General features: G+C 42.4%; 2 protein-coding genes across 3 annotated transcripts; both read left to right on the plus strand.

Moving 5' to 3' along the window:
* The first annotated feature begins 8696 nt into the window (after positions 1-8696).
* Positions 8697-17990, plus strand: LOC110509026 (regulator of G protein signaling 5). The gene is made up of 5 exons (XM_021589967.3): positions 8697-9114; positions 9611-9796; positions 16041-16102; positions 16246-16412; positions 17302-17990. Exons 1-5 carry the CDS (start codon positions 9071-9073, stop codon positions 17461-17463), a joined length of 621 nt encoding a protein of 206 aa, XP_021445642.2. The 5' UTR covers positions 8697-9070; the 3' UTR covers positions 17464-17990.
* An 8408-nt stretch (positions 17991-26398) lies between these two features.
* Positions 26399-53076, plus strand: LOC110508226 (carboxyl-terminal PDZ ligand of neuronal nitric oxide synthase protein). 2 transcript variants are annotated; one of them, XM_036966835.2, is made up of 10 exons: positions 26399-26877; positions 27316-27387; positions 36690-36782; positions 37784-37842; positions 39103-39211; positions 44331-44475; positions 45444-45568; positions 47614-47766; positions 50056-50224; positions 51622-53076. In XM_036966835.2, exons 1-10 carry the CDS (start codon positions 26773-26775, stop codon positions 52146-52148), a joined length of 1557 nt encoding a protein of 518 aa, XP_036822730.2. In that variant the 5' UTR covers positions 26399-26772; the 3' UTR covers positions 52149-53076. The 2 variants fall into 2 exon arrangements, with proteins under 2 accessions (XP_036822730.2, XP_090081282.1); XM_090225156.1 differs by lacking the exon at positions 51622-53076 and having other exon boundaries at positions 26420-26877; positions 50056-51038.
* Positions 53077-72089: the final 19013 nt, after the last annotated feature.

Consider the following 72089-nt stretch of genomic DNA (forward strand, 5'->3'; position numbering starts at 1 on the left):
CTGAGCAGTATACCTGTATTTTATGTTTGGTATTGTATTATGTAGGGCTGAGCAGTATACCTGTATTTTATGTTTGGTATTGTATTGTGTAGGGCTGAGCAGTATACCTGTATTTTATGTTTGGTATTGTATTATGTAGGGCTGAGCAGTATACCTGTATTTTATGTTTGGTATTGTATTGTGTAGGGCTGAGCAGTATACCTGTATTTTATGTTTGGTATTGTATTATGTAGGGCTGAGCAGTATACCTGTATTTTATGTTTGGTATTGTATTATGTAGGGCTGAGCAGTATACCTGTATTTTATGTTTGGTATTGTATTATGTAGGGCTGAGCAGTATACCTGTATTTTATGTTTGGTATTGTATTATGTAGGGCTGAGCAGTATACCTGTATTTTATGTTTGGTATTGTATTATGTAGGGCTGAGCAGTATACCTGTATTTTATGTTTGGTATTGTATTATGTAGGGCTGAGCAGTATACCTGTATTTTATGTTTGGTATTGTATTATGTAGGGCTGAGCAGTATACCTGTATTTTATGTTTGGTATTGTATTGTGTAGGGCTGAGCAGTATACCTGTATTTTATGTTTGGTATTGTATTATGTAGGGCTGAGCAGTATACCTGTATTTTATGTTTGGTATTGTATTGTGTAGGGCTGAGCAGTATACCTGTATTTTATGTTTGGTATTGTATTATGTAGGGCTGAGCAGTATACCTGTATTTTATGTTTGGTATTGTATTATGTAGGGCTGAGCAGTATACCTGTATTTTATGTTTGGTATTGTATTGTGTAGGGCTGAGCAGTATACCTGTATTTTATGTTTGGTATTGTATTATGTAGGGCTGAGCAGTATACCTGTATTTTATGTTTGGTATTGTATTGTGTAGGGCTGAGCAGTATACCTGTATTTTATGTTTGGTATTGTATTATGTAGGGCTGAGCAGTATACCTGTATTTTATGTTTGGTATTGTATTATGTAGGGCTGAGCAGTATACCTGTATTTTTTGTTTGGTATTGTATTATGTAGGGCTGAGCAGTATACCTGTATTTTATGTTTGGTATTATGTAGGGCTGAGCAGTATACCTGTATTTTATGTTTGGTATTGTATTATGTAGGGCTGAGCAGTATACCTGTATTTTATGTTTGGTATTGTATTATGTAGGGCTGAGCAGTATACCTGTATTTTATGTTTGGTATTGTATTATGTAGGGCTGAGCAGTATACCTGTATTTTATGTTTGGTATTATGTAGGGCTGAGCAGTATACCTGTATTTTATGTTTGGTATTGTATTATGTAGGGCTGAGCAGTATACCTGTATTTTATGTTTGGTATTGTATTGTGTAGGGCTGAGCAGTATACCTGTATTTTATGTTTGGTATTGTATTATGTAGGGCTGAGCAGTATACCTGTATTTTATGTTTGGTATTGTATTATGTAGGGCTGAGCAGTATACCTGTATTTTATGTTTGGTATTGTATTATGTAGGGCTGAGCAGTATACCTGTATTTTATGTTTGGTATTGTATTATGTAGGGCTGAGCAGTATACCTGTATTTTATGTTTGGTATTGTATTGTGTAGGGCTGAGCAGTATACCTGTATTTTATGTTTGGTATTGTATTATGTAGGGCTGAGCAGTATACCTGTATTTTATGTTTGGTATTGTATTGTGTAGGGCTGAGCAGTATACCTGTATTTTATGTTTGGTATTATGTAGGGCTGAGCAGTATACCTGTATTTTATGTTTGGTATTGTATTGTGTAGGGCTGAGCAGTATACCTGTATTTTATGTTTGGTATTATGTAGGGCTGAGCAGTATACCTGTATTTTATGTTTGGTATTATGTAGGGCTGAGCAGTATACCTGTATTTTATGTTTGGTATTATGTAGGGCTGAGCAGTATACCTGTATTTTATGTTTGGTATTATGTAGGGCTGAGCAGTATACCTGTATTTTATGTTTGGTCTTATGTAGGGCTGAGCAGTATACCTGTATTTTATGTTTGGTATTATGTAGGGCTGAGCAGTATACCTGTATTTTATGCTTGGTATTGTATTATGTAGGGCTGAGCAGTATACCTGTATTTTATGCTTGGTATTGTATTATGTAGGGCTGAGCAGTATACCTGTATTTTATGTTCGGTATTGTATTGTGTAGGGCTGAGCAGTATACCTGTATTTTATGTTTGGTATTGTATTGTGTAGGGCTGAGCAGTATACCTGTATTTTATGTTTGGTATTGTATTATGTAGGGCTGAGCAGTATACCTGTATTTTATGTTTGGTATTGTATTATGTAGGGCTGAGCAGTATACCTGTATTTTATGTTTGGTATTGTATTGTGTAGGGCTGAGCAGTATACCTGTATTTTATGTTTGGTATTGTATTATGTGGGGCTGAGCAGTATACCTGTATTTTATGTTTGGTATTGTATTATGTAGGGCTGAGCAGTATACCTGTATTTTTTGTTTGGTATTGTATTATGTAGGGCTGAGCAGTATACCTGTATTTTATGTTTGGTATTGTATTGTGTAGGGCTGAGCAGTATACCTGTATTTTATGTTTGGTATTATGTAGGGCTGAGCAGTATACCTGTATTTTATGTTTGGTATTGTATTGTGTAGGGCTGAGCAGTATACCTGTATTTTATGTTTGGTATTGTATTGTGTAGGGCTGAGCAGTATACCTGTATTTTATGTTTGGTATTATGTAGGGCTGAGCAGTATACCTGTATTTTATGTTTGGTATTGTATTGTGTAGGGCTGAGCAGTATACCTGTATTTTATGTTTGGTATTGTATTATGTAGGGCTGAGCAGTATACCTGTATTTTATGTTTGGTATTGTATTGTGTAGGGCTGAGCAGTATACCTGTATTTTATGTTTGGTATTGTATTATGTAGGGCTGAGCAGTATACCTGTATTTTATGTTTGGTATTGTATTGTGTAGGGCTGAGCAGTATACCTGTATTTTATGTTTGGTATTGTATTATGTAGGGCTGAGCAGTATACCTGTATTTTATGTTTGGTATTGTATTGTGTAGGGCTGAGCAGTATACCTGTATTTTATGTTTGGTATTGTATTATGTAGGGCTGAGCAGTATACCTGTATTTTACAATATACCGGTATTGATGCACGGACTGGTTTGAGTTTTTCTATAACGGTGTTTGAATGTTTGGTTTGTTGAATGTGATACATCGTGTGCAACGTCCATTTTTATAGTTTACTTTGCTACTTGTGTCCTCTCTTTCCGCTCTCTCTTATCTCTGTCTCCATGCGACTTTCTACACAAACCTTGCAGCGCCCGCTGTTACTCAAGGAGTGCACTTGTTGTTCCTCGACCCCGAGACTCTTGCGTTCATTCTGCATGGTCGTGCAGCACATGGAACACAGTTGATGACAACAATGCTCTTTTTGCTTGTTAATATAGATCCACAAGCGTTCTAGAATTTCACTATTAGTAGTTTGTGTTTCTTACATCTGCAAACACCTAGATTGTCTTTGCTTAGCAAGTTGGGCCTAAATCGTGTTACCGCTAATGCTAGTTGGGCCTAAATCGTGTTACCGCTAATGCTAATTGCTAGTTAGTTTGCTCTGTAACTGAGTCAGAGCAAACGTAATTAGCTTATACAGCCTGATATTACCAGTGATGGTGTAGACCTAAATCAGCATGTTGTTTGTGCAACAGTATCGTCTAAATCAAAGAGGCATACACGACGCATGAATATGTTATCTACATGAAGTAGCTAAAACATTGAATGTACGCAAAGATTATAGGGTCCCCTAGGAAACACTTGTCAACACTTTAGTTCCTACCCTGTCACAATAACTCCTCCCTGGCATTATCATTCGTTGTCATGTCAAACAACACTGTATTCAAAGTGCCCACTATTATATTCTAACAATAGAATTAGAATAGTCATTCTATTTCCATGATTCGGACAGTTCACCCAAGTGTTTTGCTCTAAATTGCAAGTCAAATCACAATTGCAACATTTAGTTAAAAAAATAAGGCCTAGATTGTTTGGCTTATATGGTGCATCCATGGAAGTGTGGAAATTATCTCAAACAAGTGCAGGAAGTGCAGAAATTGGAGGGTTGCCCCATTGAAATCACTTAGAATGTATGTGTTGCCACCGTAGGGTCACGCACTACTCATAAAGCACATGTAGCACTTTTATTATTAAAAAACATTCAATACTGTCATACCATCCAATTTGTTTTAAATCCCGTGATATGACATTTTGCCATATCGACCAGCCCTACTATTATGTATGGGATACATGGTTAGGATACAACTTTAATATGTGGTTGTCTAGCATGGCTATCTCCAGATGAATGCTCTCGTTGTGGGTAGCTCTGGATGGGAGCGCTTGCTGATGAATGCTCTCGTTGTGGGTAGCTCTGGATGGGAGCGCTTGCTGATGAATGCTCTCGTTGTGGGTAGCTCTGGATGGGAGCGCTTGCTGATGAATGCTCTCGTTGTGGGTAGCTCTGGATGGGAGCGCTTGCTGATGAATGCTCTCGTTGTGGGTAGCTCTGGATGGGAGCGCTTGCTGATGAATGCTCTCGTTGTGGGTAGCTCTGGATGGGAGCGCTTGCTGATGAATGCTCTCGTTGTGGGTAGCTCTGGATGGGAGCGCTTGCTGATGAATGCTCTCGTTGTGGGTAGCTCTGGATGGGAGCGCTTGCTGATGAATGCTCTCGTTGTGGGTAGCTCTGGATGGGAGCGCTTGCTGATGAATGCTCTCGTTGTGGGTAGCTCTGGATGGGAGCGCTTGCTGATGAATGCTCTCGTTGTGAGTAGCTCTGGATGGGAGCGCTTGCTGATGAATGCTCTCGTTGTGGGTAGCTCTGGATGGGAGCGCTTGCTGATGAATGCTCTCGTTGTGGGTAGCTCTGGATGGGAGCGCTTGCTGATGAATGCTCTCGTTGTGGGTAGCTCTGGATGGGAGCGCTTGCTGATGAATGCTCTCGTTGTGGGTAGCTCTGGATAGGAGCGCTTGCTGATGAATGCTCTCGTTGTGGGTAGCTCTGGATGGGAGCGCTTGCTGATGAATGCTCTCGTTGTGGGTAGCTCTGGATGGGAGCGCTTGCTGATGAATGCTCTCGTTGTGGGTAGCTCTGGATGGGAGCGCTTGCTGATGAATGCTTTCGTTGTGGGTAGCTCTGGATGGGAGCGCTTGCTGAGTGGCTAAATTGTAATGTCCATTTATTTTTGATGTATTTTATTTCTGTTGTTTCCTGTTTGGACACCAGGAAGAGTTGCCGCTGCCCGGCAGCAGCTAATTGAGGATCCTAATAAATACAAAAAAATCCCCTACTAGAAAGTTCCCCCAATGTATTTCCACGAAGATCCACCTAGACTGAGGGCCATTCTAATGACCTTCGACCCATTCAGCAGATAATCTAAACCACATGTCTAACCTAATTGTCCTTAGTCAGACACAGACCAGAAGAAGGAAGTAGCCGTGACTCACTTGTGGGTCTCAGACCACCATTTATCAAACACTGCCCTTAGTTTCCCTCTTATTGTGACCAAGAGGATGTATCACTCACTACGCCATCCCCAAGGGAATATTAACTGATATCAGCTACTGGAAGAACCTCCCTCTTACAGTGTTAAACTCATTACCGCTACTCTGGAGAGATGTCAGCTATGTCTTTCCAGGGTAACAGTAATACAGTAATAATAGTCATTCCTTTTGAGTAGCCTACTCTAACTCTCTGCCTCATTGTGGTGAGATGGATGGAAAGAAAATTCACTTTTCAATACTAGTTTACTGCAACTACGCAAACCGTTAATGCTCCGTTTCTAAATGAGTGACTAATCACATTTTTCATCCCAGTTTTATTCTGGGATTGGTTTTCCACATTAGCACCATTCTCGGCACTAAGATGTGAATAGCCTCATAATGTGAAGGATTCATGGTCGAATTTGGAATTGTTTACTAAACCGTTTCTTGGAGCTTCATGGGTAGGGCCAGGAGTGATTCCCTGACCACGTGACCGGACCAAGTAAAACTCTGGGCCCATATTGGAGGTTTATAGAGAGTCCTCAGGCTACGGGGATAGGAGTTTTTCCTGGTCAAGAAAACACGAGTTCCCTGTACAGAATCGTATAGATCTGATTCCCTGATAAACATTACTTAGCATTAAAATGGACCATCTCCATTCTATCTCACATTCTTCTTCTTATCATGTTGTTTTCTTGTCCTTTATACTAAAGAGTTACCGCATTGTGGACTTTGAGGAGTTGCCAGTAAATCTGGCGTCGTGGGAGAAAACATCCGTTTGGGGACCTGTGAGAAATAAATAAACCACAGAGAGATCAGCTGCCAAGACTGTGATTTCTGAGATTTCAAAATAAAGGCTTACTCGTGAAAACCATGCAACGTTAGACCAATTCACTGAGACACAGCGGACCAATTGGATTGGATTTGATTTGGATTTATTTGAAGAAAAACCCAAATCTGTGTTGGAACATTGACTTAGATTTTATTTGGTGAAATGGTTTCAAATCCACAGACAGACAGACAGACAGATCCTTAAACATCCCGTGTTATGTGCGTATTCTTTTACCAAGTACAGATGGAATGTCTACCAATGGCATGCCCATCTTTTTGTGAGAAATTACACTGGTCACTCATAACATTTATAAAGTGTATATAGATAGCGATCACTTGAGATTAGGGACTTCAAAAATACTTTTTTCTAATGATTAGTAAACGGTTTATAAATGTGGGAGTAATGATTAATAAATGGTGAACACACAATCTATAAAAGCCTTATAAAGGTTTTATAACGGTCCTTTATACTAAAGTGTTACAGCATTGTGGACTTTGAGGAGTTGCCAGTAAATCTGAAGCAGGTACATGGAACAAAACAGTAACAAGCCCATTACAGTAAGGGCTTTGATCAGTACAAATCATACACACTGGACATGTTTAAGACATAGCTGGCTTACAAGTGGTGCTTCATGATTTCACCCTTCCCTTTCAGAAAAAAAATGATGTATTTGATGTGGGAAGAGCTGTTCAAAACACAGACCCATCATGGTAACCAGGTTACTAGGGGAACCAAGCCGATTGTAAGAAAAGTCTGTGTTTTGCTATAAACAATCCTTATCAAAAGGGAAAATCTATGTTTAATGTTTGCCTCATTACTGAATATGTAGCGCTGGTTGCCTCTGCTCTGGCGTCTGATTGTAATTATGTTTCACATTACTCACAGTATGACATTTACATTTGGAGGGTGATTGCTCTCTCCCCCCCCCCCCCCCCCCTTAAATTGACTTCCTGGTTCCTGGAATGAACATAGGTTCCAGAAGGTAGTCAGGTCCTGGTAATGTGTTGGAATATCCTTGAAAAACTTGTACAAAATAATACTCATAATATACTTCAAATAATCATATGAAAGATAATTTACTAAAATTGTTAAATTACAGCCCCAGAGGTTTGCAATGAGTTCTTATCACATTATAAATGTGTATTCAAACTCTAGAAATAGTATATTTGTCATTGAGTGTTCATGGTTTATTTTATTTGATGGATTACATTTATGCACACTCACACACACTGTCACTCCAACACACACACACATGTATACTTACTCTACACACCCACATACAATCATCCTATGCTACTCTGTTTATCATTATATCCTGATGCCTAGTCAACTTACCCTTGTTACATATCTACCTCATTGTACATATGGTATTGGAACTGACTTTGTATATAACTTCTTACTTTCTTGTGTTCTTTTATTTCCTATTCTTATTTTTGTTCTACCTTGTTTTTAGTGCTACATTGATATTGATTACTGCGTTGTTGGGGTTAGAGCTTGCAATAAAGGCATTTCACGGTTCTTTCACTGTGCTCACGTGACATTAAGGGTTGGCTGTAGCATTGAGGGAAGGGTTGGCTGTAGCAGTGAAGGAAAGGTTCCTTTAGCATTGAGGGAAGGGTTGGCTGTAGCAGTGAAGGAAGGGTTGGCTGTAGCATTGAGGGAAGGGTTGGCTGTAGCAGTGAGGGAAGGGTTGGCTGTAGCATTGAAGGAAAGGTTCCTTTAGCATTGAGGGAAGGGTTGGCTGTAGCATTGAGGGAAGGGTTGGCTGTAGCAGTGAGGGAAGGGTTGGCTGTAGCAGTGAGGGAAGGGTTGGCTGTAGCAGTGAAGGAAGGGTTGGCTGTAGCATTGAGGGAAGGGCTGGCTGTAGCAGTGAAGGAAGGGTTGGCTGTAGCATTGAGGGAAGGGTTGGCTGTAGCAGTGAGGGAAGGGTTGGCTGTAGCATTGAAGGAAAGGTTCCTTTAGCATTGAGGGAAGGGTTGGCTGTAGCATTGAGGGAAGGGTTGGCTGTAGCATTGAAGGAAAGGTTCCTTTAGCATTGAGGGAAGGGTTGGCTGTAGCATTGAGGGAAGGGTTGGCTGTAGCATTGAAGGAAAGGTTCCTTTAGCATTGAGGGAAGGGTTGGCTGTAGCAGTGAAGGAAGGGTTGGCTGTAGCATTGAGGGAAGGGTTGGCTGTAGCAGTGAGGGAAGGGTTGGCTGTAGCAGTGAGGGAAGGGTTGGCTGTAACATTGATGGAAGGGTTGGCTGTAGCATTGAAGGAGGGGTTAAATTCAGTTAAAATATATCAGGCAGTTTTTGGTTTTATGATAAGGGTGGACATGAAAATGAAATATCTTTGTGAACATGTCATAGTTAACGTGTTTTAATATAACGTACAACACTAAATCAGAGCAAGTTATGTTTTTAAAGGATTTTGTGACATATTGCGTGGCCAGATCCCAGAGGGTGAATGACCCCCTTCATGGGTTAATGTCCTTTGGGATATAACTAATGTGATGTCAACATGAGCCACACAGATGTCTTTTCTCTCTAACTCTGTGAACCTTCAGATGGACTTCCAACACACTGTGTGATTGGCTGGCCCGTCTCCTCTTCTTTAGGCCCTTGGCCAGTAAGCTGTCTCTATATAGCATTACATTCTTGTAGGCGACAGCAGAACTTGAGGACAGACCTTTTCACAGAGTGATTCTACATACAAACTAATAGTGTTTAGGCTTAGAGAATGTGTAAAGGGTTTGCAGTCTTACAGCAAACATGTCTTGAGAGGTGAGTACAGTTCTATATGAGCATTCTGTCCAAATAGTATATATTCTGAATGAATGTTCACCTTGTAGGCTATGTAAATACATACTCCATCTCTTTCCGATACAACAGTTTAATCTTAGGGCTCTGTTTGATTGATGATTTGTTACTTCTATGTAGGTTTTTACCTCTCTGCAGTGCGTGTGCTTTACATGGTGCTCTATCAGGGTCTTTAATAATCATGCCAACAGTTTAACACTTAAACCCTGTTTAGTTGTTTAGCTGTTCTTTTACACTTGTGGTTTAACACTTGTTCTCCTGACTCCTAATGTTTTTTCTGTAAAGGTACAGTATGTGTGTTATTTTCAAATGTTCCCTATTCACTTTTTAGAATTAAAAGAAATGTTGAGAATCTACTTACTGAGACAGATCTGAGTGATTCTGATTCAAAACGTCAGACGATAAATTAATCTTTGAGTGGATGGTATGCCAGATTGTCACATTCTCCGTCTTCTTCTAGGGCTAAACATATCAAGGTGAAGTTTGGTACCCTGCTCCAGAGGCCAGACCATGAACACACTGAGAACGTCATCCCCTTTCAGAAGAAACCTGAGAACGTAATCCCCTTTCAGAAGAAACCTGAGAATGCCATCCCTCTTCCACAGAAACCTGAGAGATGTCTGGAGACGCCTCCGAAGTATGACAGGTAATGGAAAAGCGTTCAGAATAAGTCATTGGCCGTGTCCCAAATCTGTCTTGCCTATATTTCTTACATACAGTGGACTAATTGTACTGCATACATATAAACATTAGGTTGTTATTTTACCTGATCGCTGTGGTCAGCATTTAACTGCACACTTTTGTCCACTCTAAAATAATTCCAAACAGTGCACTGTGCACCCGCCATTTCAGCCAGTCATCTCTGCCTTATGCAAAATGTCACTGTTCAAAATTGAACCACACCGCATTTTGGAGCAACATTTCTAAGTCTATTTGCTATTTTTTCATGCCTCTGGAAAACAGAAATGATAAATGGTGTGATTAATTTTTTTGCCATCTTTTTTTGCAATAATTGTATTTATTCTGATAGGCTCATGTTTTACCGGTGTGACGTACCCCCACTATTTATTTTTCTGGGACTCCGTACCAGCTAACTTTGACCCCTGGTCACAATGATAAAATGTAAACACAACTGGAGACACCTCCTCATATTTGGAGACAGGACGACAGCTTTACGATAGCTAGCGAAAGAGTGTAGAAAACGTTGGTAATTAATTGTAAATAACTTTAGGTGGCTAGCTAAGCATCTTTTGCCTGTCTACCCATCCACATCCCTCTGGCCAAACGTCATGCCCACTAACTTCTCTTCTCCACAATGATGTATGGAGCGATTGATAGAGCAGCGAAATTCAATTCAGGATGAGACGTCTGGGAAAAGTATTTTGGCTGTGGAGCAAAGCAATTCACTGACTTACAATTAGTTAGCAACCGCACCACTCTTTGATAGCAAATGCGACCCAAAACAGCAAGGTGTTTCCAGAAATGTTTACTTTTTGATGTTCTTTGACATCTTCACTTTCCAGATTGTTATTCTGATATTGAAGCTTAAAATGTTTTTGCCAACATGATGTGTATACAGTATATATATACACAAAAGTATGTGGACACCCCTTCAAATGATTGAATTCGGCTATTTCAGCCACACTCGTTGCTGACAGGTGTATAAAATTGAGAACACAGCCATGCAATCTCCATAGACAGACATTGGCAGTAGACTTTTCAACGTGGCACTTTTATAGGGTGCCAACTTTCCAACAAGTCAATTTGTCAAATTTCGGCCCTGCTACAGCTGCCCCCGTCAACTGTAAGTGCTGTTATTGTGAAGTGGAAAAGTCTAGATGCAACAATGGCTCAGTTGCAGAGTGGTAAGCCACACAAGCACACAAAAAGGCACCACAGAGTGCTAAAGAGCACAGCGCGTAACAATCGTCTGTCCTCAGTTGCAGCACTCACTATCGGGTTCCAAACTGCCTTTGGAACCAACGTCAGCACAAGAACTGTTCGTCGGGAGCAAATAGTTCTTCTTCGCTCCCAATGAACAGCTTGCCGCCCATGGACTCTGGAGCGTAGTGCCAACTGTAACATTTGGTGGAGGAGGAATAATGGTCTGGGGCTGTTTTTCATGTTTCCGGCTTGTTGGAAAGGTGGCATCCTATGACGGTGCCACGTTGAAAGTCACTCAACTCTTCAGTATGGCCATTCTACGGCCAATGTTTGTCTATGGAGATTGCATGGCGGTCTCCTCGATTTTATACACCTGTCAGCAATGGGTGTGGCTGAAATAGCCAAATCCACTAATTTGAAGGGGTGTCCACATACTGCTGTAAATATTTTGGTGGGCAAGGGTGTTGAACACCCTAGAAACAAATATGTTTTGCCTAGAGAGTTCACTTGTTATTCTAAAAGTTCAAATGTTGATTGATATTGATAGTCATTCAGAAAAAGCACACTTTATTTTGATATACATTACTTTGTAAATTGTACACAGTCTCTTTGGGAACATCAGTCATGTAGAGTTACAACTTGAGAAGAGAGCAATTAATAATGCTATGATCAAAAAGTACTAAACATTATATTTTGTATTGAACCAAGCCTTATTAAAGTTTTCCTGAGTCATTTCAAAGGTGCAACACAAAATGTATTTTTCCGCCCGGTTTGAAACAAGTCAGAACGGGAACAGAGAATCTAGGAGAGAATTTTGCAGCTGGAAGAAAAGATGACAATCCTGGGAGAAAGAGATGCTAACAAGCTAGCTAGCTAGCATCTTCTCTGGTCTGTGGAAATTTGCATGAAGGAGAGAGAAAGTCAATCAACTACCTTCATATGGAAAGAATCCACAATGGTGTTGAATAGCACTTCACAGGCTTACGCTACACAAAACAAGTCCGAACAAGACTGCAGCACGCAAGGTCTTCGATGACTTCCTTCTACACTTTGGCCACCCATCCGATATCATCATGAGGGAGTTTGAGAAATGAACTATTCAGAAGAATGCAACAGTGGGATACCTTCACTGAAGAACAACCTCATATCATTAACAGTCAAATCTCAGTGGATAGCTTCAATAGAACACTCTTAAAGGACACTGGAAGAAATGCAGAAACTGAACTGGAAGGATTACCTCAACATTGTTCTACATTTCAACAAGTCTTTCTCACTTGTTCCTTCTCTTAGGATGTGAACTGGACAATCAATCTGGTCTACCTAAGAGACGAAGAAGGAAATACACAGTCTTGCGTGATATGCAGAGAAATAGAAGACACATCAATGCTAGAAGTGTATGACATCATGACAATCTCATGGAGAAAATACACAAAACACAACAAATCTTAAAGAGGGAGGAAGACGAAAACATCCGTGGGACATAAACAGCCGAAGACTCATCCCATGGATACTCAGAATGTTTAAGTGAGGCGCAGTACCGCCTGTTGATTCCAAGATGAGCGTGAGGCAAATGTCTTCCAACCTGCAGTAAGAGAGCATCTTGAAGAAGCAGAAGCTGGAGGCAAAGCCGAGGCACCAGAGTAAACTCAAGATGGAAGTCATGGAACTGAAGAGGAACCTGAACAAGACCCAGAAAGGGTCCATAATTAGGATGAAGGTCAAGCTGAAAATATAGAATGAGAGGATGATCAAGATCACCAGGAAACCAGAACAGGTGTAGCTTGTGGAACAAGCATTGTCTGTTAAAATGCAGGGGGAAAACTTGATTATCAGAAAAATACAAGACAAGTCAAGAAGAACAAGTTCACCGTGAAGTTCAAGAAGAAAAATGGTTATTACTTCAAATCAAATTTGATTAGTCACATGTGCCGAATACAACAGGTACAACCTTACAGTGAAATGCTTACTTATGAGCCCCTAACCAACAATGCAGTTTAAAACATATATGAGTAAGAATAAGGAGTAAAAGTAACAAGTAATTTAAGAGCAGCTGCTATTGTTATTTTACAAGACTATACACAGGGGGGGTACCGGTACAGAGTCAATGTGCGGGGGAGCCGGTTAGTTGAGGTAATATGTACATATAGGTAGAGTTATTAGAGTGACTATGCACAGATGATAACAACAGAGAGTAGCAGCGGTGTAAAAGGGGGGCGGGGGAGAAGGAAAATAGTCTGGGTAGCCATTTGATTAGATGTTCAGGAGTCTTATGGCTGGATCCTGGATGTCGGGAAGCTTGGCTGGGCCGTACGCACTACCCTCTGCAGTGTCTTGCGATCGGAGGCCGAGCAGTTGCCATACCAGGTAGAGATGCAACAAGCTCTCAATGGTGCAGCTGTAGAACCTTTTGAGGATCTGAGGACCCATGCCAAATCTTTTCAGTCTCCTGAAGAGGAATAGTTTTTGTTGTGCCCTTTTCACAACTGTCTTGGTGTGCTTGGACCATGTTAGTTTGTTGGTGATGTGGACACCAAGGAACTTGAAGCTCTCAACCTGCTCCACTACAGCCCCGTCGATGAGAATGGGGACCTCTTTTTCCTGTATTCCACAATCATCTCCTTTGTCTTGATCATATTGAGGGAGAGGTTGTTGTCCTGGCACCACACGGCCAGGTCTCTGACCTCCTCCCTATAGGCTGTCTCGTCGTTGATCAGGCCTACCACTGTTGTGTCATCGGCAAACTTAATGATGGTGTCGGGGTCGTGCCTGACTGTGCAGTCATGAGTGAACAGGGAGTACAGGAAGGGACTGAGCATGCACCCCTGAGGGGCCCCTGTGTTGAGGATCAGTGTGGCCTGATCACCTGGGGGTGGCCCGTCAGGAAGTCCAGGATCCATTTTCAAAGGGAGCTGTTTAGTCCCAGGGTCCTTAGCTTTTGGTGAGCTTTGAGGGCACTATGGTGTTGAACGCTGAGCTGTAGTCAATGAATAGCATTCTCACATAGGTGGTCCTTTTGTCCAAGTGGGAAAGGGCATTGTGGAGTGCAATATAGATTGCATAATCTGTGGATCTGTTGGGGCGGTTTGCAAATTGGAGTGGTTCTAGGGTTTCTAGGATAAGGTGTTGATGTGAGCCAATGACCAGCCTTTCAAAGCACTTCATGGCTACAGACGTGAGTGCTACGGTCGGTAGTCATTTAGGCAGGTTACCTTAGTGTTCTTGGGCACAGGGACTATGGTGGTCTGCTTAAAACAGGTTGGTATTACAGACAGAGAGGATGAAAATGTCAGTGAGGACACTTGCCAGTTGGTCAGCGCATGCGCACAGTACATGTCCTGGTAATCTGTCTGGCCCTGCGGCCTTGTGAATGTTAACCTGTTTAAAGGTCTTACATCGGCTGCGGATAGCGTGATCACACAGTCTTCCGGAACAGTTGGTGTTCTCATGCATGTATCAGTGTTATTTGCCTCGAAGCGAGCTTAGAAGTAGTTTAGCTCGTTTGGTAGGCTCGTGTCACTGGGCAGCTCTCGGGTGTGCTTCCCTTTGTAGTCCGTAATGGTTTGCAGGCTCTGCCACATCCGACGAGCGTCAGAGCCAGTGTATTACAATTCGATCTTAGTCCTGTATTTACGCTTTGCCTGTTTGATGGTTCGTAGGAGGGCATAGCGGGATTTCTTAGAAGCTTCTGGATTAGAGTCCCGCTCCTTGAAAGCGGCAGCTCTAGCCTTTAGCTCAGTGCGTATGTTGCCTGCAATCCATGGCTTCTGGTTTGGGTATGTACGTACAGTCACTGTGGGGACGACGTCATCGACGCACTTATTGTGTGCAATATGTGATGTGGTGTACTCCTCAATGCCATCGGAAGAGTCCCGGAACAAATTCCAGTCTGTGCAAAACAGTCCTGTACGTAGCATCTGCTAAGGAGGATATAATTATGGTCCGATTTGCCAAATGGCAATTGTACATCTTCATGGTGATAGTAATACTGTTACATTTGCAAAGATTGGTACATTTTGAGTCAAACTAAAGAGATGCACTTTGAGCGCACATCAGTGGAGATTGTAACTGGAACAGAATATTATGTTTGTCATAGAAGTCTTCTGTAATTGTTATTGCAATTCACGGCATTAAGATCTAATCCGCATTTTGGGAAACAGCGCCTGTTCGCCCCAGTGCCTTTGTTATTGTTTTTGTTTTGTTGATGTAACGGAGGAGAAATGGAAGAGAGGAGTGCGGTAAGCATGGTAAAAAATTCTGCCTTACGTATTCTGCTGTTCGATGACGTGTGCAATGATGTCCGAGTGGAAAAATACAGTGTTTGTTGTTTGCAGTAATTTCTTTGATATTGTAATATCGTAAACGGGACAAGGCAGTTTCAACAATTATGTGAAATAATTTAGCCACACGACCCAACCCTAGAGAGACAATTATTATTGTAAAAGCTCAAATGTTGAATGAAATACCTGTCATTATATTTACAAGTTCATGTTCTACAGTGTTATGTTTCTACATTGTGAAAAAGCACATTTTCCATTGTGATACATTACTTTGGAAACTGTAGACTGTCTCTTTAACAACGTATATGACAGAAAAATAAGCTAATAAAAAATACATTTTGCTTTCAACCAAGCCTTAATTTAAGGTGCCAGAAATGAGGATGGACAGGATTTGCCTGAGTCATTTAAAGGGTGCAACACAAATAATTGTACACAAAAGGAGCTGAATTCTTTAGAAATTCAGCTGCTCTGGAAAAGATCTGATGCGATTGGTCAAAAGACCAATTTGTGGAAGAAATATCATGACTGGGCTTCCTATGTAAACGCAGCCATATAGTTCAACATACACACCCACACACGTAACTATTCCCCAGATGGTTGCTGTAAATGAGAATGTGTTCTCAGTCAACTTACCTGGTAAAACAAGACATGCTAACATAAAAACACATCTCTATTTTGTGGACATCCTTCATCATTTAACACATTATAATAAAATATGTCTCTTTCAAGACCATCAAGAGCGGAAGCATCACAGTGGGGGAAGGCCCTGGACAATGTACTGACCAACAACTGTAAGTTTCAGCACTTATACAAATGGTTAAATATCAGTATTTTGACATATTCTAATGAGACTATGTTGCAGTCAATCATTGACTCTACTTTGGTAAACTTCAAATCAGATAACTTACTGTATTCCTCTTCCTCTCCCTAACAGATGGCCTGGCTACTTTCAGGGGCTTCCTGAGGTCAGAGTTCAGCGAGGAGAACATTGAGTTCTGGGTAGCCTGTGAGGACTACAAGAGGACCAGAGAAACAAGCAAAATGGCAGCCAAGGCTAAGAGGATTTATAAGGAGTTTATACAGACCGGGGCCCAGTGGGAGGTTTGTTCTAATTCTCCGTTTTCCAGGGTTGTGTTCGATAGGCACCAAACTGAAGAATAAAGACTGAAGTAGGGAGGGACTATCTGGACTTGTCCAATAAGAAGCGCTCGTTTTAAGTTTTCTGTTGTGTGCCCTAATGAACACAACCCTGCATCTGATACATTGACATAGGGATGAAATGACAATGGGCATGATGTCAATCCTCGAGCGCAATTCACCAAATTAGATGAGGACTTTAGTTTTGAAACTCTGTTAATATTGGTCACTGAACACGTTCCAGTCTTGTTTCGGTAGGAATTGGCTTTTACTGGGTCGTTTTATGAATAGGACGTGTGTTTGCTGAGTAAAGAACAGAGACGAAAAGCTTCAAAGCGTCTATTGATGTGCCAGACCAGGGAATTAGTATTTACACACATTACCTATAGTATTACACACCTGGCCCACTGCGTGAGGTTATACGAAGTACAGTGGTCCTAGACTGTACAAACATTACACAAATACTGTGTTTGTTTTTGAGAGGTATTACCATAGTAATCAGTCAATGATAGTCCAATGGTAAGATTAGGTAGTCTTACTGTAGGAAAGTTACGATATGATGATTGACACGATACATTACTTTAGTATACATTTTCATGTAATATTCATTACAGTGCAATTTCTTAAACAATTCATGCTATATACTACATCTAGAAAAGGTAGATTATCTTTACTGTGGTCAATTTACCTATATTTTGTCTCATCCTTATTGATCTAACATACCAAATACACGTCACATACACCCAAGCTCTGTAACAACAGGATACATTGAAACATGCACCTTCTCATTATAAAGGCACTCTCCCTCAAGTCATTTGATTCTAATGCTCAGCTGACTCTCTGCCTCCAACAGGTGAACATTGACCACATCACCAAGGACGTAACAGTAAGGAACTTGGGCCGACTGACTCCTATGACCTTTGACCTAGCCCAGAGACAGGTCTTCGCCCTCATGGAGAAAGATTCGTACAGGAGGTTCCTGAAATCCAACCAATACCAGGAGATTATAAAGTAGAAATTCAAACACTGATTGGCTAGAGTCGTGCCATCAGACTGATTGGTTGGTGGATTGATTGATTGACTTGATTTATCAATCATGTCATCGGACTGATTGGAGGGTTCGTTGGGTAAATGACTGATTTATTGATTGGTCTGTTAGTCATTTTTTGGAATCTGATATATAAATTACACACCAGCACCTATTTACCTGAACCATTATTCAACTGATACAGTATCTAAAGGAAATAAATATTACACTTTTTTTTTAAGTCTTAATTTTAGCACTGCAATGTATAAATGAATACTTCAGAAATATGACGAAGAGTGTGTGTGTGGTTTGAGGAAGGATGGGGAGACAATGCAGTGACAACACAAGTTAACCACTATTCACATAACTAGCTATGCACACCACCAACAGATGATATAGTGAGGACATCAGAGCTTTACCTGACATGCAGGACACACCTCTGAAAATAGAAAGTGTTTTCATTCATTCATTCTATTCATTCAATCTGCAATAATAAAAAAAAACATGTCAAGCTACGTAACTTTTACCAATCTGTATCATTTATTTCACTGTTGGACCTCATGTTCGTAACTCTTATCGTCATGGCTTTGAAAATAGGCCTGGCGTCTCGAATGGGGCTTTCAAGCTGAAGCAAAACTGTTATACTTTGGTTGAATTTAGGTCAGCTAAAGAAACAGGACTGAGAAAATTGCACCTTGTTCAGCTGCTCTTGCCTGTAATGATAAATAATAAATGAGTACAGTCAGTACCCAGACTGAAGCATTGCAAAGGAACAACCTTTGTGTCAGATTAGGGATTTGAAGGTGTTTTACAAATGTTATACTCTTGACCACTTGTTCATGTCACATAAGGTATTTTTTTGTGTGTGTGTGTGGGGGGGGGGGGGGGCTGACGCTGCACTCTGTTCAGTGAGGTGTATTGATGTTTCTGGCTACTCTCTGTGCCTTGGTTCAATGATTTATTTCAGACGTCATCCCGACTCAAAATAGTCAAACCTAATTTCCATCAAGATGTGGACATTTTGTCACCACTTATTGTGTCAAACTCTTAAGTGAAATTAAAAAGTGGAACTATTGTCATCAGACCATTCGGTAGAAGGGCCCATCAAGACAATTTTCTGGTCAATTTGAAATGGTGCATTATGGGTGCACTGTGGGCAATTCCACGGTCACGGAGACTCCGATTTTTCACTTTCAATTGTATGCCAAACTAAAAACCATTGATTTCAAAGTTTAACAAATCATACAACTCTATGCACAATGACTACTTTGAACAATTTACACAGTAAAAGAAAAACATACAGGGGAGAGTGTGGTAAATTGAGCAATGGTTTACATTCAGTATCACTCTGTCAAGGGAAATATGGTATCCTGACGAACAAAGATATCTGCATATATTTCAGGATGTTTTGGATCTCTGGAAATAATCAGAATTTATGTAAACATTAAAGTTTTGAAAACATAACTTGTCAAAAAAAAAAGTGGTACCTTGGCACAATTCACCCCGGATCAAATCCAATTTTAAAGTTCCTCCAAAAGTTCTACAGCTGCACCATCGAGAGCATCTTGACTGGCTGCATCACCGCTTGGTATGGCAACTGCAAGGCGCCCGACTGAAAGGTGCTACAGAGGCTAGTGAGTACGGCCCAGTACATCACTGGGGCCGAGCTCCCTGCCATCCAGGACCTCTATACCAGGCGGTGTCAGTAGCAACCACCTGAGGATCTGTCTTTTTCAGCCATCTATAAGTAATCATTTAATACAGTTGAAATGTTTACAAATTAGATGTGCTGAAACGAAAGCATCTTCCAAAAATTAAGACTCAGATTATAGTGATATTATGTCTGATCTCAAAAAACAATGTCAAGTATATATAGAGGTGTAATCTAGAGCCAAACCTGTTGATTTTTAATCTTAGACTATCCTGTTATTGAATTATGCAAAAGAACGTGACACAGTAATTAATGAGTCAGTCTAGACAGCGAAGGTGAGTGCAGGTAGGCCTAGACTGAGGAAGTTTTTGGTGGTTGCAACCCTGTTCCACCCCTGTGTTTATGAAAATAAGTATGTATTTATGCAAAGTAGGCACATCATTGTCTTTATTTTAACACAAAATATTTTTCCTATGCTGAACACATACTGTGTTTGAATTCTGTACAGAGTGGAAAGGCAAAGACATCATGGAGGACGAGGACGCTTGTTTACAGATGTACAAGAGACTGCAATTATAAATATGGTTTTGGCCAACAATGTAATTGGGATTTGAGAGATAAGAGAGCATATCTTGAATAATGACACCATATTTAACAACATCAATGCTGTAAGCCTGTCGACCACACAACGCATCCTCCAACGGCACCGAGTGACAATGAAACAACTTTACAAGGTGCCATTTGAGAGAAACTCTGACAGAGTCAAGAATATGCGACATGACTTTGTAGAGGTATGTATGCAACACTACTTCCAGTACTTCAGACCATATTTACTCATCTGTATATCCTTTTGTCTGTTACAGAGAGTATTAGAGCTGGATGCCCATGTAATTCGCCATTAATTTATTTATGTGGATGAGGTTGGCTTCAACCTCACCAAAACCAGGTGCCGATGAAGAAATGTAATAGGACAGAGGGCAATTACCAATGTCCCTGGACAGCGTGGGGGTAATATAACTATGTGCTGCCATCGCTCAAAACGGGGTCCTCCATCACAATGCCACACTGGGTCCGTACAACACCGGCCATATGCTCACTTTTCTGGATGCAATTTACACAATGCTTGTCCCTGATCCAGATCAGGAGCCTGCTAGATTTGTAGTTTTATGGGACAATGTTAGTTTTCACCGGGCTGTTCTGGTCCAAAACTGGTTTGCCACCCATCCACAATTTGTAGTTTTGTACCTACCTCCATATTCACCTTTTCTAAATCCCATAGAGAAATTCTTCTCAGCCCAGCGCTGGAAAGTGTATGATCGCCAACCCTATGCCCGGATGCCGCTTCTCCAGGCAATGGAGGACGCATGTGGGGACATAGAGGTTGCCTCTGTCCAAGGTTGGATACGCCATGCTAGGAGATACTTCCCTCCATGTGGGGACATAGAGGTTGCCTCTGTCCAAGGTTGGATACGCCATGCTAGGAGATACTTCCCTCCATGTGGGGACATAGAGGTTGCCTCTGTCCAAGGTTGGATACGCCATGCTAGGAGATACTTCCCTCCATGTGGGGACATAGAGGTTGCCTCTGTCCAAGGTTGGATACGCCATGCTGGGAGATACTTCCCTCCATGTGGGGACATAGAGGTTGCCTCTGACCAAGGTTGGAGGTTGCCTCTGTCCAAGGTTGGATACGCCATGCTAGGAGATACTTCCCTCCATGTGGGGACATAGAGGTTGCCTCTGTCCAAGGTTGGATACGCCATGCTAGGAGATACTTCCCTCCATGTGGGGACATAGAGGTTGCCTCTGTCCAAGGTTGGATACGCCATGCTAGGAGATACTTCCCTCCATGTGGGGACATAGAGGTTGCCTCTGTCCAAGGTTGGATACGCCATGCTAGGAGATACTTCCCTCGATGTTTGGCAAGAGAAAACGTATCTTGTGATGTGGACGAAGTATTGTGGCCAGACCCAGAAGAGATGAAGCGTAGCTTAGCACTGGTGACTGACCCCCCCCTACCAATTCCTGGACTGCCCCCCGGGACCCCACACACACAATTGTATTCTTTACTGTATTCTAAAGAATATACTGTTGGTTTACATATGTTTATGGTTTTGTTGTATGCTACTGTATACAACAGTAATGTTTGGCCTAATAAATATTTTTTGTTTCTACATTGCATTGGTGTTAACAGTGTACTTGTTACCCCTCTCAGCAGGTTACTTTCACTGTAGAACATTGTATTGGTTTTTACAGTGTACTTGTTACCCCTCTCAGCAGATTACTTTCACTGTAGAACATTGTATTGGTTTTTACAGTGTACTTGTTACCCCTCTCAGCAGATTACTTTCACTGTAGAACATTGCATTAGTGTTTACAGTGTACTTGTTACCCCTCTCAGCAGATTACTTTCACTGTAGAACATTGCATTAGTGTTTACAGTGTACTTGTTACCCCTCTCAGCAGATTACTTTCACTGTAGAACATTGTATTGGTGTTTACAGTGTACTTGTTACCCCTCTCAGCAGATTACTTTCACTGTAGAACATTGCATTAGTGTTTACAGTGTACTTGTTACCCCTCTCAGCAGATTACTTTCACTGTAGAACATTGCATTAGTGTTTACAGTGTACTTGTTACCCCTCTCAGCAGATTACTTTCACTGTAGAACATTGTATTGGTGTTTACAGTGTACTTGTTACCCCTCTCAGCAGATTACTTTCACTGTAGAACATTGTATTGAAATGTAGATATAAGCCTATGAAAGACCAAAGAGCTTTAGATTTAGAACAACAGTGTTTACATGGTATATCCAAACATGTACTATTATGAAAGCAGTGTTTACCATTTGATGCAAATGCTTCATTCTGACATGTGTTCATGTCATTTTGAATGCAGTGTTACATTTTGAAGGAGATGTGAGGCATTTTGCATTTTGTGTGTGCAGTTTTGGGAATTGTGTGTAGAGTTTTGAAAAAAGGAGACAGTTTTGAAAAACGTGTTTAAGCAGTTGGAAAAAAACTGTAAATAATTTTGGCCCTCAATCTACACACAATACCCCATAATGACAAAGCAAAAACAATGTTTTTAGAAATGTTGTAATCTAACAAAATGTGGAAAAAATGAATGGGTCTGAATACTTTAGCGAATGCTCTGTACATAGCTACCTCAATTACCTCGTACTCCTGCAGCTCACGTTGACTAAGTTAAGCCGCCTACATATTTCTGTACTGAATTAAATATTACCACTACTTTTTAAAAATCATGTCTATCTTTATTTCTCAAACACAATAGCAATTTGTTGTCTTTTAATAATTTAACACAGTCTTAACACCGAACAAACTTTGTACTTTTGTAAACACTTAAAAATAGGGCAGGCCTGTTGTTACCCCATATCCCAGCGATAATGCCTTGCATTACGCCAGGGAAGAAATAATTCCAATTGCTCAACTTGCCTTTGGCTCCACCATTGTCTCAACTTACCCGATGGCCATTGACACTCCTTACCCCAAGGCACACATTTAGACTATATTAGCCCACACAGCTATACGTTGTTTATTTTATTTATTTCACCTATAATTAACCAGGTAGGCTAGTTGAGAACAAGTTCTCATTTGCAACTGTGACCTGGCCAAGATAAAGCATAGCAGTGTGAACAGACAACACAGAGTTACACATGGAGTAAACAATTAACAAGTCAATAACCAGTACAGTATGCACATTCATGCTAGGTTTAGGACCTAATATTAAAACGTATAGAGACCCCAACTGATGTATAGAACAATCTTAAAATGATCTACTTTACATTAATTTCACTGAAAATCTGTTTTTTCACCCAACTCCTTCTCAGGCTCAATGAGATGATGACCTCTTCCTAAATGTTTGGTCAAATGATTACTAATTGTATGTATGGTTTCCTAGAAACAACTTATCCTTTTGGCTCAACTTGACCCACTCTCCCCTACTGAAAAAAACGGTGCAAATGCAAAGTTTGGATCTGTACAGTTCCTGTAAATGTGTTTTTGTGCAATTTTCTGTGGAAATGATTACGAGTAGTCATTGTGCATTAAGGTCTATGGTTTGTTAAACTTTGAACAGAAATGTTTTTTGTTTGTTAATACATTTTAAAGTGAAAACTCTGTTACCATGGAATTTCCCCCTATTGAGATGAATCTGACATTTGTTATAATGTTGTTGAGATTTGTCAGCATGTCTAATACAGAGATCTAGTGCCATCCTCTGGACACAGAGAGAACATGCCGGTATCAAGCTTTTGCAAAAAGATATACGCATGACTCATAAAAGAGAAAAACATCAAAAGATCATGTCACAACTAGAGGGCCTACTGTAACAATAAGGTTTGTGCCATGAAAATGCCTCTCAAATGAAGGGATGGATTGTCATTCACATTCAACAATTTTTTTTAATCTTAAGTATTTCTAATATAAAATATTTTTCCCCCAGACTTGTCTCTTGTGATGGACATTTCTCCTTGTGGTTACTGAGATATCAGAGATACTTTTGAGGAGATAGGAAATAGGAACTCCATTTGTATTAATCGTATTAAATGCCCATTGTGCACGTTGCCCTGCGTCGTCAATGGGCCGCACGGTGCATTCTGGGCGATACTGGGACAAGGAGAGCGTCATCCGCAATGAGAGGCGAGACCATGTGAGGATCTGACTTGGTGAATAGAGAGAAGAGGAGAGGGCCTAGAACCAAGCCCTAGGGGACACAGTTAAATAAAGACTAAGTAAGTAAGACTCCAGTAGTGACAGTACGTGGTGCAGACACAGATCCTCTCCAGGTCACCTGGTAGGAGCGGCCTGCCAGGTTGGATGCAATCCAAAAGTGTGCAGAGCCTGAGACGCCCAGACCTGAGAGGGTGGAGAGGAGGATCTGATGGTTCACGGTGTCTGAAGGCAGCAGATAGAACTAGGAGGATGAGAACAGAGGGGAGAGAGTTAGTTTTCGCAGAGCGGTGAGCCTCCGTGACACAGAGAAGAACAGTCTCCATTGAGTGACTTGTCTTGAACTGGTTAGGGTCAAGAAGATCGTTCTGAGAGAGATAACGAGAAAGTTGATCAGAGACTGCATGCTCAAATGTTTTGAAAATAAGAGAGGGGATACTGGTCTATAGTTTTTGACGTAGGACGGGTCGAGGGGAGCGAGTAGTGGAAGAGAGAGAGCGAAAATTGCGATTGCGCTTGACCATCTGGGTAGGGGCTGAGTGTTTAGGGTTGGAGGAAAGGGAGACAGAAAAGGAAACAAAGTAGTGATCAGAGACCTGGAGGGGGGTTTGCGGTGAGATTAGTAGGTGAGCAGCCTCTAGTAAAGATTAGGTCAAGCATTATTGCCTGCCTTGTGAGTTGGAGGGGATTGGAAAAGGGTGAGGTCAAGCGTATTGCCTGACTGGTGAGTTGGAGGGGATTGGGAAAGGGTGAGGTCAAGCGTATTGCCTGCCTGGTGAGTTGGAGGGGACTGGGAAAGGGTGAGTTCAAGCGTATTGCCTGCCTGGTGAGTTGGAGGGGATTGGGAAAGGGTGAGGTCAAGCGTATTGCCTGCCTGGTGAGTGGGAGGGGACTGGGAAAGGGTGACGTCAAGCGTATTGCCTGCCTGGTGAGTTGGAGGGGACTGGGAAAGGGTGAGTTCAAGCGTATTGCCTGCCTGGTGAGTTGGAGGGGATTGGGAAAGGGTGAGGTCAAGCGTATTGCCTGCCTGGTGAGTGGGAGGGGACTGGGAAAGGGTGAGGTCAAGCGTATTGCCTGACTGGTGAGTTGGAGGGGATTGGGAAAGGGTGAGGTCAAGCGTATTGCCTGCCTGGTGAGTTGGAGGGGACTGGGAAAGGGTGAGGTCAAGCGTATTGCCTGCCTGGTGAGTTGGAGGGGACTGGGAAAGGGTGAGGTCAAGCGTATTGCCTGCCTGGTGAGTTGCAGGGGACTGGGAAAGGGTGAGGTCAAACGTATTGCCTGCCTGGTGAGTTGGAGGGGACTGGGAAAGGGTGAGGTCAAAAGAGGCGAGGGGAAAGAAAGAGTTGGAAAGAAATTAATCGAAGGCAGACTTCGGGAGGTTGAAGTCGCCAAGTACAAAGAGCGGTGAGCCATCAGGAAATGAGCTTATCAAGGTGTCAAGCTCATTAAGGAACTCTCCAAGGGCACCTGGTGACCGATAGATGACAATAATGTTAAGCTTGAGCGGACAAGTGACAGTGACAGCATGGAATTCAAATGAGGAGATGGACAGGTGAGAGAAGGAGAAAAGAGAATTCCATATGGGTTGTGCACCCCCCCAAAGTGCTGAATTCAAACGCTGCCAGAGAACAGGAATTCCATATGGGTTGTGCACCCCCCCCCCAAAGTGCTGAATTCACGTTGAATGACACATCTGATCAATGAGAAGATTTGAAATAGACAGGATGGTGACGAACACATTGTTGCATAAATAATTAGAATTATAACATTATATCATATCTACTCATGGTTAAATGGACGCACACGTGACTCAACAACTTGACTAGGCCATCTACCCTTTTCCCTCTCTTTTTTGGAAACTCACATGATGCGCAAAGGCGGGTGTCGGGGGGGGGGTGATTGACCAACATAAGGCTTGTCAGCCATTGCCTTAAAGGCGCAGGGCCTTTTTTTACAGCACATATTTAACCAGCGCCAGAGATGGAAGTGGAAACAAGACATCTCACTCGCTCCTTTTTTCTGGTTCATATACAGTCAATGAACTAAGCAGACCAGACCCAGCTGCTAATGCATTGGTGCCAATGGGAGAGCCGGAACTGTGACCATTTTTCAACGGAAAATGGCCTGCATTATTTATCCACCATGTTTGACCAGCACTACGGACAACACTACACCAATCACACATCTGTCCTCCACATCCACTACACACAGTATGGTCTTTGCCCTGTTGGTATTGTGTAGCAAATACATTCTGGGGGCAATTGCCTGGTTCTTGTGAATAAACTCTCATGCATCAAACTGATTCTGTGATTAGTTGTTCCCAAATAGTAGGCTAACATCTGCATAGGCTTACTTAGTTCATCTGGACACCAATGGAGAATACAGTAGGCACATTTGAAAACAGCACCCGCGCTGTTTCCAGATTATGCCACTAGATGTCATACAACCCTTATTACAGGGTTTATGTGAATTGGAGAGAGTTATACGCTACTCCTGCAAGTCCATGATGATGATGCTATGCTCTGTTCCAATGAAAATAGTGGAATCCTCTGATTTAAAAAAAAAAAAAAAAACGTCTGGTCTTCAAGCAGATTTGGATGCTGTCATTCGTCATTTGGCACGCGCGTAACATCAGTTTTTATTCATGGCAATGGCATAAAAATAATTGACAACCTTGCCTTGAGAATTGTGCGTCATCTGAAACGCCACTAGACTGGCAGATATTCTAGCTCGGACGGTATCAAATTGGACCGTTAGACGCATATGGCGTTAACAAATTCATTAGCCAATCAATCTGTAGCGCACAGTGGTTCAACCGGAATGACCGCTGGGTTCTAGGCGACTAACCAATCAAAGACCTTCTTAAGTGTTGGGCGAGATGCGCGTATTTACAGTCTTCTAATAGCGTTGGCATAAAACTAGTGTTGGACAAGTCGTGTATGTATCAGAAGGGCGATGCCAGGGATAACCAGGTATAATTTAGTGGATGATGCACAGGATTTGAGGATCCCAATGCACAACGAGGCGGCATTTCAGCATGGGGTCTGCTTCGAGGCAAAGGTAATGTTACATAGGCTATGAACTACAGTAGCGGCTCATCCATAAGGGTCTATAGTGTACGGATGCGCGCTGACTATATAATGAATTGATATCCAAAATTATATTTTTCCAAAATGTTATGACAATGTAAATGATGATAGCTAGATTGAATTTTTTGTTATTTCATTTGAATTGTGCCCTAATATTACACTCAACAGTGTTGATTGAATTCTGATTGCACTGTATTAAATGTTACAGTGTGCTTGTCGAAATGTATTCATGAATGTATTATCCCATGCCAATTTATCAAATCCATATAGACCTCCAGTAGCCTACCCTTACAATGTATTCAGAATGTACAGTGAAGTCCATTTGACAAGAAACACATGAGAACAGAGTAAGAGTTCAAGAATACTTCAGTTACTAATGACAAATGTCATAACTGTGTAAATATTATAGTACATTGGCAGTCTGGAAGTGGGTCGTCCGAACAGCCGAATGGAGATAGTGGCTGCAATGAGAAGGATACGGGTAAGATGCTTCAATGATCACTTTACCAATTATCTAGTTTCCTGTGGGGCATAATATTTCATGTTTTTCTCTCCCTTCCAGTAATGATACTTTCTCCATATTAGGAATATTTAAATGTCTTAAAGATAAATTTAAAAAAACTTGGACTGTGTGTGTGTGTGTGTGTGTGTGTGTGTGTGTGTGTGTGTGTGTGTGTGTGTGTGTGTGCGTGTGCGTGTGTGTGTTTGTATGGCATGCATGTCCAATATATTTTTAAGAGATTCATATTCTACTCTCTCACATTGGTATGGTATCTGCATATTGAACTGGCCTACATCTACATATCAAATATTGCAAATCAATCATTGTATTCTAAGGTTGTAAGACTATAATCTCAGTCTAAACCAACCATCTCTTCTAATCCTATCAAACCGATCCTAACCATCTCTCTATAAGGAGATATCTTTCTTAATCTTAAAACCAATATCCTTAACCATCTCTTTAAGAGGCGTCCTCTCCGCTGGAGAGATGAGAAAGAGATGGCGATGGTGTCTGGCATTAATGGTTACTGCAGTGGGCCAGAGTATTACAGTGTTACGGAGAGGATTTAACTGCTGCAGAGTCAGCTGGGAGAGCCAAATGCTACATTTAACCAAGCCATGCCGCCGGGTCTGTGTGACACAGAGGTCAGTGTCTCTGTTTCACACAGAGGCTGGCCACTTCCTCAATGACGTCCAGAGAGAGACAACTCTTATAAGGAGGAAAGTGATGGGGGATATTTTTTTAGTGAACATACAGATGTGGGATTTAAATTCGATCACTTTTTTGTTGCTTTGAATTTTCCTGAACAGCAGGACATGCAAACTTGTTGTGTATTTGAGGTAAAAAAGGCTTCTTGTCACGGCTGTTGAAGGAGGAGGACCAAGGTGCAGCGTTGTGAGCGTACATATTCCTTTATTTAGAATAAAGACCCCAAACAAAACAATAAACACTACAAAACAAACCATGAAGCTAAAGGCTATGTGCCATAAACAAAGTCAACTTCTCACCAAGAAAGGAGGGAAAAAGGGCTACCTAAGTATGGTTCCCAATCAGAGACACCGATAGACAGCTGTCCCTGATTGAGAACCATACTCGGCCAAAACATAGAAATACAAAATCATAGATAACAAAACATAGAATGCCCACCCCAAATCACACCCTGACCAAACCAAATAGAGACATTAAAAGGCTCTCTAATGTCAGGGCATGACACTTCTAAAGTTTGTAATTTAGAATTTTACATTTCAGATTTGACTTGCCTTTACGAAAAATGTATCAACCACTACAAAATATCCATGAATTATAATCCACATAATAATTCACATTTCCTGTTGCTGCAGGATTATTTTCCTGCTGTAGCAAACTGGCTCAAATTAAGATCCTACTGTAACGATCGTCATAATGGGTAGACCAAGGCGCAGCGTGATTTGGGTTCATCATATTTATTTTAAATGTGAACCAGCAACAAAACAATGAAGAGAAACAAACGAACGTACAGCCTTGTAGGGCTCAAAAGCAACAATACAAAAACAAGATCCCACAAACAACAGGTGGGAAAAGGCTGCCTAAATATGATCCCCAATCAGAGACAACGATAGACAGCTGCCTCTGATTGGGAACCATACCAGGCCAACATAGAAATACAAAATCCCCCTCCCCCCCCAGTCATGCCATGACCTTCTCCACCATAGAAAAATAAAGACTTTCTATGGTCAGGACGTGACACCTACATTTTAGTGGGCGATTATAATATGGTTGTAAGTACCTCAATGGACGGTAAAAGAAATCACACTACAAACTATCACCCTCATGCACTTAAGGAAATTACGAATATGATGAATATATTGGAACTAGTGGATATCTGGAGGTTTAAATATCCTGATCTAGTGAGATATACACGGCGGAGGCTCAATCAAGCTAGTCGTCTTGACTGCTTTCTAATGTCATTCTCACTGGCACCAAAAGTTTTAAAAAGTGTAGATAGGGGACCGAATGTGGTCGGACCATCAAATAATTGGTATAAACATTACTCTTGCAGAATTTCCGCGAGGATATTGGACATTTAATCAAAGCCTACTGGATGACAAATTGTTTTAACCAAGACAGAATAATATTTACTGACTTTTTCCTACATTACATAGGTACAGCAGATCCCCTTATTGTATGGGACACTTTTAAATGTGCCTTTAGAGGCCATGCAACTCAGTACCCATGTAACGGAAGTACTCATCTTTATTAAAACCAAAACAATGTCGGTCAAAAGAGTTCATACTAAAAAAGGAAATAGAGGAACTAACAGTAGAGATACAGTAGATACCAATAAAAACTGTAACAGAGTTCATACTAAAAAAGGAAATAGAGGAACTAACAGTCGAGATACAGTAGATACCAATAAAAACTGTAACAGAGTTCATACTAAAAAAGGAAATAGAGGAACTAACAGTAGAGATACAGTAGATACCAATAAAAACTGTAAAAGAGGCACAGAATGAATTAGAGGAAAAACTAAAATCAATGGACAAACTATTCAAGAAAGTGTAGTATAGTGTAATACATTATTAATATAAAGCAAACTAGATGGAATATTGTGAAAAATGCACCAAATTTAGTTTTTAATTTACGACATGGAAATGCAACCAAAAATAATTTACAGAAACTTATTACAAATGACGGAGTCATCCATGATTCACCAAACCATATTTTGAAAGAGGAAGCAAAGTACTTTAAACATCTGTTTTCATTTCAGTCTCCTCCATTTCCACTAACTGAAGTTAATTGTAAGGATTTTTTAGTGTAAAAAATTGTGTAAAATTAACAGCTATACAGAAAGAAACATGTGAAGGCCCAATTACAGAGGAGTAACTTCTAGATGCAATTAAAGTATTAACGTCTGGGAAAACTCCAGGGCTGGATAGCATACCAGTTGTTGTACAGTACCAGTCAAAAGTCTGGACACACCTACTCATTCCAGGATTTTTGTTTTTTTTATTTTCACTATTTTCTACATTGCACAATAATATTGAAGACATCAAAACTATGAAATAACACATATGGAATCATGTAGCAAACAAAAAAGTGTTAAACAAATCAAGGTAGCCAGTCTTTGCCTTGATGACAGCTTTGCATAATCCTAGCATTCTCTCAACCAACTTTGTGAAGTAGTCACCTGGAATGCATTTCAATTAACAGGTGTGCTTTGTTAAAAGTTAATTTGGGGAATTCCTTTCCTTCTTAATAATTTTGAGCCAATCAGTTGTGTTGTTACAAGGTAGGGGTGGTATACAGAAGACAGCCCTATTTGGTAAAAGACCAAGTCCATCTTATGGCAAGAATAGCTCAAATAAGCAAAGACAAAAGACAGTCCATCATTACTTTAAGACATGAAGGTCAGTCAATACGGAACATTTCAAAAACTTTGAAAGTTTCTTCAAGTGGCATCGGAAAAACCATCAAGCTCTATGGTGAAACTGTCTCTCATGAGGACCGCCACAGGAAAGGAAGACCTAGAGTTACCTTTGCTGCAGAGGATAAGTTCATCAGAGTTAACTGCACCTCAGATTGCAGATTGAGTGAAGATTTTTGGTTTTTGGTTCCAACTGCCTTGTCTTTGTGAGACACTGGGTAGGTGAACGGATGAGCTCTTCATGTGTGGTTCCCATCGTGTAGCATGGAGTTTGGAGGGGTGATGGTGTTGGGGTGTTTTGCTGGTGACACTGTCCGTAATTTTTTTATTCTAAGTCAGTAATGGAATTGGGCCCAACAAGTGTTTATTGAAGTCATCCTTATTGGATCAGAGGAAAATCAGTGTCCTCTGGGACCATAATGGAATTGGGCCCAACAAGTGTTTATTGAAGTCGTCCTTATTGGATCAGAGGAAAATCAGTGTCCTCTGGGACCATAATGGAATTGGGCCCAACAAGTGTTTATTGAAGTCGTCCTTATTGGATCAGAGGAAAATCAGTGTCCTCTGGGACCATAATGGAATTGGGCCCAACAAGTGTTTATTGAAGTTGTCCTTATTGGATCAGAGGAAAGTCAGTGTCCTCTGGGATCATAATGGAATTGGGCTCAACGAGCGTTTACTGTTTATCAAAGTCGTCCTTCTTGGGCCAAGTTCCCTTGTTGGTGTACAGTGGAGTACATGGCCTACTCTACTTTATGGCGGAAAAGTTAGCCTGGTCCCAGATCTCTTTGTGCTGCCGACTCCTACGTTCATTTTTGTCAAGACAGCGTATACATATCTGAAACCGGGCTTGTAAAGACTGCATCAGCTCAGACAAAAAAACACCACATCCATTCTTCAGGCATTGCTGCCTTCCAAATCCCATACAATAGCATGAAGAGAGAGGGGAATAGCCAGTTTGCTTTATTCTCTCTTTCTAGGCTACGAGAGGCAGAGCTTTGTTGATGCACATGAAAATAATGAGAACCGTCCTTTTTATGTTCTCCCTCATTTCCCACTGTCAGGTGTGTAGCCCCCGTTTCTATAGGGCTGTGGGTGTGTAGCCCCCGTTTCTATAGGGCTGTGGGTGTGTAGCCCCCGTTTCTATAGGGCTGTGTGTGTAGCCCCCGTTTCTATAGGGCTGTGTGTGTAGCCCCCGTTTCTATAGGGCTGTGGGTGTGTAGCCCCCGTTTCTATAGGGCTGTGTGTGTGTGTAGCCCCAGTTTCTATAGGGCTGTGTGGGGGTGGATGGTGGCGTGAAGCCCCAGTTTCTATAGGGCTGTGTGGGGGTGGATGGTGGTGTGAAGCCCCAGTTTCTATAGGGCTGTGTGGGGGTGGATGGTGGGTGTGTAGCTCCAGTTTCTATAGAGCTATGTGGGGTGGATGGTGGGTGTGTAGCCCCAGTTTCTATAGGACAGTGGGGCTACACACCCACAGCCCTATAGAAACTGGGGCTACACACCACCATCCACCCCCACACAGCCCTATAGAAACTGGGCTGTGTGGGGGTGGATGGTGGTGTGTAGCCCCAGTTTCTATAGGGCTGTGGGTGTGTAGCCCCAGTTTCTATAGGGCTGTGTGGGGTGGATGGTGGTGTGTAGCCCCAGTTTCTATAGGGCTGTGGGTGTGTAGCCCCAGTTTCTATAGGGCTGTGGGTGTGTAGCCCCAGTTTCTATAGGGCTGTGTGGGGTGGATGGTGGTGTGAAGCCCCAGTTTCTATAGGGCTGTGTGGGGGTGGATGGTGGGTGTGTAGCCCCTGTTTCTATAGGGCTGTGTGGGGGTGGATGGTGGGTGTGTATCTGGTTGTCCATCCCGTCCCTCACCTCAGACTCTGGTATAATACCCTCTTCACACCACTGAACCGATCTGAGCTGAGCCAGGCTGTGCTGTGCTGGCATGGTTACGCATCTCTCTCGGACCAGGTTCCTAACCCGGATCTCCTGTGTACAACAAAACGATAGCCGGTGTTATAGCCGGTGTTATAGCCGGTGTTATAGCCGGTGTTATAGCCGGTGTTATAGCCGGTGTTATAGCCGGTGTTATAGCCGGTGTTATAGCCGGTACAGCGAAATGCTTATGTTTATGGATCCTAATAATGCCGTGAAATGTCAAGGGAGAACACAAAGAAGAGAAAGAAATCGTAACGACCCTAAATAAACAACCCAAATATCAAATCAATCAGGTGTGCATCACCTGGTAGACGGTTAGTGATGGCTGTTCAACAGTCTGATGGTTAATAGAAGCTGTTGTTTAGTCAGCTTTCTTTTGTCTCTGTTAACCTGTTGAGCTAAAGGCTAACTTAAGTCTTCATGTCTAATGCACTACTCAGGTCAAACTATATTAGTCAGTTAGCACTAAACACATACCGTCAATAGAAAAATAAGACAGGAATGTCATGAAAATAATAATGTGTATTCACTGAATCAGCTGATTCAGAATCCAAACAATCAGAATCAAAACCACTTATAGTCTCTGAACATTATAAATCAAGTCTCTGTTTTAGTTAGTTGTAATGTTCAACTAACTTCAGTCCCCCCCAAAATGAACTAAATATTTCTGACCCCAACATTCTACTCAAACCACGGGTGTATTCACTACACTCTTAGGGAAAAACGGTGCTATCTACAACCTAAAAAGGGTTCTACCTGGAACCAGAAAGGGTTCTCCTATGGAGACAGCCGAAGAACCCTTTTGGAACCATTGTTTTATAAGAGGGTAGGAACCAAAGAGACCTACCTGAATTTGGCCAAAACGTTTTCCGTTGCAAAAACGTTTTTATAGTGTGAAACGTTTTGCAACGGTGTGCGACTAATGAATACACTCCAGCAAGTGACCATGGGTGTGGCTAGGCTACACATCTCAAGGAACCGTGGAACTTTGTGGGTTACAAATTTAATAAACTTTTTTTCATCCCAGTGGGCATTTATTGCTGGTAGGCACAGGATATATTAAAATACAATAATATAGCCAGAAAGACAATACAGTCAATCAGCAATACAGTGAAAACAGTAGTACAGTCCGTGAAATAGTCCATAGTCCGATACTGAAAAGGAGTTAAAAAAATCACCCAATTAGTATAAAAAACATCTGAATATCATTCTATTTTACAGGGAGAGAAAGGCAACACGACATAGCTTCAAACCTCTGACATGAGAGGATCCTGATTAGGCTTCTGGTTGAAGATCAGAGGTGGAAAAGTGCTCATTTGATAAAAGTCCTCATTTGATCAATTGGACTTCTGAAATATTTCCTAATTTGGGGAAAAACATGTTTCTTTTAGATGTCTGGTCCTGATGTCTGGTTCCTTAGACTACAGTACAGTCAGAGGGAACACTTCTAACAAGTCTAACTAATGAAGGGGAAGGATACAAGTGGTGCACACTACTGAATATTCCTTCATGTCTAATGCACTCTGGGGGGGAACAGGGAACTTTTTTGTTGGAGACTTTACCAACTCTACAATCTGACTTTGCCACTTTTCTTCAGCCTTTGTGTTGACTCTCAGCAGCAGGTGCTGTCTTGTAGGGATATCAATGCTAAATACTTTAGTACTCACTCCCTGTTAGTACTTACTACCTATTAGGGACAGATCGAAATTTACTGGGGGAGGGGTGGTCCAAAATAGGGAAGGGTTGTCAAACTTTCTTTTTTTCTTTGGGGAGGGTAGTGTGTTTGTTTTGGTGGACACAGGGAGGGTAGTGTGTTTGTTTTGTTTTGGTGGACACAGGGGGGGTAGTGTGTTTGTTTTGGTTGACACAGGGAGGGTATTGTGTTTGTTTTCTAACAATATAGTGCTTATTTTTGTACAAAATATTTGGATAGAAAATGTAAGAATTACCGTACCTTCTATACGTCTATATCTGTATTCCAGACACAGTAGCTATCTGACATTAAGAAATATGTGTTGGTGTCGTAGCATGCCACATACAGTCTCTCTACCTCTCTGGGGTTCGGCCAAAGGTCTCTTTCTTTTTTCAAATGTATTTATTAACACCTGTTACAAAACACAAGAAAGTTTAGTGACATTTGGAGATTGCCAAGCCAAGCCTTCGATACTGGGTAAACCTACAAGGTCAAGGTTGACAGTCTATTTATTGTAGTGTTGAAAACGCAAACATCCACGAATAGCACAGAGAGGCGGCTGCCTATCTACAGTCTTGATATCATTGGCCACTTTAATAAATGGAACACTAGTCACTTTAATAATGTTTACTTATCTCACATTACTCATCTCATATGTTTATAATGTATCCTTCACTATCTATTCTTACTATCTATGGCATCTTAGCCACTCTGTGGCTGCTCATCCATGTATTTTATACTTCTATATTCTCATCCCATTCCTTCACTAGATTGTGTGTATTAGGTTTGGTTGTGGAATTTGTTAGATATTAGGTTTGTTGTGGAATTGTTAGATATTACCTGTTATCTAGAAGCACAAGCATTTCACGACACTCACAATAACATCTGCTAACCATGTGTGTGTGACCAATACAATTTGATTTGAAGTGACCGATGTCAGTATACTTTGTTTATTGGTGGTGTAGTGCACTGGCACAGAAACCTGTTGGTGGAAAATTCATTGCATATATTTTATATGATTATAAATATGGCATCAAAGTGTTGAAAAACTGATTTCCCCAGAGCTGATCATTGTCGGCAGCTGTCTCTGATGGTTGTGTATTGAAACAGGCAGGTAGAGTGAGCTCGTCTGTGGTGGTCGACGAACCCTCAACCTTCTGGCCCGTAGCCGTGTGTGGTATTGACTGTGCCACAAAATGGCAAAATCGATATCCACGTTTATAAACATAGGGTCGCTACAGTTAGTTTTATTTGTGGTCGTAAACCATATTTTGAGTTAATTCCATGAGGAGGGAAGGTGTTCATTTATTTTATAGTACAAGGGGAGTGTCATGTGGAAATATTTGTAACTTTGGGGAGGGGGGTGTTTTTTTATGACACCGTGAGTTGTCAATTTCGATCTGTCCCTTAGTACTCACTCCCAGTTAGTACTCACTACCTGTTAGTACTCACTACTTGTTAGTACTCACTACCTGTTAGTACTCACTACTTGTTAGTACTCACTACCTGTTAGTACTCACTACTTGTTAGTACTCACTACCTGTTAGTACTCACTACCTGTTAGTACTCACTACTTGGTAGTACTCACTACCTGTTAGTACTCACTACCTGTTAGTACTCACTTCTTGTTAGTACTCACTACTTGTTAGTACTCACTACCTGTTAGTACTCACTACTTATTAGTACTCACTACTTGGTAGTACTCACTACCTGTTAGTACTCACAACCTGTTAGTACTCACTACCTGTTAGTACTCACTACCTGTTAGTACTCACGACCTGTTAGTACTCACTACCTGTTAGTACTCACTACCTGTTACCACTCACAACCTGTTAGTACTCACTCTCAGTTAGTACTCACTACATGTTACTACTACCTACCTGTTAGTACTCACGACCTGTTAGTACTCACTACCTGTTAGTACTCACTGCCTGTTAGTACTCACTACCTGTTTGCACTCACTTCTTGTTAGTACTTACTACCTGTTAGTACTGACTCCTTGTTAGTACTCACTCCCTGATAGAACTCACTGCTTGTTAGTACTCACTACCTGTTATTGGTACATGTTTTCATTCCATTACATCAGGTATCTCTGGACAAGGTTGAGGAATTTAAATTTCAGTTTACTTCTTGAATAGGAATGGACACCAAAGTCCATGGTAGTCCATACTGTATAGCGTATAATTGTATGGGTTATTTGACATTCCAATTTCATGAACAAATCTATCTAATTGACACCCCCCCCCCTCCCCTACAGTATGAATTCAAATTGAAGAACATGAAGAAGAAGAAGGTCAACATCATTGTGTCTGCCGATGGTGTAAGGGTGGTTTTGAGAAAAAAGAAAAAGGTAAGGCCCCTTCGACAGATGACACCCCGATGAAAACAGAATGTCAAAATGTTGTTCTTTATTAGGATTTATTCTATCATTGTATTGGAGACTTTTTCTTAGTCCCCTTCAATTTTACATTGTATGAGTTTGGCTGTCTTGTGTCGTGTCCATAATGCACACTAACATCAATTATTATATTACACTGAAGTCAATGACACATACAGTACATTCGGAAAGAATTCAGACCCCTTGATTCTTTCACATTTTGTTACGTTACAGCCATATTCTACAATGGATTAAATAATAAAAATGTATTCAGCAATCTACATACAATACCCAAAGCAAAAAATCTGTTTTTCAACACTTTGATGCCATATTTATAATCATATAAAATATATGCAATGAAAAGCAAAAAACAGGTTTTTAGAATTGTTTGCAGAAATACCTTATTTACATTTATATCTCTGGGTATTTTTTTTATATAAATTTGCAAACATTTCTAAAAACCTGTTTTTGCATTGTCATTATGGGGTATTGTGTGAAGATTGATGAAGGGAAAAAAACAATTTAATTAATTTTGGAATAAGGCTGTAACGTAACAAAATGTGGAAGTAGTGAAGGAGTCTGAATACTTTCCGAATGCACTGTACATCTACAGTTTCCGCGTGAAGGAAACGTTATGTTATATGTTTTCGACAGTGTGAAGTGTGTAACTGTTCCTTACAGAGGCAAAATAAAAAAAGTAATTTAAAAATGTATCCTAAAATGTAAAAATACAGTGTTCTGATCAACATTCTTTGCATATGGAGGCAGAATGTGTTGATTTGCCAAAAGATGGAATACCATCATAGCTCTCTGTCCTTCATGGAAGCTGCAAGGTCCTACATATTGAATGTCTGCAGATGGAAAAAAGTTTAAGTCCATATTTATTTTAGGTGAAACACTTCATAAATCTGTCCCTAGGTCATAAGTCATAGCAGTGAATTGCAGCATTGTGTTGTTCTCTGGTTGTGTTCCAGAGGAAAGAGTGTTCATGGGATGACAACACAGTCATGATAACACAAGACCCCATCTATAGGTAAGGGAATGTCAAAGTGTCCTCAAACATAACACTCTTTTTAAAAGTCCAATGCGGCCATTTAAAAAAAAATCTCAATATCAAATCCTTTCTGGAAAATAATAAAGTACCTGCCTGAGATTGTTTTCAATAAAAATGGTCAAAATAGAGAGGTTGGGAAATCTCTTTCCTATTGGTCTATAATCTAATTTACAGGAAGTCTCTATCATAATTTTCACTATTTAATAGTATTATTCCAACCTCACAGTGTGGAGAGGAAATATATATAACACACAGGAAAATCATGTTTTTCACAGTACGGAGCCTTGAAAATGTTTTGGGGGTATTTTTATACATGGATGACTTTTGGTTGAGTAGTTAAAGGCCCAGTAAGGTCAACATTCAGTTTTGTTGATGAAACTAACACTGTAACAGTATGAACATGTGATCAGTGTTATTTCCTAGTAGAAAAAACAATATTTGGGTGGGGGGGGGGGGTACATTTTACCCCATTTTCATGATATCCAATTGGTAGTTACAGTCTTGTCCCATTGCTCCAACTCCCGTACGGACTCGGGATAGGCGAAGGTCGAGAGTCATGCGTCCTCTGAAACATGACCCTAACAAGTCGCACTGCTTGCTTAACCCCGAAGCCAGCCACACCAATGTGTCAATGAAAACATAGTATAGCCTGCGACCGATGTCAGCGTGCATGCACCCGGTCGACACAAGAAGTCGCTAGAGTGCGACGGGACAAGGACATCCCAGCCAGCCAAACCCTCCCCTAACCCAGACAACGCTGGGCCAATTGTGCGCCACCTCATCAGTCTCCCGGTTACATGATTGAACCCAGATCTGTAGTGATGCCTTTAGCACTGCGGTGCAGTGCCTTAGACTGCTGCGCCACACGGGAGGCCCCTGAAAATACAATCTACATAGGACGTTCTTATCAACCGCTTGCATGGGCGGAAGATTTTGGCTTGCCAGGTGACATCACCAGGCAGTAAATTGGTTAGTAGACCAATAACCAAGAGAGTAACAGACAGTTTTCCCCTTCCCCACTCAGACCACTCCCAGACAGTCCTAGAATTGTTTTAAATTGAGAAATAGTTTTTGCTAAAAAGCTATTTTTGTGAATTTGATTGGAAAACTGTTACAGTAAGTTACTTAAATTATTACAGCGAAAGGATTTGATATTGATATGAAATGGCTGCATTGGGCCTTTAAAAGTGAAATCAATAGAAATTCTCATTATCATTACATTTTCCCCGTCTCATTTAGGATTTTCTATGTGTCACATGACGCCCAGGAATTGAAGATCTTCAGTTACATTGCGAGAGATGGACAGAGCAACATGTTCCGTTGTAATGTCTTCAAATCCAAGAGGAAGGTAAGACCTTAGAGATCCTATAATTCTACAGCTCCTTCAGAAAGTATTCACATCGCCTTGACATTTTGTTGTGTTACAAAGTGGGATTAACATGTATTTAATTGGCATTTAGTGTCAACGATCTACATAAAATACTCTGTAATGTCAACGTGGAAGAAAAATGATAAGAAAAATTCTAACTTTTGTAGAACATTTATGAAAAATAAAACACTAATATACAGTATCTTGATTATATAAGTGTTCAACCCCTTGAGTCAATACGCGTTAGAATCACCTTTGGCGGCTGTGAGTCTTTCTATAAGCTTTGTACACCTAAACCCAGCAAGAAAAGAAATGTCCCTGTCTTTCAAAGATAATTCATAAAAATCAAAATAACTTCACAGATCTTCATTGTAAAGGGTTTAAACACAGTTTCTCATGCTTTTTCAAAGAACCATAAACAATTAATGAACATGCACCTGTGGAACGGTCATTAAGACACTAACAGCTTACAGACGGTAGGAAATGAAGGTCACAGTTATGAAAACTTAGGACACTAAAAGAAGCCTTTTTACTGACTCTGGAAATCCCCAAAAGAAGGAGGAGGCATGAGGACTGCAGATGTGCCCAGGGCAATAAATGGGCACAAACCCACCGTCGCTGGAACAGACAGGACAGGCAAAAAGTGCTCTTCAATGACGAGTCACGGTTTTGTCTCACCAGGGATGATGGTTGGATTCACGTTTATCGTCGACGGGGCCTGTACTCTGGAGCGGGATCGATTTGGAAGTGGAGGGTCCGTCACGGTCTGGGGCGGTGTGTCACAGCATCATCGGACTGAGCTTGTCATTGCAGGCAATCTCAACGATGTGCGTTACAGGGAAGACATCCTCCTCCCTCATGTGGTACCCTTTCTGCAGGCTCATCCTGACGTGACCCTCCAGCATGACAATGCCACCAGCCATACTGCTCGTTCTGTGTATGATTTCCTGCAAGACAGGAGTGTCAGTGTTCTGCCATGGCCAGCGAAGAGCCCGGATCACAATCCCACTGAGCACGTTGGATCGGAGGGTGAGGACTAGGGCCATTCCCCCCAGAAATGTCCGGGAACTTGCAGGTGCCTTGGTGGAAGAGCGGGGTGACATCTCACAGCAAGAACTGGCACATCTGGTGCAGTCCATGAGGAGGAGACGCACTGCAGTACTTAATGCAGCTGGTGGCCACACCCGATACTGACTGTTACTTTTGATTTTGACCCTCCTTTGTTCAGGGACACATTATTCAATTTCTGTTAGTCACATGTCTGTGGAACTTGTTCAGTTTATGTCTCAGTTGTTGAATCTTGTTATGTTCATACAAATATTTACACATGTTAAGTTTGCTGAAAATTAACACAGTTGACAGTGAGAGGACATTTATTTTTTTGCTGAGTTTAGATTGTACAATATTTGCACATTATTTTCAAGTCTTGCCACAGATTTTCAAGCCGATTTTAGTCAAAACTGTAATAAGTAGGCCACTCAGGAACATTCAATGTCGTCTTGGTAAGCAACTCCAGTGTATATTTGGTCTTGTATTTTAGGTTATTGTCCTGCTGAAAGGTGAATATGTCTCCCAGTGTCTGTTGAAAAGCAGACTTAACCAAGTTTTCCTCTAGAATTTTTCCTTTGCTAAACTCTATTCTGTTTATTTTTATCATAAAAATCTCCCTAGTACTTGTCGATAACAAGAATACCCATAACATGATGCAGCCACCACCATGCTTGAAAATATGAAGAGTTGTACTTTGTGTGTTGTGTTAGATTTGCCCCAAACATAATGCTTTGTGTTCAGGACAAAAAGTTAATTTCTTTGCCACATTTTTTTGAAGATTTACTTTAATGGCTAATTGCAAATAGGATGCATATCTTGGAATATTTGTATTCTGTACAGACTTCCTTCTTTTCACTCTGTCAATTAAGTTAGTATTGTGGAGTAACTACAATGTTGTTGATCCATCCTCAGTTTTCTCATATCACAGTCATTAAACTCTGTAACTGTTTTAAAGTCACCATTGGCCACATGGTGAAATCCCTGAGTGGTTTCCTTCATCTCCGGCAACTGAGTTAGGTAGGACGCCTGTATCTGGGTGACTGGGTGTATTGATACACCATCCATAGTGTAATTAATATCTTCACCATGCTCAAAGGGATATTCAATGTCTGCTTTTTTATTTTTACCCATCTACCAATAGGTGCCCTTCTTTGCAAGGCATTGGGAACCCTACCTGGTCTTTGTGGTTGAATCTGTGTTTGAGATTCACTGCTCGACTGAGGGGACCTTATAGATAATTGTATGTGTGGTGTACAGAGATGATGTAGTCATTCAAAAATCATGTTAAACATTATTATTGCACACAAGAGTGAATCCATGCAATTTATTATGTGACTTGTTAAGCACATTTGTACTCCTGAATTTATTTAGGCTTGGCATAACAAAGGGGTTGAATACTTATTGGCTCAAGACTTTAAATTGTTAATTCATTTGTAAACAGTTCTAAAAACATAATTCCACTTTGTGTTAAAGCCAGTGACAAAACAAATCTAAATTTCATCGATTTTAAATTCAGGCTGTAACAAAAAAATGTGGAAAAGGTCAAGGAGTGTGAATACTTTCTATATATATTTTATGTAATTCTATGGTTAAGACAGTGTGTATCGCTGTGGGAGTGGGCTGGGTATGAGATGTAAATTATCCACAGGATCCAGATCAGTGGCATATAATCAGTGGTATATAATCAGTGGTATATAATATGTGGTAGATAATCTGTGGTATATAATCAGTGGTATATAATCCGTGGTATATACTATGTGGTATATAATCTGTGGTATTTAATCCATGGTATATAATCTGTGGTATTTAATCCATGGTATATAATATGTGGTATATAATCTGTGGTATATAATATGTGGTATATAATCTGTGGTATTTAATCTGTGGTATATAATCTGTGGTATATAATCCGTGGTATATACTATGTGGTATATATATATTTTTTACCTTTATTTAACTAGGCAAGTCAGTTAAGAACAAATTCTTATTTTCAATGACGGCCTAGGAACTAGTAACCGGAAGGTTGCAAGTTCAAACCCCCGAGCTGACAAGGTACAAATCTGCCTGTTCAGGGGCAGAACGACAGATTTGTACCTTGTCAGCTCGGGGGTTTGAACTTGCAACCTTCCGGTTACTAGTCCAACACTCTAACCACTAGGCTACCCTGCCACCCCATATAATCCGTGGTATATAATCTGTGGTATATAATCCGTGGTATATAATCTGTGGTATATAATCCGTGGTATATAATCAGTGGTATATAATCCGTGGTATATAATTAGTGGTATTTAGTTTGTGGTGTATAATCCATTTATCTCTACAGGGTATCAGATATGTGGCAGCAGCTGCTTTGGGAAGGGGGCTGGGTATAGGGCACTGTGCCATGATGCATTAAAGGAGCCTTGGAGCCTTGGGACTCTTGGATCAATAGAGAGTTTTGTCTATACACAAGCACACACACACATTGTCTCATCTACAAGATCACAGTTGCACACAGTACACACATGTGATGACTTTCAACTCTGCACGATAGAAAAATGCTCGTAGAAAAGAATGGCACGCGACTACCCCATAACTGCATATCAAACAGCAGAAATGTTCTTCATTACAAAAGCCTGGATAACAACCCTTCCAGTGAGGTTGACTTCACCATGGATACCAGGCATGTACCGTTGACAGTGACTGAGTGAAGCAGCATACTAATTCATCACAAATGACACCCTATTCCTTATTGGCCCTGGTCATAAGTAGGGCACTACATAGGGATGCAGTCAGAGAGAAAGAGGCTTTTAATTCTGACATTTGCAACGTGTACCACCTGCCATCTGTACCAGAAAGTAAAGACACAGGATGTAATCCCCTATATGGTGTAGTCGCGCTTCTCAGATGCCTCCAGCCCTGAACCTCTTATCTCGGACTTCCAGATCAAACCTTGTCCAGAGGAGAGGAGGGTAAACTGCTGATACTGGGTTTGGTAACCCTGGCTCCCATTGATCACTGTTGGGTTTATAGAATCCCGAAATTCCTAAATTGGCCTTGTGATCCAGATGGTTCTTTTTTGAGAGCAGTGCTAGTATCTCAAAGGTCGTGAGTTCACTTCCCGTTGGGCCATGTAAAATGAGTGGTGATCTTTTTAGTGGTGATCCTTTTGGATTGAGGCTATCTACTGGAAATAGCTCAAATGATCATCATATGGTACAGTATGGTACTTACTATACACAGGTAACATAGAATATCATAAACATATAACGGTGGTCATTATTGTTGCACCGTAGGAGCACCACGGTCTCACACACACAACACTGGCCCTGTGCTTACCGACATACAGTGGTGATTGACAGCCTTGTGGCAGCATTCCTCCACAGTATGAATGTGGGGCATTTTAAAGCACCTGGTCAATGTGCCACTGAGTGCACAAGACAACCCTCTTTCGGGCGTTGCGGCATAATTGCTCTAAGGGCAAGAATGTATAACGTTGGAGATATTGAATTATTTTGGTTATATAATCAATGGATTTTTGAGTTCGTTGTGCCTTGTAGGGTTCTAAAGGAAAAGCTTGAGATCCTACGGCTCTGGAATGAACCAATCCATTACAACGACAGCATGCACCTACTGAATTACTGTGCCGACTAAACCTCACTTCCCTCCTTCTTTTGTTGTCGTCTCTCTCCCCCATCTCTCTCTCTCCCTCCTCTGTCTCTCCCCCTTCTTCCTCTGTCTCTCTCCGTCCCTCCCCATCTCTCCCTCCCCATCTCTCCCCCTCCCTCCCTCCCCATCTCTCTCCCACCCTCCCTCCCTCCCTCCCTATCTCTCCCCCTCCCCATCTCTCCCCCTCCCTCCCTCCCCATCTCTCCCCCTCCCTCCCTCCCCATCTCCCTCCCTCCCTCCCTCCCTCCCTCCCTCCCTCCCTCCCTCCCTCCCTCCCTCCCTCCCTATCTCTCCCCCTCCCCATCTCTCCCCCTCCCTCCCTCCCTCCCTCCCCATCTCTCCCCCTCCCTCCCTCCACTCACCTCCCTCTCCCCTTTTCTTTCACCCCCCACCCCTCTAGTCCCAGGCCATGCGCATTGTGCGGACAGTGGGCCAGGCCTTTGACGTGTGCCACCAGCTGACCCTGCAGCAGACAGGGGAGCAGAGCTCTGAGGATGGACTGGACACCAATGCTACCGATGCAGATGGGGAAGACGCTGTGCCAGGTGTGACTCACTTGCCCATGCACCATACTGCCTTATTACCTTATACCATTTTATTACCTAGAACCATTTTACTACCTAGAACCATCTTATTACCTAGAACCATATTATTACCTAGAGCCATCTTATTACCTAGAACCATCTTATTACCTAGAACCATCTTATTACCTAGAGCCATCTTATTACCTAGAACCATCTTATTACCTAGAGCCATCTTATTACCTAGAACCATATTATTACCTAGAGCCATCTTATTACCTAGAATCATCTTATTACCTAGAACCATCTTATTACCTAGAGCCATCTTATTACCTAGAACCATCTTATTACCTAGAGGCATCTTATTACCTAGAACCATCGTATTACCTAGAACCATATTATTACCTAGAGCCATATTATTACCTAGAGCCATCTTATTACCTAGAACCATCTTATTACCTAGTAGCGTCCTATTACCTAGAACCCTCTTATTACCTAGTACCGTCCTATTACCTAGATCCATCCTATCACCTAGATCTATCTTATTACCTAGAACCATCTTATTACCTAGAACCGTCCTATTACCAAATCCATCTTATTACCTAGTACTGTCTTATTATCTAGAACCATCTTATTACCTAGAACCATCTTATTACCTAGTAGTGCCCTATTACCTAGTACATACTGTTCTATATTTGCACAGTGGGGACATTCTCTTCTGAGACTCAATCAGTTAGAGTGTGTTGTGACTCTAGAGAAAGTGGAGAGGAGCCAAATTCTGATTTGATGTTTCAAGCGTCTTTGGGTCTGAGAAAATCTCTAAAATACAATTAGTTTGTATAAAAAAATGGGTTATGTTTTACGTTTTTGCTGGTGGTAGTTGGTCCCTATGTTAGTATGTTTATGATTTGTTTTCTCTCTCCATCCATCTTTCTGTCTCTCCATCCATATCTCTCTCCATCCATCCCTCTCCATCCATCTCTCTCATTCAGCCAAGACGAGGTTGGCATTTTCTGATTCGACTGACCTTGAAGCCACCACAGAGGAGAGCATTGACTGTTTGTCATCTGACCTGGACAAGACCAAAAGACAGGACCCTCTTAGTAAAGATGGGAAGGTACTGAGTCTTATTCATTACATCACACTGTAACGAAACGTTTTGCAACAGAAAATGTATGTGGACACCTGCTCATCAAGCATCTCATTCCAAAATAATGGGCATTAATATGGAGTTGGTCTCCCCTTTACTGCTGTAGCAGCAAACTCTTCTGGGAAGGCTTTCCACTAGATTTTGGATCGTTGCTGCAGGGACTTGCTTCGATTCAGCCACAAGAGCATTAGTGTGTTCGGGTACTGATATTGGACGATTAGGCCTGGCTCGCAGCCGGCTTTTCAATTTATCCCAAAGGTGTTGAATGGGGTTGAGGTCAGGGCTCTGTGCAGGCCAGTCAAGTTCTTCTACACCGATCTCAACAAACCATTTCTCTATGGACCTCGCTTTGTGCACGTGGGCATTGTATAAGGGCACAAGGCGAGATCCAAATGCAGAGAAAGGAGGAAAATGATTGAGCTCCGATATTTATTAGAACAAAAGGGGTAGACAAAAGGCAGGTCGGAGACAGGCGAGAGTTCATAAACCAGGAAGACTCGAAAAAAACAGGGACCGGGAAAAATAGGAGCCAGGACAAACGCCAGTTTGTACACCGGGGATAATAAGCGACACCTGGAGGGGGTGGAGACAATCACAAGGACAGGTGAAACAGATCAGGGCCTGACACGTTGTCATGCTGAAACATGAAAGGGCCTTCCCCAAATTGTTGCCTCAAAGTTCTATAACATCATTGTATTCTGTAGCATTAAGTTTTCCATTCACTGGAACGAAGGGGTCTAGTCTGGACTATGGAAAACAGCCCCAGACCATTATTCCTCCTCCACCAATCTTTACAGTTGTCTCTATGCATTGTGGCACGTAGCGTTCACCTGGCATCCACTCAACCCAGATTAGTCCGTTGAACTGCCAGATGGTGAAGCGTGATTCATCACTCCAGAGAACATGTTTCCACTGCTCCAGAATCCAATGGCTTCTGTTTGGGATATGTACGTACGGTCACTGTGGGACAACGTCATCGATGCACTTAGAGTAGAGTTGAACGGTCTGGTCTGTCGCTACTGTATACCATCAATATACTTAAGTAATGAACTAATAATCGAATAATAATCCTCTATGAGCTGAGCTGGGCTGAGATAGACCCTCATCTCCATCAAACCAGATTGTCTTTGTACTGTAACATGCGGTAGATGTCTGTCACAAAAGCTAACATGCTGTACAACACAAGAAGGTACTCAAAGACCCCCATAAATACTGTCAGACATAACAGCCACTCTCCTCCAGACCACTATTTATAGTCTCCCTTTTAAAAGGTGTTCTTTCACTCTCTCTTTCTGCTTGTCAAATGACTTTCTATCTTCCTATCTCTGTCTCTCTTTCTCTCTCTATCTCCTTGTTAATAGCTTCATCTTCCCTGTCTGATTGTATCAATCTCTTTTGTAGCCTGTTGTATTGTATTGAACCGTATTGTGTTGAATCCCAGCCCGGTGTATTCATAGCACAGAGATAATTACTGCTAGTACGGAGCTGTCCTTGCTGCTGTGTCCTTATTTCTTTATGATGGTAGACATATTAAGTGAAGTGCTAAATGAAGTCCAATAGGTTTCCAAAATGAGCTTTCACTATTGTGAATTATAACACGTAGTAACACAGTGGCACCATTCACCAATGGGGGAATTAAGGCTAATACTATCAGATGGAATAGAAATCATGACAGTTTTGCTCCACATAAAGATAACAGTATTAGTAACTAATTTCTGCCTGTGTGAACATACAACAATGTACAGTATGGGCCTGTAAAATTTCAGTAACTTCCCCAAAATGTACAGGTTTTTTTTCTGAAATCCCGATTTGAAGATTCCCAGAATCAGGAGGGAATCATCAGACAATCTGGGAATCCTTCAACCAAGATTTCTGGGAAAAAAACAGTAGATTTGGGGAAAAGTTACTGGAATCTTGCAGCTTAACAATATGCAACGTAACATGTACCCTCTTATCCTCATTCATTATAGATCACTAACAACTGACCTGGTCCTCTTTATTCCCCATCCAAGGACCCAGCCCTGCAGCTGACCTCCCCCACAACGGGGCCATCCGTGTCGGACCTGTTGGCTGTGAACTCCCCCCGCTCAGTGGAGCACCAGGTGCAGCTGCTCCAGAGGCTGCTCCAGCAGCAGGAGCAGCAGGCCCAGGCTGCTGCAGCACAGGTAGACACGTTTTCAAACTTTTCCAAATTACAGTTTGTCTTGTTGAATGCAGCTTATGAGTAACATTGGCATAGTTTGATTAGCCAAAATACTGTACATTTCACTGTTTGTTATGGTATTTTAGATCAAAAAGAGACTATTAAACTTGAGCCACAGTACCTTGGCAGATTATTAGCTAGCTAGAAACCTCGTACAGCATTTTCTGTGGTGAGCACAAGTGGATATTTCATCATGTGTCTGAACCGTCACTATAAACAGTAACGTGTGTATTATAAATACGACATTTTATATATTGAGTTTTGTCCCGAATGTGTTTACGTTACTTTTAAGTAGTTCAATTAGTGTTTATTTTGTTTAACTGGTTCGTGCTACCCTGAGCTACCACTCTAATGATTGACGGTTCAACAAGGGAGAGGTATTGCCTTTTGCTGCTGGGGCTATAAAGAATGATAAGACAGTGCTCTTCCTCAAAGGTAGCTCTCAGCTCTGCTGGTCTAACAAGACATTCCTTATGACTAACGAGCAAGCCGGCTCAACGTTGTCACTCTACACTGTCTAGTCAGTTTCTCATTCTCTCTTGTCATTCCTGTAATCACATGGCTTGGTCTAATGAGGTTTGGGCTGGTTTTTGGGTTATAATGACGGATTCTTTTTTAATGCTGAGCGAACAGAGGCAGAATCACAGGGGCGAAGAAACGTTCCCTTTGACCCTGGATCAGTGGATGTGTGTTTGTGAATTTCTGTTAGATATTTTGGGGTATTTCTGTGTGTCTATGTTTAATAACCTATGAGTGCATATTCATTTATATTATTTTACCGTGTGTATGTGTGTGTGTCCTCACAAAAATAGTAATGCACAAATGTGTGTGTGTGTGTGTGTGTGTGTGTGTGTGTGTGTGTGTTTGCATTTTTGCATGCATGTGTAACGGATGTGAAACGGCTAGCTTAGTTAGCGGTGCGCGCTAAATAGCGTTTCAATCGGTGACGTCACTTGCTCTGAGACCTTGAAATAGTGGTTCCCCCTTTGCTCTGCAAGGGCCGCGGCTTTTGTGGAGCGATGGGTAACGACGCTTCATGGGTGATTGTTGTTGATGTGTGCAGAGGGTCCCGGGTATGAGCGAGGGGACGGTCTAAAGTTATACTGTTACACATGCGCCTGGTGTGTAAGCATGCACACGAACATACAGTACCTACATACAGTACATACATACAGTATCTACATACAGTACATACATACAGTACATACATACAGTATCTACATACAGTACATACATACAGTACATACATACAGTATCTACATACAGTACATACATACAGTACATACATACAGTACATAAATACAGTACATACATACAGTATCTACATACAGTACATAAATACAGTACATACATACAGTACCTACATACAGTACATACATACAGTACATACATACAGTATCTACATACAGTACATACATACAGTACATACATACAGTATCTACATACAGTACCTACATACAGTATCTACATACAGTACATACATATAGTATCTACATACAGTACATACAGTATCTACATACAGTACCTACATACAGTATCTACATACAGTATCTACATACAGTACATACATACAGTACATACATACAGTATCTACATACAGTACATACATACAGTACATACATACAGTATCTACATACAGTACATACATACAGTACATACATACAGTATCTACATACAGTACCTACATACAGTATCTACATACAGTACATACATATAGTATCTACATACAGTACATACAGTATCTACATACAGTATCTACAGTACATACATACAGTATCTACATACAGTACCTACATACAGTATCTACATATAGTATCTACCTACGTATAGTATCTACATACAGTATCTACATACAGTACATACATATAGTATCTACATACAGTGCATACATCCCTGCAAACGTGTGTGTATACACTCTCACCTCCCAGTGTGTGTGTGTGTGGTGTGTGTCTACATATAGTACCTACATATAGTATCTACATATAGTATCTACATGTAGTATCTACATACAGAACCTACATACAGTATCTACGTATAGTATCTACATACAGTACATACATATAGTGTCTACATATAGTACCTACGTATAGTATCTACATACAGTATCTACATACAGTACATACATCCCTGCAAACGTGTGTGTATACACTCTCACCTCCCAGTGTGTGTGTGTGTGGTGTGTGTCTACCTAGACGTGTGTGTATACACTCTCACCTCCCAGTGTGTGTGTGTGTGGTGTGTGTCTACCTAGACGTGTGTGCTCCAGGACCAGCTGTCAGTAGAGGTGCGTGCAAGGACAGACGCCCAGGCCCGTGTCCAGAGACTCCTGCTGCAGAACACTGACCTGCTGCAGCACATCTCCCTACTGGTCAAACAGATCCAGGAGCTGGAGCTCAAGGCTGCTGGAGGACTCAGCTCCAGTGACTGGCTCTGCTTCTTTATCCATTCTCTCTTCTCTTATCCCTCACTTTCCTTCTTCTCCCCCTCACTCTTCATCCCTCTTTCTATTCACATCTCTCCCCTCTCATCCCTGTTTCTCTTCTCATCTCTCCCCTCTCATCCCTGTTTATCTTCTCATCTCTCCCCTCTCATCCCTGTTTCTCTTCTCATCTCTCCCCTCTCATCCCTGTTTCTCTTCTCATCGCTCCCCTCTCATCCGTTTCTCTTCTCATCTCTCCACTCTCATCCCTGTTTCTCTACTCATCTCTCCCCTCTCATCCCTGTTTCTCTTCTCATCGCTCCCCTCTCATCCCTGTTTCTCTTCTCATCTCTCCCCTCTCATCCCTGTTTATCTTCTCATCTCTCCCCTCTCATCCCTGTTTCTTGTCTCATGTCTCCCCCCTCATCCCTGTTTATTTTCCCATCTCTCCCCTCTCATCCCTTTTTCTCTTCTCATCTCTCCCCCCTCATCCCTGTTTATTTTCCCATCTCTCCCCTCTCATCCCTGTTTATTTTACCATCTCTCCCCTCTCATCCCTGTTTATTTTACCATCTCTCCCCTCTCATCCCTGTTTATTTTTCCATCTTTCCCCTCTCATCTTTCATCCTTTTGTTCTCCTTTTTCTGTACTGTCATGTATTTAATAATCATCAGAATTGACATAACAGCTTATCAGTAACGCTGTCATCTTGCCTGTCATCTTGCCTGTCATCTTGCCTGTCATCTTGCCTGTTATCTGCCTGTCCTCTTGCCTGTCCTCTTGCCTGTCATCTTGCCTGTCATCTTGCCTGTTATCTGCCTGTCCTCTTGTCTGTCATCTTGTCTGTCATCTTGCCTGTCATCTTGCCTGTTATCTGCCTGTCATCTTGCTTGTCATCTTGCCTGTCATCTTGCCTGTCATCCTACCTGTCATCTTGCCTGTCATCTTGCCTGTCATCTTGTCTGTCATCTTGCCTGTCATCTTGTCTGTCATCTTGCATGTCATCTTGCCTGTCATCTTGCCTGTCATCCTGTCTGTCATCTTGCCTGTTATCTGCCTGTTATCTTTCTTGTCATCTTGCCTGTTACCTGTCTCTCATCCTGCCTGTCATCTTGCCTGTTACCTGTCTCTCATCCTGCCTGTCATCTGGCCTGTTACCTGTCTCTCATCCTGCCTGTCATCTTGCCTGTTATCTTGCCTGTCATCTTGCCCTTTCCAGTTTATCATAATCTCCGCTCTCAATTATCCCCTCAAATCACCTCCTCTCTCATCTCTCTATTCCCTCCACTCATCTTCTTTCCTCCATTCCCACTAATTCTCAGTCTTTATTTTATTTGTATCTTTCATTATTTATCCCTCTTTCAATCTCACTCTCTCTCTTCTCTGTTTTCTCCACAGTGGGCTCCCAGGACAGTTTGCTGGAGATCACCTTCCGTGCCAAGCCCCCCCTGCGTGACGCCCCCACCATCCCCACCTCCATGGGCCCCCAGCAGGGTCAGCCCCAGATCAACAATGGCCCATGGGCCTCCACCCTAACAGGGTCCTCTCCACCAGGGACCAGGGCCCCGGAGAGCCTCTCTTTGGGGCCTGGCGGCAGTGCCGTGAGGCTGGAGTGCTTCCGCTTCCCCCGCCGCAGGGGGGAGGAGCCCCACCAGAACCAAGACCAGGAGGGGGAGAGTCCGAGCTCAGGCGGCCCAGAAGGGGACTCCCCTGTGGGTGGAGAGGAGGTCCTTGGAGCCCTGGAGCTCCTCCGGTTCCGGGAGTCGGGGATCGGTTCGGAATACGAGTCCAACACGGACGAGAGCAGTGACAGGGACAGCTGGGGGCAGGGCGAGGGGGCGGGGCCTGAGGGCACGGCACGCCTCTTCAACGTGCTGAACGCAGAGAGCCCTTCAGACTGTCTGGATGATGAGATGGCTGTGTAGCCCTCCACAGCTCTGCTTCACTCAGTCATAGCATATACAGTAGTGCTATAGTGTTGTTGACAGTTCTCCTCCCTACAAACTCAGCTCACAGTACTTTTGTTTGATATTTGTTAATATTTATTAGATATTTGTGTATATTTATTAGATATGTGTTTATATTTATTTGATATTTGTTTATATTTGTTATACTTGCTAAATGTTTGTTTTTGCATTGTTTACATATGTTGGATATTTTATTATTTGTTTATTTATTTTTTGCCGTTTGTGTTTATATTTGGTCATATTTGTTTATATTTGATGCAGTTGTTTACATGTGTTTGTTGCATTTGTTTATATATTTTCATATATTTTGTCTCAGCACTTTACTTTCTGCTGCTGTTTCTACTCCCCTGGGTTTATTGCAGTGTAGTTGTAGTCTGTGTCAGAGCCATCTAAATATATGACTCTGGTCTGTATCATATATCTAAATATATGACTCTGGTCTGTATCATATATCTAAATATATGACTCTGGTCTGTATCATATATCTAAATATATGACTCTGGTCTGTATCATATATCTAAATATATGACTCTGGTCTGTATCATATATCTAAATATATGACTCTGGTCTGTATCATATATCTAAATATATGACTCTGGTCTGTATCATATATCTAAATATATGACTCTGGTCTGTATCATATATCTAAATATATGACTCTGGTCTGTATCATATATCTAAATATATGACTCTGGTCTGTGTCATATATCTAAATATATGACTCTGGTCTGTATCATATATCTAAATATATGACTCTGGTCTGTATCATATATCTAAATATATGACTCTGGTCTGTATCATATATCTAAATATATGACTCTGGTCTGTATCATATATCTAAATATATGACTCTGGTCTGTATCATATATCTAAATATATGACTCTGGTCTGTAGAGGAGAGGTTTTGAGCCAATAATCTATCACTACTCTGTAGAGGAGAGGTTTTGAGCCAATAATCTATCACTACTCTGTAGAGGAGAGGTTTTAGGCCAATAATCTATCACTACTCTCTGTAGAGGAGAGGTTTTGAGCCAATAATCTATCACTACTCTGTAGAGGAAAGGTTTTGAGCCAATAATCTATCACTACTCTGTAGAGGAGAGGTTTTGAGCCAATAATCTATCACTACTCTGTAGAGGAGAGGTTTTGAGCCAATAATCTATCACTACTCTGTAGAGGAGAGGTTTTGAGCCAATAATCTATCACTACTCTGTAGAGGAGAGGTTTTGAGCCAATAATCTATCACTACTCTGTAGAGGAGAGGTTTTGAGCCAATAATCTATCACTACTCTGTAGAGGAGAGGTTTTGAGCCAATAATCTATCACTACTCTGTAGAGGAGAGATTTTGAGCCAATAATCTATCACTACTCTGTAGAGGAGAGGTTTTGAGCCAATAATCTATCACTACTCTGTAGAGGAGAGGTTTTGAGCCAATAATCTATCACTACTCTGTAGAGGAGAGGTTTTAGGCCAATAATCTATCACTACTCTCTGTAGAGGAGAGGTTTTAGGCCAATAATCTATCACTACTCTCTGTAGAGGAGAGGTTTTAGGCCAATAATCTATCACTACTCTGTAGAGGAGAGGTTTTAGGCCAATAATCTATCACTACTCTGTAGAGGAGAGGTTTTAGGCCAATAATCTATCACTACTCTGTAGAGGAGAGGTTTTGAGCCAATAATCTATCACTACTCTGTAGAGGAGAGGTTTTGAGCCAATAATCTATCACTACTCTGTAGAGGAGAGGTTTTAGGCCAATAATCTATCACTACTCTGTAGAGGAGAGGTTTTAGGCCAATAATCTATCACTACTCTCTGTAGAGGAGAGGTTTTTAGCCAATAATCTATCACTACTCTCTGTAGAGGAGAGGTTTTAGGCCAATAATCTATCACTACTCTCTGTAGAGGAGAGGTTTTAGGCCAATAATCTATCACTACTCTGTAGAGGAGAGGTTTTAGGCCAATTGAATATCATGCTGTCAAAATGTTATTACGCCTATTTCTACAGTAGCTCAACATAGCTATTTTCTCTCTCTCCCAAGGCGAGGCGTGTTAGGATTCACTATTTCAATATTTCACTAGTCTTAAGATGTTTACTGACTATCGTCCCCGAATTGTTTGCAGCGAAGAGGTGTGTTGCAAAAACAGCATCATATTTAGCAGGTGCTACTCTCTGCAACACGGCTGTCACTATTCCCTCGTGTCAATGTACTGCACCACAACAGCCGTTTCATATTGTAATGGCCCAGCTGTCAAACAGCAGGACTTTTTGACTCGGCGCCAAGCCTCTGACTCAATGTATTGGTGGGCCGTGTCTTTGGGCACTCTCCAAATCGATAAATCTCTCTCTCTCTCTCCTACTCTCTTACTTTTTTGTGCATGTTTTACTCTCTCTCGCTCTCCCCCCCACACACATACACACACACACTCTTTATATTTCTCTGGTGCCCTCTCTACTTGTCTTTTACTCTCTCCCCTCTCTTCTCTCTCTCCCCTCTCATTCTCTCTCCCCTCTCATACTCTCTCCCCTCTTCTCTCTCTCCCCCTCTCTTCTCTCTTTCCCTCCTCTTCTCTCTTCCCTCTCTTCTCTCTCTCTTCTCTCTCTCCCCTCTTCTCTCTCTCTTCTCTCTCTCCCCTCTCTCTCTCCCCATCTCTCTATCATGTCTTTTCTGATATGAAAGTGTACAAGTGGAAGTGCACTATTTTGACATGATGTCACTGGCGCTCTCCTCGTTGAATTAAATGCCCTTTCTCAAATGCCATGTTCAATATATCTCCTCTTTTAGATCATGTGAAGGAATGATAAATAGCCTGCTGTTTTAGAATGCATCCAAAATGGCACCCTATTCACTAGTCATGCACTACGTAGTGAATAGTGTGCCATTTTGGGATGTATCATTAGTTTGCCTCATCCTCCTGTGAAGCGCTTATCCAGACCGGGGTTCAAATAGTATTTCAAATCTTTTAAATACTTTGAGCAATCGCATTAACCTGCCTGGAGTGCCAGGTGCACTTTTGGGACTGTTCTATTAGTTTCATTGCAACAGGCAAACTCAATCAAGCTCAAATCAAACACAGCTGAAGTATTTGAAATTATTTCAAATAGTATTTGAACCCAGGTCTCCTCTTATCATATTCCGCACCGGCTCTTCTCTGGTAACGACTTTCTGTGCTCCAACTAACATTGACCTTTTCAAAATGTCTTTCTCTGTCGGTATTTATAGCCATTAGCTGTCTGGACACAGTGGACTGTGTTGAGAGCATTTTGAAAGGTGCTGGCCTGACTGGGAGAGCAAGAGCCCAACAGCGCTGGTCTTCGGATGGGATCAGCACCTGTGGGAGCATTCATTAAGCTCAATGTGACAAGAATACTGACATTGCTGTTTCCTAACTCTGGGTAGCTAACGCGGTACAGCACATACATGTTGGACATGCTAAAACACATTTGCTGAATTTGGACTCATCATCAGTGTCACGCCCTGATCTGTTTCACCTGTCCTCATCATTGTCTCCACCCCTTCCAGGTGTCGCTTATTTTCCCCAGTGTATTTATCCCTGTGCTACCTGTCTCTCTGTGCCAGTGTATTTATCTCTGTGTTTCCTGTCTCTCTGTGTCAGTGTATTTATCCCTGTGTTTCCTGTCCCCCTGTGCCAGTGTATTTATCCCTGTGTTTCCTGTCTCTCTGTGTCAGTGTATTTATCCCTGTGTTTCCTGTCTCTCTGTGCCAGTGTATTTATCCCTGTGTTTCCTGTCTCTCTGTGCCAGTGTATTTATCCCTGTGTTTCCTGTCTCTCTGTGCCAGTGTATTTATCTCTGTGTTTCCTGTCTCTCTGTGCCAGTTCGTCTTGTATGTTCCAAGTCAACCAGCGTTTTCCCATTCTCCTGCTTTTTGCATTCTCCTTTTTCTAGTCCTCCCGGTTTTGACCCTTGCCTGTTTCTGGACTTAGTACCCACCTGCCTGACCATTCTGCCTGCCTTGACCACGAGCCTGTCTGCCACTCTTTACCTCCTGGACTCTGATCTGGTTTTGAACTTTTTGCCTGTCCATGAGCATTCTCTTGCCTACCCCTTTGGATTAATAAACATTGTACGACTCCAACCATCTGCCTCCTGTGTCTGCATCTGGGTCTCGCCTTGTGCCTTGTTAATCAGAGTTACAAAATCATTTTGAGCATATGTTTCACTGTCTGATTGTTGACTTCATAAAGCTGATTCAAACGCTCATTTCTAAATCACAAATTTCAGCGCTTCAGCCAATAGTGACATGAATATTAAGAAAATAGGTGTGACGCTTGTGCAACAAATCCTATATTCTTGGCTTCATTTGGCCTACGTTAACAGATTAAAAACATGTAACATTTGAACATTTCTAAAATTAAACATGTCTTTAACCAGTTAATGTAACAACACATCAACATTTGATATTGACCGAGAGAGAGAGTCACACCTGCGCCTATTTTTTCAGGTTGTCAACAAAAAGCACAACTCTGTAGGAATGACAGTCCGTTCATGGGGACGACAGAGTAAAGAGAGAGAAATTGTAGCAGCCTACATGTAGTCTTTGTGTAACGCTTACAGTGCTGTTAAAGAAAATATTGCAGAATTAGGTTGCTGTTAAACATTCTGATTGGTTTCATCCTTCCAACTAAAAGTCCCAATACGACTTACTGTATCATTTTACATTTGTATTTTGGGAAAAAAAGTGAAATCAAGAGAAGAACACGAGTGAATACACAGAAGGTGTGAAGCCACTGCCCACATAAGACACTAAAGACATCATACCAAGTCACACATCATACCAAGTCATCTTTCACCCAAAAATATTTTTGCACTCTGAATAAAGCAAATGTATCATCTGACTATATCCTGTGATTTCTTTATTCTGTATCAGCTAAAAATGTTTGATCACAATACAGCGTTTAGGCTTTTAGCATAGCCCCTTTTCCACCCCTGGCTTCCCCCTACTAGCTAACCACACTTCCCCCTAATAGCCTTGAAACACATCACTTATTAGCAGTTCAGCATTTCTCCTACTGTTACACAACATCAAGATGAACATAATATACATTTGACGTCTATGACCAAACTGGCTAACACTCTGTTGTTCGCCAACGGTAGCTATAGCTAGCCACATGCTAACCTGAGAGCCGCTACTACTAGCAGCAGTAAATCCATATATAATGGCTAACACAAACATTGGCTACCATGATATCCTGCAAGTTATATCCAATAAAGATCAGGCCGTTCAGCATTTCTCCTACTGTTACACAAAATCAAGAGGAACCTTTACCATCATTGTAGACATTGAATATCTATAACGAAACTTGCTATGGTTAGCACTATCTGGGATCCTTGGGACATCCTACCCTTAACCCTAACTTTAGCCCTAACCCTTACCTACCCCAAACCTTAACTCCTACCCTAACCTTAACCCTTACCTAACCCAAACCTTAACTCCTACCCTGACCTTAACCCTTACCTAACCCAAAACGTAACTCCTAACCTAACCTTAACCCTTACCTAACCCTAACCTTAACCCTTACCTAACCCTAACCTTAACCCTTACCTAACCCAAACCGTAACCCTTACCTAACCCTAACCTCTACCCTAACCTCTACCCTAACCTTAACCCTTACCTAACCCAAAACTTAACTCCTACCCTAACCTTAACCCTTACCTAACCCAAAACTTAACTCCTACCCTAACCTTAACCCTTACCTAACCCAAACCTTAACCCTTACCTAACCCTAACCTTAACCCTTACCTAACTCAAACCTTAACCCTTACCTAACCCTAACCTTGCCCCTTACCTAACACTAACCTTAACCCTTACCTAACCCAAACCTTAACCCTTACCTAACCCTAACCTTGCCCCTTACCTAACCCTAACCTTAACCCTTACCTAACCCAAACCTTAACCCTTACCTAACCCTAACCTTGCCCCTTACCTAACCCTAACCTTGCCCCTTACCTAACCCAAACCTTAACCCTTACCTAACCCTAACCTTAACCCTTACCTAACCCTAACCTTAACCCTTACCGAACCCTAAACTTAACCCTTACCTAACAAAACCTTAACCCTTACCTAACCCAAACCTTAACCCTTACATAACCCAAACCTTAACCCTTACCTAACCCAAACCGTAACCAATTGAAATGTCAACTTCAATGGGATTTAACGGCACAAGGCGAGACCCAGATGCAGACACGGGACGCAGATGGTCAGAGCGCTGATATTTATTATAGTCCAAGGGATAGACAAAAGGCAGGTCAGGGACAGGCAAGAGTTCATAACCAGGTCAGAGTCCAAAACGGTACAGGGTGGCAGACAGGCTCGAGGTCAGGGGCAGGCAGAGGGGTCAGGCAAGTGGGCTCAGAGTCTGGATAGGCAAGGGTCAAAACCAGGAGGACGAGCGAAACAGCAACTGGGAACAACCAGGCGCTAGGGGAAACCTGCTGGTTGACTTGGCAAACAAGACAAACTGGCACAGACAGACAGAAAACACAGGTATAAATACCCAGGGGATAATGGGGAAGATGGGCGACACCTGGAGGGGGGTGGAGACAAGAAAAAGGACAGGTGAAACATGGGGGCTGTTATGATGGGGGGTTGTTATGATGGGGGCTGTTATGATGGGGGCTGTTATGATGGGGGGCTGTTATGATGGGGGCTGTTATGATGGGGGGCTGTTATGATGGGGGCTGTTATGATGGGGGATGTTGTGATGGGGGATGTTATGATGGGGATGTTGTGATGGGGGATGTTATGATGACGGCTGTTATGTTTGGGGGCTGTTATGATGGGGGCTGTTATGACGCGGGCTGTTATGATGGGGGGCTGTTATGAAGGGGAGCTGTTATGATGGGGGCTGTTATGATGGGTGGGCTGTTATAATGAGGGCTGTTATGATGGGGGCCTGTTTTGATGGGGGGATGTTATGATGGGGGATGTTATGATGGGGGCTGTGATGGGGGCTGTTATGGGGGCTGTTATGACGGGGGCTGTTATGATGGGGGCTGTTATTATGGGGGGCTGTCATGATGGGGGGCTGTTATGATGGGGGGATGTTATGATGGGGGGATGTTATGAAGGGGAGCTGTTATGATGGGGGCTGTTATGATGGGGGGGCTGTTATAATGAGGGCTGTTATGATGGGGGCCTGTTATGATGGGGGCCTGTTTTGATGGGGGGCTGTTATGATGGGGTGCTGTTGTGGTGGGGGGCTGTTATGATTGGGGGCTGTTGTGGTGGGGGGCTGTTATAATGGGGCCTGTTATGATGGGGGGCTGTTATGATGGGGTGCTGTTGTGGTGGGGGGCTGTTGTGGTGGGGGCCTGTTATGATGGGGGCCTGTTATGATGGAGGGCTGTTATGACGGGGGGCTGTTATGATGGGGGGCTAGGGTTTACCAAGGGTCGTTTAGCGTGCTATCTATCTCCTCAGGACATTGGGGGAGACAGTTAGCCTAGTGGTTAGAGTGTTCGGCCAGTCACCGAAAGGTTAACAGATTGAATCCCCGAGCTGACAAGGTACAAATATGTCATTCTGCCCCTGAACAGGCAGTTAACCCACTGTTCCTAGGCCGTCATTGTACATTAGAATTTGTTCTTAACTGACTTGCCTAGTTAAATAAAGATAAAATAAAAATAAAATGATAATTTCTGAGGGTGATTCCTTATGTTTGTGTTTCAAACCACAGTCGCAGAGTTGAAAACTATCTATGTCAATTATTACCTGAGACCAGAGGAAGTTAGGTTTTTGAGGAGGATGGTTCTCCTGAGACAATCAAATCAAGCAAATATAACAACAGCCAGCAACACTCTTAGGTCATAGTTGTTGAAGCCTTACAGCCTTAAAGGCTTAGGTGGTGGGTGTGGCAGGGGACATGGCAATGTGCGCTGTCGGCCTGTTGGCGCGGCTGAATTTTAGAGGTCCCCATCTTGGTGGATTAGAGACATTTTTATTGCAGTTTTAAAGCTAATTTCCTGCGATTCTACAAATTTTGCTATGGAGCTTAGAGAAAATGTGGCATTTTTAAAGCTAATTTCCTGCAATTCTATGCATTTTGCCATGGCTAATGCTGTGTTCTTTTGCTCAAACATAATAACAAAATCAGTACTGCTAAATTTGTTTTTTTTTGGGTGATTGTTTGTTCTCAAAGATTATAAAATATATATATATATATAGGTCCATTATTTTATATATAGTTTACACTTTCAGTTCACTTAGTCATTTAAGTTTAATGTTACATTGTAAGCCTTCTTTCCATCCCGAAAATGTATTTAAAAAAATAAGAAATATAATTACTGTTTGGAATTAGGCAGCTCGGAAAAAAAACACCTAGTTGGCCCACACAAGGATTTCAATAGTTGAAAAATCTCTGGCCTTAAAGGCTTTAACTAGGACCCAGAGTTTTTTCAGGTCGGGTCCTGCAGTCAGGAATTACTCCTGGCCCTAACCAGAACCATTCAGAAGGGACTGAGAATGGGATATCTGTTGAATGTTGTTGCCCTGTTCTTCAATCTCTTTCTCAGGTATAATGGTCGTTCTGAAACTTAAATTCTCCACTTGTCAGTTCTGGGACGACTGCAGGAAGAACAACATTACAGCGATACAGTAAATAGGAGAGGTCATGCGATACCTCTGCAACACACCCAAGGTAACTCACGCTTCCTATTTGTTTATTATTAATTTCCTATCCTTTTCCTATTTTCATATTTCAAGGGATAGTTTACCCAAATGACTAACTTCAGCATTTTATCCCAAATGTCATGCCCAAATCATCATTGTGTCTGAAATTGATTGTGTAGCTCACTCAGTGAAGTTGCAAAGATGATTTGTGTGTGCTATTGAGATAAGAGACTTGGTGTCTCAATACGAGAGTCAAGATGTAAGATATAATCAATGTAATGTACTGTGTCAGGGCACTGTACTTACAAGGAAACAAAAAAATAACAAAAATATTTTCTGGTGAATGTATGGCTTAAATCAGGGCTCTCCAACACTGTTCCTAGAGAGCTACCGTCTTGTAGGTTTTCACTCCAACCCTAATCTAGCACACCTGATTCTAATAAGGAGCTGGTTGGCTCCCGAGTGGCGCAGCGGTCTAAGGCACTGCATCTCAATGCTAGAGGCGTCACTACAGACCCTGGTTCGATTCCAGGCTGTATCACAACCGGCCATTATTGGGAGTCCCATAAGGCGGTGCACAATTGGCCCAGCGTCATCCGGGTTAGGGTTTGGCCGGCGTAGGCTGTCATTGTAAATAAAAAATGTGTTCTTAACTGACTTGCCTTGTTAAAATAAGTTTTAAATAAAATAAAATAAAATAAAAATGAGCTGAACCAGGTTAGTTACAACTGGGGTTTCTCATGGTGTTTGGTACGTTGTTGTTGTTGTCTGTTTGCAGTTATTTTGGTCGTACGCCCTGATTAAGTACGACACAGAGAGAGAGCGAGAAAGAGAGAGCGAGCGAGAGAGAGCGAGAGAGAGCGAGAGAGAGAGGAACCTATCAGAGATTCTAGAGGTTTCTGTGTGGAAGTCCCTAAAGGTCAAATGTGAACACATGCACAAGCACACACACAAGCAAATTTGGAGAAGATGGCGCTGAAGGGTAGGACTACCGTTTTATCTTGTTCGTAACTTGTTTTGTACTGCTACCAGCAGGCAGCGAGTGGCTAATCTGCCCTTGCCTTCCGTTCTGCTAGCTAATGTTCAATCGCTGGAAAATAAATGGGACAAACTGAAAGCACGTATATCCTACCAACGGGACATTAAAAACTGTAATATCTTATGTTTCACCGAGTCGTGGCTGAACGATGAGATTAAGAACATACAGCTGGCAGGTTATGCACTTTATCGGCAGGACAGAACAGCAGCATTTGGTAAGACACGGGGCGGGGGCCTATGCATTTATGTAAACAACAGCTGGTGCATGATATCTAAGGAAGTGTCAAGGTTTTGCTTGCTTGAGGTAGAGTATCTCATGATAAGCTGTAGACCACACTATCTACCTAGAGAGTTTTCATCTGTATTTTTCGTAGCTGTCTACATACCACCACAGACCGAGGCTGGCACTAAAAGCACACTCAATGAGCTGTATTCCGCCATAAGCAAACAGGAAAACGCATATCCAGAGGCGGCGGTCTTAATGGCCGGTGACTTTAATGCAGGGAAACTTAAATCAGTTTTACCTCATTTCTATCAGCATGTTAAATGTGCAACAAGAGGTAAAACATTCTAGATCGCATTTACTCCAAACACAGAGATGCGTACAAAGATCTCCCTCACCCTCCATTTGGCAAATCTGACCAGAACTCTATCCTCCTGAAAAGTGGTCAGATGAAGCAGATCCTAAACTACAGGACTGTTTTGCTAGCACAGACTGGAATATGTTTCGGGATTCTTCCAATGGCATTGAGGAGTAAACCACATCTGTCACTGGCTTCATCAATAAGTGCATTGATGACGTCATCCCCACAGTGATCGTTTCGTGATTGTTTCAAGCAGACCACCATAGTCCCTGTGCCCAAGAACACTAAGGTAACCTGCCTAAATAACTACCAACCCGTAGCACTCACGTCTGTAGCCATGAAATGCTTTGAAAGGCTGGCCATGGCTCACATCAATACCATTATCCCAGAAACACTAGATCCACAGATGATGCAATCTCTATTGCACTCCACACTGCCCTTTTCCACCTGGACAAAATGAACACCTAGAATGCTATTCATTGACTACAGATCAGCGTTCAACACCATAGTGCCCTCAAAGCTCATCACAAAGCTAAGAATCCTGGGACTGAACACCTCCCTCTGCATCTGGATCCTGGACTTCCTGACGGGCTGCCCTCAGGTGGTAAGGGTAGGTAACAACACATCCGCCACGCTGATCCTCAACATGGCAGCCCCTCAAGGGTGCTTGCTCAGTCCCCTCCTGTACTCCTTGTTCACTCATGACTGCACGGCCAGGCACTACTCCAACACCATCATTAAGTTTGCCGATGACAGAACAGTGGTAGGCCTGATCACCGACAACGACGAGACAGCTTATAGGGAGGAGGTCAGAGACCTGACCGTGTGGTGCCTTGCATCACTGCCTGGTATGGTAACTGCTCGTCCTCCGACCGCAAGGCACTACAGAGGGTAGTGCGTACGGCCCAGTACATCACCGGGCCAAGCTTCCTGCCATCCAGGACCTCTATACCAGGCATGGTGTCAGAGGAAGGCCATAAAAATTGTGAAAGACTACCGCCACCCTAGTCATAGACTGTTATATCTGCGACCGCATGGCAAGCGGTTCCCGAGCATCAATAGGCTTCTACCCCCAAGCCATAAGACTCCTGAACAGTTAATCAACTGGCTACCCAGACACGCTGCTGCTACTCTCTGTTATTAATGCATAGCCACTATGCATAGCCACTTTAATAACTCTACCTACATGAACTGTACATGATTACCTCAATTACCTCGACACCAGTGCCCCCACACATTGACACATGGACTCTGTACCGGTACCCCCTGTATATAGCCACGCTCTTGTTATTCACTGCTGCTCTTTCTTATCTCTTACTTTTTTTTAGGTATTTTCTTAAAACTGCATTACTGGTTAAGGGCTTGTAAGTAAGCATTTCACTGTAAGTACCTACACCTGTTGTATTTGGTGCATGTGACAAATACAATTTGATTTGATTTGACACCAGGTATGACAGTCTTGTTTAGTAAACCAACAGTAAGTAATAAGGTCCCTATATGACTTCTTAAAGGAAAACTCCACCCAACAACTATCTTTTGCTATTTGTTTCATTAGTCCATTGTTGACATAGTCCCAAAATGTTTTGCTTGTTAACAATTCAGTTGTCAAGATATGTAACTTTCCATATACAGAAATCATCCCCGTATGATGCATTTTGCAGGGATCATTTCAGTATTTGGAAAGTTACATATCTTGAAAACTGTCTGAATGCCTCTTGATTCAACTAACTTCCCACAATTAAAAAATATATACATATTTATCCTTTATTTCAACAGGAAAAACATGATTTTAATCAGAACAGGACATCCATTCCATTTAGCTACTGTTTGTGTTACAGTTCTCAGGTGAGAAGACTGAATAAAATTATCCCAATTCTAGTAGGCCTGTAGCAGCAGCTTGTGACTAATTCATGTTTAAGAACATGGATAAGCAGCCTAGGCTATATCTAACAGCTGTGTTATATTTGACATGAACTCACACCTGTCTGAGCTGTTGTTATTGTCCACGGTGGAAGGTTTAAAAGCTCTTTGTATCTATAGAGACAGTTCTTTTTTCCTATAGTCAACCATTCATATCACATCAGAATTCTGAATAATGTCCCCAAAGTAAATTTGGCCTTGTTTTGTAGATTATTGTTCTGCTGAAAGGTGCATTTCTGTCACGGTGTCTGGTCTAAAGCAGATTGAAGAAGGTTTTCCTTTAGGATTTTGCCTGTGGTTAGCTCTATCTGGTTTATTTTTATCCTGAAAAACTCCCCAGTCTTAGCCGATGTCAAGCATACCCATAACATGATACAGCCAGCACCATGCTTGAAAATAAGGAGGCAATTACTCAGCAATGTGTTGTACTGGATTTTCCCCAAACATGAGGCTTTGCATTTAGGCCAAAAAGGGGATTTATTTTCAGTTTTTTAAAAGTATTACTTTGTTATTCTGTATATTTTTATTCTTATTTTCACTCATTTAGGTCATTATTGTGGAGTCACGACAATGTTGTTGATCCATCCTCAGTTCTCTCCCATCACAGCCATTAAACTCTGTAGCTGTTTTTAAAATCCCCAATGGCCTCATCACTAAGCAGTTTCCTTCCTGTCTTACAGCTCAGATCAGCAGGACGACTACATCTTTTATGTGTCTGGGTGGTTTAATACATAATCCACAAAATGATTCTTACCTTGACCCTGCTTAAATATATATTCAATGTCTGATGTGTTATTGTTACCCATCTACCAATCACTGCCCTTCTTTATGAGGCTTTAGAAGAAGCTCCCTGGTCTTTGTAGCTGAATCTGTGCTTAAAACTCAAAACTTAACTGAGGGAACTTACAGTTGTTGTACAGTATGTATAGGGGACAGAGGAAGGAGTAGTCATTAAAAAATCATATCAACCCCCTATTATTTCTCACACAGTGAGTCCACGTTAACTCATGTGATTCTTTAAGCCGGGTACGACTCCTGAACTATATCTGATGGAGAAGTTGGGCACTTGGAATGCCACAGTAGCTCGCTGTCTACAACTTTTTATGACTCCAAACCTTGTGATAATGACCACACTCCATATACAGTCAATTGCTTCCACCACTTCTTTTAATGCTAGTGTTCATTAAGTTGATCATGGAGAAATTGGGCACTTGGTAACTCTACAGTAGCTCTTTCGCTCTCTGTCACCTAATGTACTGTTTAATGACTCCAAGCCTTATAGCACATTTCATCACTGTACTGAACATGAGGACACAGTCTTTGCGTCTGTAAGCACTTCACTGTAAGGTCTACTACACCTGTTGTATTCGGCGCATGTGACAAATACAATTTGATTTGATTATTAAGTTCATTATGGAAACTGGGAAGGTATATTGCTTTGTGACTCCAATACTTAGACCACTGTATCCTACATGATCTGGATCATACATGATCTGTGTTCTACATTATCTTTATGCTACATTATCATTATCCTACATGATCTCTATCCTACATGAGCTGAATCCCACATGAGCTGAATCCTACATGATCATTATCCTACATGAGCTGAATCCTACATGAGCTGAATCCTACATTATCATTATCCTACATGAACTGAAACCTACATGATCTGTATTCTACATTATGTTTATGCTACATTATCATTATCCTACATGATCTCTATCCTGCATGAGCTGAATCCTACATGAGCTGAATCCTACGTTATCATTGTCCTACATGAGCTGAATCCCACATGAGCTGAATCCTACATTATCATTATCCTACATGATCTATATCCTACATGAGCTGAATCTTACATGAGCTGAATCCTACATGATCTGTATCCTACATGAGCTGAATCCTACATGAGCTGAATCCTACATTATCATTATCCTACATGATCTTTATCCTACATGAGCTGAATCTTACATGAGCTGAATCCTACATGATCTACATCCTACATGATCTGTATCCTACATGATCTTATTCCTACATGAGCTGAATCCTACATGATCTTTATCCTACATGAGCTGAATCCTACATGAGCTGAATCCTACATGATATTTATCCTATATGAGCTGAATCCTACATGATCTTAATCCTACATGATCTTTATCCTACATGATCTTTATCCTACATGAGCTGAATCCTACACGATCTTTATCCTACATGAGCTGAATCCTACATGATCTGTATCCTACATGATCTTAATCCTACATGATCTGAATCCTATTTGTAGCTGTTGTTGCTATTTCTTGGTGGTGTTAATGTATTCTACCCGCGTGCGAGAATCTGCATGTTCTTCATATATTATGTATTCATCAATTTTATATCAGATAAAAATGTAAATTTTATTACAGCTTGTTGTACTTCACATACATCATGTGTCAAACTCATTCCATGGAGGGCCGAGTGTCTGTGATTTTTCGCTCCACCCTTGTACTCGATTGATGAATTAAGGTTACTAATTAGAAAAGGAACTCCCCTCACCTGGTATTCTTGGTCTTAATTGAAAGGAAAAACCCAAAACCGGCAGACACTCGGCCCTCCGTGAAATGACTTTGACACCCCTCACTTACATGCAAGCGTCACTGATTTTCTTTCGATGATTTTTTTTAAATTTTTTTTATTTTACCTTTATTTAACCAGGCAAGTCAGTTAAGAACAAATTCTTATTTTCAATGACGGCCTGGGAACAGTGGGTTAACTGCCTGTTCAGGGGCAGAACGACAGATTTGTACCTTGTCAGCTCGGGGGTTTGAACTCGCAACCTTCCGGTTACTAGTCCAACGCTCTAACCACTAGGCTACCCTGCCTGGTGACTGAGACATGGCTTGTTTCATACAGAGCAACATGTGTTATACTGAGATGGGAGACCTGTGCACATACTGATTCAACTTTCTTTCTCTAAATTGCAGCTGTAATCTTTGGAACTCTGTCTCATAACTGAACCTGTGACGTATGTTGGCATGATAAGTCGTAGTGTGTGTTCATTATAGTAGAATAAAGTGGATTTCTCTCCTGTGTTCATTATTTTAAAGTGGTTTCCTCTCCTGTCCTTACCTTAATCTGCACTGATGGGAAAGAAATTGGGCATGTGAATTCAATTCCGGGTAAGGATCCACCATAATGCTTTCACCTGTCCATTATTTATTTGATCTTTGTTATTATTGAAGATGAATGAGTGGCGACAAGAGAGGGAGCCATTTAAGACAATGATTGAGATACATTCATATTTGCTGTTGTTCTGCACAAGACAAGCCAAAATGAGATCATCACGGACTTTTACTGCCCTCTCATTCATATTTGGTGTTGTTCTGCACAAGACAAGCCAATATGAGATCCTCACGGACTTCTACTGCCCTCTCATGGTCAAATCAGAGGGCTCTGACTAAAGCGTGAAGCAGTGTATATTTCTTCAGACTTTTTTTAAAGAAAGGCAATGGGATAATTTGGTCAGCATGAAAATGTATTGCTTATTTGCCACGTGATGTCTACAGCACTTTATGAGGTGGCAAAGCTGGGCATGGAACCTCCCAGATAGAATTTGTCCCCGCCCCCAGTTTTGTTTCCCCTTAAACATAACAAATGGTATATGAATTGCAATGCCCAGTTTTGCCAATGTAGTGTTGTTGGGCCTGCCAGGCATGTCATCCTGGAGCTGGGCCTGCCAGGCATGTCATCCTGGAGCTGGGCCTGCCAGGCATGTCATCCTGGAGCTGGGCCTGCCAGGCATGTCATCCTGGAGCTGGGCCTGCCAGGCATGTCATCCTGGAGCTGGGCCTGCCAGGCATGTCATCCTGGAGCTGGGCCTGCCAGGCATGTCATCCTGGAGCTGGGCCTGCCAGGCATGTCATCCTGGAGCTGGGCCTGCCAGACATGACATCCTGGAGCTGGGCCTGCCAGGCATGACACCCTGGAGCTGGGCCTGCCAGGCATGTCATCCTGGAGCTGGGCCTGCCATGCATGACATCCTGGAGCTGGGCGTGCCAGGCATGACATCCTGGAGCTGGGCCTGCCAGGCATGTCATCCTGGAGCTGGGCCTGCCAGGCATGTCATCCTGGAGCTGGGCCTGCCAGGCATGACATCCTGGAGCTGGGCCTGCCAGGCATGACATCCTGGAGCTGGGCCTGCCAGGCATGTCATCCTGGAGCTGGGCCTGCCAGGCATGACACCCTGGAGTTGGGCCTGCCAGGCATGTCATCCTGGAGCTGGGCCTGCCAGGCATGACACCCTGGAGTTGGGCCTGCCAGGCATGTCATCCTGGAGCTGGGCCTGCCAGGCATGACATCCTGGAGCTGGGCCTGCCAGGCATGTCATCCTGGAGCTGGGCCTGCCAGGCATGACACCCTGGAGCTGGGCCTGCCAGGCATGTCATCCTGGAGCTGGGCCTGCCAGGCATGTCATCCTGGAGCTGGGCCTGCCAGGCATGACACCCTGGAGCTGGGCCTGCCAGGCATGTCATCCTGGAGCTGGGCCTGCCAGGCATGACATCCTGGAGCTGGGCCTGCCAGGCATGTCATCCTGGAGCTGGGCCTGCCAGGCATGACACCCTGGAGCTGGGCCTGCCAGGCATGTCATCCTGGAGCTGGGCCTGCCAGGCATGACATCCTGGAGCTGGGCCTGCCAGGCATGACATCCTGGAGCTGGGCCTGCCAGGCATGTCATCCTGGAGCTGGGCCTGCCAGGCATGTCATCCTGGAGCTGGGCCTGCCAGGCATGTCATCCTGGAGCTGGGCCTGCCAGGCATGTCATCCTGGAGCTGGGCCTGCCAGGCATGACACCCTGGAGCTGGGCCTGCCAGGCATGTCATCCTGGAGCTGGGCCTGCCAGGCATGTCATCCTGGAGCTGGGCCTGCCAGGCATGTCATCCTGGAGCTGGGCCTGCCATGCATGGCACCCTGGAGCTGGGCCTGCCAGGCATGACATCCTGGAGCTGGGCCTGCCAGGCATGACACCCTGGAGCTGGGCCTGCCAGGCATGACATCCTGGAGCTGGGCCTGCCAGGCATGACACCCTGGAGCTGGGCCTGCCAGGCATGACACCCTGGAGCTGGGCCTGCCAGGCATGTCATCCTGGAGCTGGGCCTGCCATGCATGGCACCCTGGAGCTGGGCCTGCCAGGCATGACATCCTGGAGCTGGGCCTGCCAGGCATGACACCCTGGAGCTGGGCCTGCCAGGCATGACATCCTGGAGCTGGGCCTGCCAGGCATGACACCCTGGAGCTGGGCCTGCCAGGCATGACACCCTGGAGCTGGGCCTGCCAGGCATGACACCCTGGAGCTGGGCCTGCCAGGCATGACATCCTGGAGCTGGGCCTGCCAGGCATGACATCCTGGAGCTGGGCCTGCCAGGCATGACATCCTGGAGCTGGGCCTGCCAGGCATGACATCCTGGAGCTGGGCCTGCCAGGCATGACACCCTGGAGCTGGGCCTGCCAGGCATGACATCCTGGAGCTGGGCCTGCCAGGCATGACACCCTGGAGCTGGGCCTGCCAGGCATGACACCCTGGAGCTGGGCCTGCCATGCATGGCACCCTGGAGCTGGGCCTGCCAGGCCTGTCATCCTGGAGCTGGGCCTGCCAGGCCTGTCATCCTGGAGCTGGGCCTGCCAGGCATGTCATCCTGGAGCTGGGCCTGCCAGGCATGTCATCCTGGAGCTGGGCCTGCGTGAGGCCTATGACCAACGTTTCCTCATGTTTAGGTGCAGTCTTACATTACATTTGATTTTCTTTGTATCTCAGTTGTGTCTGTTGTTCACATGCAAATCTGCCACCTCATTTACTAAAATGTTTCCGCCTCCTCCTGTAAAACAAATGCTGAATAGCTTTAAATGACAGCTGATCTATAATATTGATCTCCAGTCCATGTATACATTAGGTCCTTCTATGAACTTGAGGGGTTACATTTCTCTAGCTCTATCCCTCAGCCGTTTACCCCCCCAAAAAATAGTTGCCTTGTTATTGTATGATTCCTTGTATTCCCACTTAATATAAACATTACACATGTTTTTATTTTAATAGCCAAGTTATATTTAATAGGCCAATGTTTACAACAGTCAGCCTGAGTACGACCTTTAGTAACCCGACTTAAAAAAGTGAATCATGCTTTAAGTCTGAGTGCCGGTCTGTTTGTGCTATCATGCCAAATCCTTCACTCATTGTCCTGCTAAACGTTTGGCTTCATAGACAGCGTATGAGTACGCAAGATCACAAACAGATCTGGGACCAGACTAGGTTGCTTTAGGTTATAGAATTTGTCAATGCAAAGAAACAGCTCCCTGCAGAATCTTAAACTTGACAAATAGAACATACTAGCAGCACCCTGCAGAATCTTCAACATGACAAATAGAACATACTAGCAGCACCCTGCAGAATCTTCAACTTGACAAATAGAACATACTAGCAGCACCCTGCAGAATCTTCAACATGACAAATAGAACATACTAGCAGCACCCTGCAGAATCTTCAACATGACAAATAGAACATACTAGCAGCACTCGCAGAATCTTAAACTTGACACATAAAACATACTAGCAGCACCCTGCAGAATTTTCAACTTGACAAATAGAACATACTAGCAGCACCCTGCAGAATCTTCAACTTGACACATAAAACATACTAGCAGCACCCTGCAGAATCTTCAACTTGACAAATAAAACATACTAGCAGCACCCTGCAGAATCTTCAACTTGACAAATAAAACATACTAGCAGCACCCTGCAGAATCTTCAACTTGACAAATAAAACATACTAGCAGCACCCTGCAGAATCTTCAACTTGACAAATAAAACATACTAGCAGCACCCTGCAGAATCTTCAACTTGACAAAATAAAACATACTAGCAGCACCCTGCAGAATCTTCAACTTGACAAATAAAACATACTAGCAGCACCCTGCAGAATCTTCAACTTGACAAATAAAACATACTAGCAGCACCCTGCAGAATCTTCAACTTGACAAATAAAACATACTAGCAGCACCCTGCAGAATCTTCAACTTGACAAATAAAACATACTAGCAGCACCCTGCAGAATCTTCAACATGACAAATGAATTAACAGAGCACCATCGACTGGTGATGGACTCCGAATAATAAGGTGTCAGTTTAGATAAGGGTAAATTGCTTTGGGTTCCTGGGTAAAAGCACAATGGCACAATGATGGAACAGGACACAGGCTAAAGTTGAACCCGTTATTATGCCTCAGACACACACGGCTTTATGGTGCAGATACTGATAATGACTGGTGTTATGTCATTAATGCATTCAGACCACACCAGGGACTTTCAGAGTTCATGGAATTCTGTTTGGGAAAGAATGGCTCATGGAGAAGGGGTCCAGTTGTTTGTGGAGTACTCCTTTCTTCCGAAAAGTGATAATGACTTCTGATCCCGGCATGGTCTAATGTACTTGTCCCGGCCCAGAGTTCTTATTTGCTCAAGGCCAAGAGGGGCAGAGTCAGAGGTGGTTCAAAATAAGTGTGTTGTCCAGGAACTTGCCATTGGCCACTTTATATTCCGCTGTGCTTTGTATTTTTGTTTATTTTCCTTTTTTTTTTTCATTATTGGAATCTTGATGACCCAGAGCAACAATGATGTCACAATGCATATGCTGTAGCCATTTGTAGGCAAATTTGGAAACTGTAGAATGACTGCGTTACCCATAAGTCTATCTGCTACCAT

This window comes from Oncorhynchus mykiss, chromosome 28 (assembly GCF_057628025.1).
Source record: "Oncorhynchus mykiss isolate SJ-2025 chromosome 28, ASM5762802v1, whole genome shotgun sequence".
Classification (NCBI taxonomy): domain Eukaryota; kingdom Metazoa; phylum Chordata; class Actinopteri; order Salmoniformes; family Salmonidae; genus Oncorhynchus; species Oncorhynchus mykiss.

Excerpts from the sequence above, each read along its gene's own strand:
- LOC110509026 (XM_021589967.3), top strand. The coding sequence starts at position 9,071 with ATGTGTAAAGGGTTTGCAGTCTTACAGCAAACATGTCTTGAGAG. Across the intron at positions 16,103-16,245 it reads CAATGTACTGACCAACAACT|ATGGCCTGGCTACTTTCAGG; the intron begins GTAAGTTTCAGC and ends TCTCCCTAACAG. Across the intron at positions 16,413-17,301 it reads AGACCGGGGCCCAGTGGGAG|GTGAACATTGACCACATCAC; the intron begins GTTTGTTCTAAT and ends TGCCTCCAACAG.
- LOC110508226 (XM_090225156.1), top strand. The coding sequence starts at position 26,773 with ATGCCAGGGATAACCAGGTATAATTTAGTGGATGATGCACAGGATTTG. Across the intron at positions 36,783-37,783 it reads TTTTGAGAAAAAAGAAAAAG|AGGAAAGAGTGTTCATGGGA; the intron begins GTAAGGCCCCTT and ends GTTGTGTTCCAG. Across the intron at positions 37,843-39,102 it reads ACACAAGACCCCATCTATAG|GATTTTCTATGTGTCACATG; the intron begins GTAAGGGAATGT and ends CGTCTCATTTAG.